Source organism: Lutra lutra, chromosome 5, assembly GCF_902655055.1.
Source record: "Lutra lutra chromosome 5, mLutLut1.2, whole genome shotgun sequence".
Classification (NCBI taxonomy): domain Eukaryota; kingdom Metazoa; phylum Chordata; class Mammalia; order Carnivora; family Mustelidae; genus Lutra; species Lutra lutra.
The window spans coordinates 104,701,889-104,773,977 of NC_062282.1; the positions used below are offsets into that span (position 1 = coordinate 104,701,889).

Genomic DNA, 72,089 nt, shown 5'->3' on the forward strand with positions numbered 1-72,089 from the left:
CATATATATTTAAAAAAATAAATAAATAAATAAAAAAGAAAAGAATAAGAAAGCTCTGTATGTACTGATGTAGAAAGCTCTTCATGTACTGATGTAGAAAGCTCTTCAAAATATATGAAAAAAGCAAACAGTGAAACGAAGTGTTACCATTTGTTTACAAAAGCTGCGGGGGATATATAATCACATTTGTTTATGGTGCACTTTAAAAATCTCCAGCATATACAGGAAACTAATAACTACCTGTTAAGAAGGAGAATTTTGGGGGCGCCTGAGTGGCTCAGTGGGTTAAGCCGCTGCCTTCGGCTCAGGTCATGATCCCAGGTCCTGGGTTCGAGCCCCACATCGGGCTTTCTGCTCAGCAGGGAGCCTGCTTCCTCCTCTCTCTCTGCCTGCCTCTCTGCTTACTTGTGATTTCTCTCTGTCAAATAAATAAATAAAATCTTTAAAAAAAAAAAATTTAAAAAAAAAAGAAGGAGAATTTTGACATATGGGGGCAGAGGCAGATGGCAGGAAGTGTTTTTACTATAGACCGTTTTATGTTTTCATTCTTAAGCATCTGCATATATTATGTGCTGAAAATCTAGTCTTTCCAACTGGACGAGCCAACTTTCATTTCCTGGATGGGCCACCAAAGATACACTGACTAGAACCACCCCTAAGTAAAACGATGAAGACTGTCCTTGGGATCCTCATCCTGCCTTTCTGCTCTCCCTATGTTAGCATACACTCTGTCTGTTCCTTATCATTGTCCATCTTCAAAGCCTTCATCTCTGACCCTTTTTTCTCACCGTATATGCCCAAGGATCCTCACCATAACTTTCTCTACCACACTTTCTCTGCACATTGCCCATTACAAAGATTACATACATTTTTCATCTATTAGTAATGGATATTTGTTGTTAGTTTTTCCCTTCCCTGGGACCGGGAACATGCTGGGATGGGGAGTTGTCCAGCATCAAATCCTTCTCCGATTTGGGGGAATCTATTTTGTGTATGGTCTTGTGAGATGCTCTGTTCCAAGAGGCCAAAGGTGACAGATCCTTCCTTTTTCTTTTTTTTTTTTTTTAAAGATTTTATTTATTTATTTGACAGAGAAAGATCACAAGTAGGCAGAGAGGCAGGCAGAGAGAGAGAGAGGGAAGCAGGCTCCCCGCTGAGCAGAGAGCCCGATGCGGGACTCGATCCCAGGACCCTGAGATCATGACCTGAGCCGAAGGCAGTGGCCTAACCCACTGAGCCACCCAGGCGCCCAGATCCTTCCTTTTTCTACTCTCTAAAGGCAGAGCTGCTTAGAACTCTGAAGTTTAGAAGAATGACCCAAATGTCAAAGATGCAATTAAGATCGATGTATAGAAGGGGGTGCCTGGGTGGTTCAGATGGTTAAGTGACTGCCTTTGGCTCAGGTCATGATCCCAGGATCCTGGGATCGAGTCCTGCATTCAGCTCCCTGCTCAGCAAGGAGTCTGCTTCTCACTGCCCCTTGGCTCCCCCTGCTTGTGCTCTCTCACTCTCTGTCAAATAAATGAGTAAAAACAATTTATGGAGGACTGTAGTAAGGATGGCAGTATCCAGAGATGAAAGCAACTTGTTGCCCAGACTTTTACGGCTGCCTACACTCTGGGGCCCTTCTGGTTCCTGTCCACTTTCTAAGCCTGCTCCTCTGGCTTCCTAACATTTCTGTGATCGTCTGTTATTCTTACAATACACCCTTTTTTCTTATAACACCAGACGGTTCTCTTGTCATCAAAACCTGGCCTGATATATTTTCAAAAAAAAAAAAAACTGAGTACCAATTATGAGAAGTGGAAGATACGAAAGTATAAAATTCAAATACGATCCCTGTTCTCAAGGAGATCATAATCTAGTTTCAGAGACAAAGATAACTAAAAACTACATGTTAAGAAATGGTATGGTCAGAGGATAAGAATACAAGTCAATGATTTGTAGTAGTCAGGGAAATCTAAAAGATATGGCTCTCCCAGACAAAATTTACCATTCCTACCCTCCCAAGCCGAAAGTGCCTTTTTAAATTTATTATTTTTTTAAGATTTTATTTATTTATTTGAGACAGAGCGAGAGAGGGGGCACAGAGGGAGAGTGAGAGGGAGAAGCAGACTCCCAGCTGAGCAGGGAGCCTGACAGGAAGCTTTATCCCAGGACTCTGGGATCATGACCTGAGCCGAAGGCAGATGCTTAACCAACTGAGGCACCCAGGCATTCCTTAAATTTACTATTAAAATTAGCTTGTTATATACCAGTCTCTCGCAGTCTCCCACAGTCTGAGTTCTTTGAAGACAAAGACTTTATGAGCCCAGCGACTGCCAGAAAAAGTCATTCAACCATTTGTTTCACACACAATGCCAGAAACAGATGTTAAGTATGAGATGAGTACATTTTTAAAGCATTTGGTTAAGGGTAAGAGACAAGAAAAGGAGCAAAAAAGTAAGAAAATGGATAAAAGCTTCCTATAGAGAAGGAGTAAGAAATAATGTTGGGAAAATAGAGTGCTGACATTATTCAGGGCATTGAAGAACATGCTAAATGTCAAGAAGCATGGCAAACTCAAAATGGCTATAGGAACACATAGGAAGTATAAATGAGTGAAGTGAGCTAAATAAAAGCAAAAGAAAGTCATGCAGGTTGGGGTGAAGCCATGCCATATCTAAAAGCATTCAAACTGGGGCACCTAGGTGGTACAGTCGCTTAAGGATCCAAGTCTTGGTGTTGGCTTAGCTCGTGATCTCAGGGTTGTGAAATGGAACCCCAAGGGCACTCCACACTCAGCATGGAGTCTGCTAAGACCCTCTCTCCCTCTCCTCCTCCCCTCTGCACATGCGTGTGTGCACTCTCAAATAAATAAATATATCTTTAAATTAAAAAAATAAAAGCACTCAAATTAAAGAAAAAATACTTTGCTGATGTAAGTTCATAGGCCACAGACATCTGCTGTGTAAGTAAAACAGGAGGAGGATCAGAAAGATAAATAAAAAGAAAAACCAGGCAGTAGTACGCATGGAGAGAAAACCAAAAAGCTCAAGAAGACAAGCAAGAAGAAATAAGGCTCTGAATTAGGAGCAGAGCAATATTCATCAAGGGATGGATGTTTTGTAAAGTTAATAGTGAACTAAACAGTGATGGTAAGGCTGTCACCACTAAATCACCACTTTAATTTTTTTAATAACCACTCTACTGTCTTCCAAAACAACTATAACATTTTACTGTACCACCAATAGTGCACAAGCATTCCAGTTTTTCCACATCCTTGCCAATACTTGCTATTTTTGTTTTTGTTTTGGGTTTTGATAGTATGGGTATGAGCTGGTTATGATTTGCATTTCCCTTATGATTAGTGTTCTCTATAGTTTTAATCAAAAGAACATATGAGCCAACAGAAAGAGTTCCAAATGGCCAAAGATGGGATACTCTGAGCATCGAAAAATACACAAATATAACTGATTAAAGTATACCAAATATATAAAACCAACTTCATAATGATATTCAAAAAGATCACTACTGGAAATAACTAGGGCACACATTACTTATTCTGGAGATTGGCAGTTAAAATGGAAAAAATTTAGCATTTATCCTGCTTTTTATGTAAAGATGTATTTTAGGTTAATCAAATAGCTCTAGCCGGTGAAGCAAAGTTCTTAACTAAAGAATTCTAGCTAATAAATGGGAAAGGAATGTCAGAAGGAGAAAATCACCATTTTGCAAACCCTAGTGAAACAAATGCTTTACACAATATTCATAAATGTATGAAACCATTAACTAAAATGGTGATAAGAAACTATACAATGGAGCTAAGGCTGTCACAACTTGAACCCTGTGACCAATCACAGCATCACTGAAATTTAGACAACCGAACATTGTGTGCCTCCTGATATAATCCAATATGAAGCATATAGCACAATATATGAAATATTCATGACTGAAAATGTTGGACCTAAATCTGATTAAGCCTCCACAGCTGCACTAATATGATAACCACTTAGCCAAATGTAGCTAGCTACTTAAATTTAAAAAGTAAAATTAAAACCTAAAAATTCTGTTTCTTTTTTTTTTTTAAAGGTTTTACTTATTTATTTGACAGAGAGAGAGAGTGATCACAAGTAGGCAGAGAGGCAGGCAGAGAGAGAGGGGGAAGCAGGCTCCCTGCTTAGCAGAGATCCCGATGTAGCGCTCGATCCCAGATCCCTGAGATCATGACCTGAGCTGAAGGCAGAGGCTTAACCCACTGAGCCACCCAGGTGCCCCTAAAAATTCTGTTTCTTAATCACAAGTACTCAAAAGCCATATGTAACCATTAGTGCATATACAGAACAATAGTGCAGATACAGAACATTTCCATCACTTGCAGAAGTCCTACCAGATAATGCTGCTCTGGAGCTAAATTCTACTTACAAGAAATATAGAAAAACAAGAGGAATAAAGGAACAAAGAAGGTGACTCCAGAAAGAAGCAAGCAGACAAATCCAGAATGCAGGGCATTCTACAAAACAGTAAGTGGATGGCAGAGGGGAAAAGGAAGGGAGGAGGACACTACCTCAGATTTTAAGAAGACTTAAGATATGAAATGTCCAGAAAAGGAAAACTTACAGAAAAAGAAAGATCAATGGTTTCCAGGGGCCAAAGGTGGGAGCAAGGACTGCCTGAAAATGGGCTTGAAAAAACTCTGGGGAGTGTGGAAACACTATAAAACTGGATGATGATGAGGATGATGATGATGATTACACAACTCTTTAAGTTTACTAAATATTACTGAATTGCTCTTAAAAAGTCTTAGGACACGAATCTAATGTATGGACCTTGTTGGACCTGATTCTAACTAACTCTAAAAGGACATTTTGAAATAGTCAAAGAAATTTGATCATGAACTGCATGATACTAACAAAAAATATATAATTGTTGGGGTATGAAAAGAATATTTATTCATACTTTTAGAGATGCATATTGAAAAATGTACAATGTCTGAGATATGCTTTAATAGACTAAAACAGGGAAAAACAAACAAAGCAAATAGAATGAAATCTTAAAAACTATTAGATATAGGTAATTTATACATGAGAGTTCATTGTACTCTTCTCTCTTATTTGTATATGTGTGGAATTTTTTATAATCTTAAAAATTAATGGCTACAATAATACCCTCTTACAGTCACTGTTACAAACCAAGTCTATGATGAGTTTGGGATTCCCCAATATTGCCAACAACAAAGATACCAGGTTATCATTTTTAAGTAAGTTTCCATTTTTAGAATTATTTTAAGTCCCCATAAAAACACTCATTGGTTACCTTTAAGTCACCATTTGAAACTCCAAAATTTTTATAAGCTCACTGTATTTGTTTGGGGGCTTTGGAGCGGGAGAGGTATCAGAATGAAGTAAATATATACACATTTCTCAACCCTACTAGCTCAATTGAATCTCTCTCATTATATACTTGACACTGCCTACGTCATTAAATAAATCCATCAGCATTCTCAGTAACTAGCCTGTGATGAATATGCCTGGCACCAGTGCAATGTATTCAAGCCTTTTCAACAGCTTTTCCTTTGTGCACATCTACAGGCTTTCTATGCACATCTACATACAGACATACATACATCACATCATACATACATACATCACAACTCTGATCTGCATTATAATTAATGTAACAGCACATCTGACCAGGTCCACAGGGTTTTGGTGTATAACCATTTTTGAGATCTTCAGGGAACTGAGGACACTCTGGGGAGAAAGTATGGCTAATTCCAGATCAGGGACCAGACAAGCTGGTCCCTGATAAGTGGTAAGACCGTTGTTTTCCTGAAACAGCAATGACATAGCTGGAGGAGAAGCTTAATGTGTGTGTGTGTGTGTCTGTGTGTGTGTGTGTGTGTGTGTGTTTGTGTACACACATGCATCTATCTGTCTCAAATCACAGTTGCTCTCCTCCTTCTCTCCTCACTACATCTCTCAAATACCCACTCTAACTGGCCAAGATACAGCCCCAAATTTACTTACAGATCCAATTTAAAACCTTATATAAAAAGCAATCTTTGGTTACCACTGACAGAGATAATCGCTGAAATGTGGATTCAAGTAGTGATATACAGCAAGCACAGAAGCAGTAGACCCAAACTGCTCATCTCTCCCATTCCATACCCCTGGTAGTTAAAATCACCTTCCTCATTTCCCCTTAAACTCTTTTTTTTTTTTTAATTTTATTTTGAAACCCAGACTGAAACCCCATGGCTAGGTAAGTTCTTACTTACATGCATTTCTTTTTTTTTTTTTTTTTTTTTTTAAGATTTTATTTATTTATTTGACAGAGAGAAATCACAAGTAAGCAGAGAGGCAGGCAGAGAGAGAGGAGGAAGCAGGCTCCCTGCTGAGCAGAAAGCCCGATGTGGGGCTCGATCCCAGGACCCTGAGATCATGACCTGAGCCGAAGGCAGCGGCTTAACCCACTGAGCCACCCAGGCGCCCCTACATGCATTTCTTTAAAGACCCTCTGGGGTGGGGGACAATTCACTGTCCGCCTATATTTTTCAATTCCACAGCTACAGCACAGAGCAAAGTCCCACAGAATTCAGCAAGAAGCGAACAACCAGGTATCTCCCCAGCCAACAGTGCTACAAGTTAGCATGGCTCCATAAAATTTCCTGTATTAACGACCAACATCATAACCACTAATCACATGTGGTTTTTGAGCACTTAAAATGTGGCCACTGGGACTGAGGAACTGTCCTTTTAATTTTATGTAACTTAAGTAGCCACATGTAGCTAATGGTTACCATACTGGATGGTACAGCTGCAAATGACTTTGTTTTGTTTTCACAAGATCTCATTCTCTCTGTCTCTCTCTCATACACAACACATACACACACACACACACGCATATATCAAATCTTAGTACTTAACTGAGTGACGGAGCTATGGAATCAAAGTATATTTTGAATGAATAAATATGTGTTTATATTTAACAATATTTACAATAAACAACACTATTATCAGAAAAGAATATAAACTATATATGCTGTAGTCATTAAAACTATACATATGAAGACATAGCTCAATATGGAAAATATACAAAACAGAATACAAAATACCATCTATTTTTGGGAGGTACCTGGGTGGCTCAGTTGGCTAAGTGTCCAACTCTTGATTTCGGCTCAGGTAACGATCTCAGAGTTTTGAGATCATATGAGGATTAGAAGGGATCACAAACCATAGAAAAATAATCAGCTGGAGGAAGGGATTAAAAGTGGATTTCATTCATGCTGAGTTGCATTAAATATTTGTATGTATACAAAGCTTTAGAAAAATAAGGTTGAAGAGCATAGAAGTAATCTCAGAAAGCTTGAATGCTAAAAGCAGATGGCCATCCTACATCAGCAGTAACCTAAAGGGCTGAGGATAAGGAGACTGAAAAGAACTCAACTCATGTGCTATGGGGGGAAGGTGTAACTAAAATTGAGAAATCTGTGACTAAGACAATGGGAAAAGAAAGTTTGTAAATGAGAACTAATGGGAGCTGATGTTACTATTCAGTCAGTAAAAGACTTAAGACTGTTCCAAGGCTGTTAGCAGAGAGATCAGAAAGGCTCAACATTGCATTTTAGGTGAGACCCATTCCTGAGATTAGCATCTATTACACTTCATTCATCTGGACAGCTTCACTGAATGAGATAGTGGTTCTCAAACTTCAAAATGAGTTTCTTAAACCCCATCCCTTAAGACTGAGAAATATTGATTTAAAAAAAAAAAATCAACACCTAAAAAAAATATTTGGGATAGGAAAAAAAATAAGGACCTCCCCATGCTCCTTACAGATAAAATCTGTCTTCTACTTAGTAAAGATGACTAAACATGTTTTTGTTTTGTTTTGTTTAAAGATTTTATTTATGGGGCGCCTGGGTGGCTCAGTGGGTTAAGCCGCTGCCTTCGGCTCAGGTCATGATCCCAGGTCCTGGGTTCGAGCCCCGCATCGGGCTTTCTGCTCAGCAGGGAGCCTGCTTCCTCCTCTCTCTCTGCCTGCCTCTCTGCTTACTTGTGATCTCTCTCTGTCAAATAAATAAATAAAATCTTTAACAAAAAAAAAAAAAAAAAGATTTTATTTATTTGACAAAGAGAGCACAAGCAGTGGGGGCAGGAGGCAGAGGGAGAGGGAGAAGCAGGCTCCCCACCGAGCAAGGAGCCCAATGTGGGGCTTGATCCCAGGATCCCGGGATCGTGACCTGAGCCAAAGGCAGATCCTCAATCTACTGAGCCACCCAGGTGCCCTTAAACCCTAAACATGTTTTTTGTTTGTTTGTTTGTTTTAATTTTTTTTTAAAGATTTTATTCATTTATTTGACAGAGAGAGATCACAAGCAGGCAGAGAGGCAGGCAGAGAGAGAGGAGGAAGCAGGCTCCCCGCTGAGCAGAGAGCCCGATGCGGGGCTTGATCCCAGGACCCTGAGATCATGACCTGAGCCGAAGGCAGAGGCTTAACCCACTGAGCCACCCAGGTGCCCTTAAACCCTAAACATGTTTTTTGTTTGTTTGTTTGTTTTAAGACTTATTTATTTGAGAGAGTACCAGCGGTAGGGGCAAAAGGAGAGAGAACATCTTAAGCAGACTCTGCACTGAGCTTGGAGGCTGACCCAGGGCTCAATCTCATGACCCCAAAATCATGACCTGAGCTAAAACCAACAGGTGGAATCTCAACTAACTACACCACCCAGGTACCCCACTAAACATATATACAATGGAGTATTATGCCTCCATCAGAAAGGATGAACTTTTTATCAACATGGACAGGACTGGAGGAGATTATGCTAAGTGAAATAAGTCAAGCAGAGACATCAATTATCATATGGTTTCACTTACTTGTGGAGCATAAGGAATAACACGGAGGACACTGGGAGTTGGAGAGGAGAAGTGAGTCGGGGGAAATCGGAGGGGGAGATGAACCATGAGAGACTGTGGACTCTGAGAAACAAACTGAGGATTTTGGAGGGGAGTGGGGTGGGGGAATGGGTGAGCCTGGTGGTGGGTATTAAGGAGGGTACATACTGCATGGAGCACTGGGTGTGGTGCATAAACAATGAATGCTGGAACACTGAAAAAAAATTAAGTTAAATTACATTTTTAAAAACTTAATTAAAAAATAAACATTTTTTGTTAAACCCCAGCACCTCTGACCCTAGCCCCTTATCTTTTCAAAGATTTTAGGAAAGGAGGGAGAATAGGAAAGCTGTCTTTACTCATGGGAAGAACTGTCAAGTAATAATAAAGGTTACAGACTTGTTTTCTGAGACATCAAGGATAAGACAGAGGAAGGATAGTTTCAGTGTAATGTAAAAATATATTTGAAGAAATGAAATACCTTATCAGGTACTGAGTTTCCTGTCTCTTGAAGATGTCTAAGCTGTTGCTAAATAACCATCTGGTCTAGAGTTTGTGTGAATGATTTTACCAGCAATAATAAGATTAGATGACCAGTGACCTTCCTTCCTTCCTACCTTAATACGGCCTACCTAACATCTAGTAGAATTTTGTTTCAGTAAGTTGTTTTTTTTTTTTTTTTTAATTTAAATTCAAGTTAGTTAACACATACTGGAGTATTAGTTTCAGAGGAAGGACTTCGTGATTCATCAGTTGCATATAATGCCCAGTGCTCATTACATAAATAGTGCCCTTCTTAATACCTATCACCCAATTATCCCATCCCCCACCCATCTTCCCTCCAGTAATAGTCAGTTTGCTCCCTAGAGTTAAGAGTCTCTGATGGTTTGCCTCCCTCTCTTTTTCACCTTATTCTTTCCCTTCCCCTATATTCATCTGTTTTGTTTCTTAAATTCCACATATGAGTGAAATCATAGGGTATTTCTCTTTCTCTGATAGACTTAGCTTGCTTAGCATAATACACTCTAGTTACATCCATGCCATTGCAAATGGGAAGTTTTCATTCTTTCTGAGGACTAATATTCCAGTGTATATCTATATGCCACATCTTCTTTATCCATTCATCATTCGATGAATATCTGGGCTCTTTCCATAGTTTAGCTATTGTGGACATTGTTTCTATAAACATTGGGGTGCACATGCCCCTTCTGATCACTATGTTTGTATCCTTTGGATAAATACCTAGTGTAATTCCTGGCTCATAGAGTAATTCTATTTTTAACTTTTTGAGGAAACTCCATACTGTTTTCCAGAGTGGCTACACAGTTGGCACTCCCACCAACAGTATAAAAGAGTTCCCATTTCTGTGCATCCTTGTCAACATCTGTTGTTTCCTAAGTTGTTAATTTTAGCCATGCCAACTGGTGTATCTCATTGTGGTTTTCATTTGTATTTCCCTGACAATGAGTGATGTTGGCCATCTGTATGTCTTCTTCAGAGTAATGTCTGTTCATGTCTTCTGACCATTTCTTTACTGGATTTTTTGTTTTCTGGGTGTTGAGTTTGGTAAGTACTTTTTTAAAATATTTTTTAAGATTTTATTTATTTATTTGACAGAGAGAACCAGAGACCAAAAGAAGGGGGAGCAGTAGAAGGAGAGGGAGAAGCAGCCTTCCTGCCAGAGCCAGATGTGGGGCTCGATTCCAGAACCCTGGGATCATGACCTGAGTCGAAGGCAGACGTTTAACCATCTGAGCCACCCAGTTGCCCCTGGTAAGTTCTTTATAGATTTTGTATATTAGCCATTTATCTGATACAACATCTAGTAGAACCTACCACTATTACCAAAAAAAAAAAAAAAAAAAAAAAAAAAAAAAACCTCAAATTTCATTTTAAAGTAATTGATTTTATATATAATTGCTCAGTGGTTCATGATAATTAGATAAGCAACTCACATCAAAATAATTTTTTTACTTTTACACTACAAATCATTTGACTCCTCTTTTGCTTTCTTAGTACCTAAATCCAAAGTCAATGTTGTATTTTCATCTTATTACCACCTCAGTATCATTTATTCAATGAATATTTTTTTTACCCTCTAGGAAGTGTCAGGTGCCATGCATTCAGGCCAGAAAATACTTAAACTAATCATCAATACACACAAGAGACAAAGTCCCAGATATCATTCTCCCAAAATTCAGATTTCATTGCCTCAACCTATCCCTATGCTCAGACTTTCCTGTATTATACCCAGTTAAGCCTCCATTTTCCCTCTCCCCCTCACCACAGCTACCTGAGGGATGCATGGGCAACATGCCCAGCTGTTTGTTCTCCTCAGCCCTGACCCTAGCTCCAGGTGCCCCTGAGGCAGCAGAAATCTGGGGCCAGGAGGATGAGGACTGCCTGTCTAGAGGGAACGACGAGATTACCACAGGGAAAGAAGAAGGAAGCTCAAAGCAGTTTATTACATAATAAAAATAGAGTCTGAGGATTTCAAAGCAGAGGAATAAAGATAGGGAACAAAAAGAGGTGGTTTGGGTTTTTTTGTTTTTGTTTTTGTAGGGGAGCAGTGTATGAGAAAGACTACTTTAAAGCTAGGAGAGATAAATGGCCCAAGTGACTGTGGAGCCCAGGATGTCACCTAGGAGAAGCGAACAATGTAGAAGGTGCCTCTGTAGCCTTAGAAGTTTTTAGACAATCAATCTCTAAGAAAATCTGTAAAATCTTCATTACTCTAGAAAAGCTGACATCTGAAGACAGGACACTGTGACAGGGAGGAAATGACAGACGATAATTTTGTTGTTTTTTTTCTTTGTCCAACAAACAAAAGAATATATATACCATTTGAAGAATAACAAAGTATAGTCATGTTCTGCCTTCCACACCAAGAATATTTTTCTTCACTCCTTTTTCTCCAACTTCTGGAGGATCCCTGTACAACTAAAGTAGATTTATCTGGGGAGCCAGTCTCAGGTGTGGTATAATTTCCTTAAACTGAAGAATGCCCCTGTGCAAACACTCTATCTCCAACATCATTCTTATTTGCTTCCTAATGATTAATTTTTAAATTAAAATAAAGATATTCCTTCCTCACTAAATGTAAAGGGTTTGAAATGGATGAGTTAGCATAGTGCTTTAAATTTATTCAGTCAAAATGTAAATGATAACAGCTAATTTCCTATTTTGAATGGGGAAAAGGATTTGAAGCAGAAGGTCCTGACTAAAAATGTGGAGGGAGAGAAGAAAGCCCAAGCCTCCTGAAAACTTCACATACTTCCCCCTGGACTTGAACTCTCTGCCTTCATCCATACATAAAAAAAGGTATGAGCAGAGATACTTCCTGGCCTATGTCCATGCACTCACCTGAACAGCCACTATGCTGCCCATTCTTTTCATTCTCCCATGTGGCCATAAACACCTAGCACTGCCTTGGCAACTAAATAAATACACGGACAGGACCACATACCAACTTCTACGTAGCTGTCCAGTTGCCTTGCTAACTTTATACAAAGAACTAGTACTATATAAATCCAGTCAATCCAACCAAAATTTACTGAGTGCTTCTGATAGGAGAACATGTCTAGACTGTCTATTTTCTCTCTAAGTTCTCCTTTTCAGTTGAATCCATGGACTAACCATACTTTACCGGATGACATAAAAACCCAGTTGCGCTAAATGATTTAAGGGCAGGGATGAGGATTTCTTAGCACAGCCATGTTTTCTATGGAAAGTTAAATTCTTGCATATTCCAATCTTCCTTTCCTATTCCAGAAAACCCCAATGCAGTCACAACCCCTTGCCTGGGCCCTATTATGAGGAGGTGGCAGCAACTCTTCAGCACGGCACTGATGTTATGTGCTCACCTGTTCACCCCCTTAACAAAAGGCCGACTTGACTCACAAGCAGATCCTCTCCTCCCAAATAAAAGAACAATACCTTTAAAAGGAAGATTAGACAAAGACCTGCCCAGGCCTCTGGTTAACAAGTATTTTTAAACTGACACCCCCACACTGGTCGCCCATACAGACTTACAGCATTCTTAGAGATGGTCAGCAATGGGAAAGAACCTCAGGTGAGAGATGAGGAAAGAGAAGCTCATAGCTGCTAAGAAACAACTGAGATCATAGTCCGGTAAACAGCTGATCGAGGATTACAACGATCACTTCCAAACCATGCTGCCTGTCTTCACGGTCCTCCACTACAGCACAACGGGGGCAAGGACTGTTCTTCTACAGTGAAAAGGGGGAAAACATAATGTCCTTGAGAAGCCCCAATCTCCTAATCCAGGGTGTCCAAAGCAACCCCTAGCAGAACCTCTAGGTCCTGCTATGGAGTTAGCATGCCTAAAGAGAAAATTTTCATCATAGCTCTTCAAATCCGAAATGTCTCATAGCATACAACCAGTTCTCTGAGAAGCCACTAGGCTTAAAATGAAAATGAAGCTCTTAAGTCTTCCAACAGGGAAATCTAAGATAGCAGGTTTCCTGGCAAGCGTGTGCTCCTCCCTCTATTGTGGGAAACAATCCTGTCACTGGAGTTTCTAAGAGTGGCATATTAACTCTTCCAAGATACCAGGGCATCATTTACTAAATTATCTTTGTAAAGACACTACATGGTAGCCCAGCTCTTTGGGAAAAGTAATTAGCCTCCCATGGGTGACTAGTTTACTCCAAGTGAGCACTGAGCTCACCATAGAATGAGAATGGTCTCTTTTTATGGGAATGAAATATAATTTTGCTTATAGTCAGGAATGATTTATTATTCATCTTAATAATCATATATGCCCTTTAATGCAGATTTTTTTAACTGGTAACTTCTCCCCTAGATATAACAGACAAGTAGCAAGTGTAAAAAGCTTGGAGCATTAACACTAACACATCTGACCTAAATTCAACTTAATAAAACATCTATTGAGCTCCTACTACGTGCCAGAGTCAATGCCAGATATTGGGGAATTACATTGCTATGATTTACCCATGTAGTGATACTGTATCAACACTACATACTATCCATCAGTGATACTATAACACTATATGAGATTATAAATGGCTAGTATGTGAGTATGGCAGATGGTCCACCATAGCTTGTCTTAGTCATTAGAGACCTAAATCTGATCAATGGCTCCAAATTTAGGATGATAATAGAGAACTGTGTAATAATAGAAATAAATATACCATAACACCTAATTTATTGATCTGAATATAAAGCCCACAAGGAGAATTCAAAGAATTTCAGTAAAGTGGAGAAGAAAATCCTAAAGGGAGATATTGCTATCCTATGAGGCCCAGTTCCTTCAGGAAGACTTGCCCAGGAATTCTAGCCCCAATGATATCCTAGTTCTTCGAATTTGCACTGTATTTATTATATAGGTCAGAGTACTTAGCACTTGATCAAACCATTAAAAATGGCCTCGTGAAGTTTTCTTCTAAAAACATACTTGTCTTATCTCACCATCTATATGTAGGATCCTCAAGAGCTTGGACATTGGAGCGTCTGGGTGCCTCGGTCAGTTAAGCATCTGACTCTTGGTTTCAGCTCAGGTCATGATCTCAGGATCATTGAAATGGAGCCCAACATTAGGCTCTGCACTAAGCAGGGAGTCTGCTTAGGATTCTCTCTCTTCCTCTCCCTCTACACCTTCCCCCAAGCTCTATCTCTCTAAAATAAATAAGTAAATCTTTAAAAAAGAGAGAGAGAAAAGAAAGCTTGTGCATCATCTATTTCTCTGGCACCCCCATCTCTGCTGTCTTGATAATAAGCACAAAAAAAGTAGTTGTTGACTTCTAAGTATGAAAAACATGTTACAGGAAAAACGTGTTTAGTTAAAGGAACTAAAGGTGCTTATGACAGAGAAAGTAAGACTGTGGAGATGTTTTCTACTCACTGAATATCCATGTGCTCCCCTACACTGGCCAGCCCTCTCGCAGTTAGAGGAAGCCGTGTAACCACTTCCTGCTTATTGGACCATGAGCAGAAGTTTCCAAGCCAAAGCACTAGAGCCAATTAGAGCCTCGAAGCGCTCTCTTCTCCTTCCCAAAAGACTGTGGAAACCCCGAATGAGGTGGTCAAACCACAAAATGAAAACAGTCTGGATCTCTGAGTCACTACATGAAGTGGAGCTGTCCTTGAGAATCACTTAATTTACAGTGGAGTTTTTGTTTTTTTTGTTTGTTTTTGTTTTTTGTTTTTTTTTTTAAGATTTTATTTATTTATTTGACAGAAAGAAATCACAAGTAGGCAGAGAGGCAGGCAGAGAGAGAGGAGGAAGCAGGCTCCCCGCTGAGCAGAAAGCCCGATGTGGGGCTCGAACCCAGGACCTGGGATCATGACCTGAGCCGAAGGCAGCGGCTTAACCCACTGAGTCACCCAGGCGCCCCTACAGTGGAGTTTTTGTGAGCAAGAAATAAACAGGGGGTTGTGTAAAGTCAGAGAAAGGACTATGTGGTACCATACCATAACCTAGTCTTATACTGATAGAAATATTAACAGAAGGCTAAAAATGAAAATCAGCCCAGTACTGACAAATGTGATGTAAAGTCATAATGAGGCAAAACTGTAACTGCAAAAATAGGAAGCAGACTAGGTCAATAAAATGAAGGACTCCCTGGCTGTTGGGCCAATATTGGAGATCTGCCTTGTGATCAACCAGAATCTGCAAGTCCACTTGGCAATAAATGAAAAAGAACAACTGTGATCAGGGAATGTGAACTAGGTAATTTCAAATATCCTTCAAATGCTAAGATTTTATGACTCTATGATTGACAGTGGGTCTCTAATATGTGAAGGACAGAAAAATGAGAAACAGATTATCCTGAGTTGTGACTATTTAATATATTAAGCAACATCAAAAGATCTCCCTATAAAATCTTGCAGGGAAAAAAAAAAGAAACATATCTGTAGCACCAAGGGATTCAAGAATGCTTTCCCTTGTGGATAGTCAAACCATCCCCTCCCCCTTACAATGGCAGCACAGCCTCCCCCAAAGTACTCTCAGAGCCCATTCCCAGGTTGCTTGTTACACCATCAGCCCAAAGCGCAATTCACAAGAAAACAACTCCATTGATAAAGAATCTTCACACAATAGAGAGTCTTCTCGTTGGTGTGGTAGAGCCATCTTGAATTCATTTCTAGAGAGAGGGTAAAGTTCAAGAGGAAAGGTGTTTTCTAGACTCTTGAAACCAAGTTTAATTTTAATGCAGCTATCATGTCCTGTCAAAAATCATCTGTCCTGTTTAAATAACAGGGCTGGATTGTTAAACCTCTAAGTAAAGGAAGTGATTTAGTTTCTTCCTTGAAAATATTTTAAGAATAAGAACAATATCTACATGTCACATATACAATGGTTATGCTGAAAGATCTGAAGACCTAACCTAAAAAATTATCTCTGCCACTTATTAGGTACGTGACCTTGGACAAGTCATTTAGTCTCTGTGAGTTTCAGTATCTTCATCTGTAAAATAAGGATTATAATATCTACTTCATAAAGGTGACATGATGATTAAAAAGAGATAGTGTGCTCTGTAAGCTGAAAAACAGGGTTCAAATGTAAGGTACTAGAGGAAAAGTAATAAACACCATCTGAAAATATTCTTTCTGAAATTACTGTTGGACTACCAATGGCAGACTAAGCATGTGATGATTAATAACACAAGGGCAGCAAGAAGAGAAACCAGCTCAGCCTTATTTTTTTTAAAATTTTTTTTAAATTTTATTTATTTGACAGAGAGAGAGAGATCACAAGTAGGCAGAGAGGCAGGCAGAGAGAGAGGGGGGAGGAAGCAGGCTCCCCGAGGAGCAGAGAGCCCGATGCGGGGCTTGATCCCAAGACCCTGGGATCATGATCTGAGCCAAAGACAGAGGCTTTAACCCACTGAGCCACCCAGGCGCCCCCCAGCTCAGCCTTATTGAACTCATTCAGAATTTTGCAATTATAAAATCTAGAAAGAACTTATTTTACTGTCAGTATACCTATGTTTTGTGTTTTACTAGTACTTTTATTTTTTAATTTCTTAAGAATCACATATCATCTTTTCAGTAAGGGTTTCTAGAGTTCTTAATCCGACCTTGTTTATCTTAAACAGATTCAGTAATGACTGTGAGCAAAAGCATATAAAGCCCTGTGACATTTCAGTGAAAGATGTAAAGAACATATACTATATATGTCACGTGGGTTAATTAACCTGCTACTTGTGAATTACTTCAACTCAGACCTAAAGGGGATTGTGGCAGCATGAGCAACTGCAACAAGTCTCTCTCAAATTCAACTCAGCTTTAAAGATGGAAACTTGGATATATATGCTATTTGATCATGTGGAAAGATGAGTTTAATCACACAAACAACTAATTACACCTGCTTAAAGACTGATTATGACTTTGTCAAAATCAAGAGAAGGCCTCTTCATAGCTTGTGCCTAAAATTCCTTAAAAGCACTTTCTAGTAAATCTTATAAATGCATGTATTATTTTGGCGGAGCACGCAAAAAGAAAAGCAAAAGGCATTGTTCTGTTTCTCTCTATAATGACCACATGCTAAACAGGCCACGGTTCCTATACCAAAAGCTCTGTACTGATGAGAGCAAAGAGCCAGGCAGGGGGTGCCCCCCTTTGTTGCTGCTTTCATTTTTAAAATTAATCTTAATTTCTGCATTGGATACGAGGATGGGTTTACAGCTATTAGCCATCATATTAATAATTTAGAAAATACATGCCCAATCACTTATGTTCTTTCAATTCCCTATGAACACAGCTGCAACCCACATTAGAAGCAAGGGTGAATGGATATTTTTCAGATGAGATATTTGGGCTGAATTATTAGGGTAGCCTGTACTACAAAATTACTAATAAACATTGCTTCTGGCTCAATTTAGCCTGAACTCAGTGAACCTAGTCAATGGTGACAAATCAAAAACTCCGAAATGCCCACCGAATGAATCTAACTAATCAAGGAACCCTGTAGGAAGTAGATGCCAGGATTAATGAGCCAGTAGTTTCACCATGCCATTCTGTTACTTCTTCACATAAATGCCCTCAGATGAGATTACCTTTATGTCAGGAAAAGAAGAAAAGGAAGGTTACATTCTTTCAACTGACAGGTTAACCATTGCCATTACTAGAAGACACATCTTTGTGGGCTCAGTTTTTTCTTTATCCTAAAAATTAAAATACACAGTCCACAACCCAAATGAAAAACATTTTCATTTTTACAGGAAGCAGTCATTGAGGACATCAAACATAAATGGCTCCAATGTTAGGATTTCATCCGTATTCTCCACTTATATCTACCTTGATTTACCCAAATTGCTCCACATCCTATTTTGTATTTAATACTTAACACCATCTTTGGTAGGTTGAATTCCTATACCATATTTCTTCCACCATCAACAAAAGGTAAACTAAGCGCACATCATTAACAGGCCATCATGTTATGCCACATATATTTAGTACCAATCTTGAGGGGAAAAAATACACAAGGATGAGTATGTATATTCAAATAAATCAATCACATAGTAACATCATGATAAACTTTGACTTTTTCTAGCCAGCATGTGGTGACAGTATTCAATGCCAAACAGGCAACTCAGCAAAAAGTACAATTCGTTAGAGGCAGAACATCCAGCATGTTGTACTTATCTACCTTGTGTTCTAATATGAGTCATCATTATTGTCTTTATTTTTTAATGTAATTAATATAACTTCATTATTGTCTTTTTTAAATGTAATTATTAATATAACTTCATTATTGCCTTTATTTTTAATGTAATTATTAATATAACTTCAACAGTTTGAGACACAATTGTTGCTGATAAAAAGCAAAAAATACTAAGAAGTTTTGTTTTTAGATTTTTTTCCCTCCCTCAAAATGCAGAATTCTTTCAGACTTATGATTAAGTTTTTCATTCTCTCATTTTTATCTTTGCTAAACTGTCGACTTTAACAATTAGACCAGATTGCCTTCCCTTATGCTAATAGCATATACAACATTAAAAATATTCAGAATTCTTAATGCAGAAATCTATTGCTATAGAAACAAATATTATTCTAAAGTCAGGTCGAGTGAAAAAATGTACACTTTCATTATAATATTGATAAATAACCACTATATTATGAAATATAAGTATCTTTGAAAGCATCTATCACTTCAGTTGATTTGTAACTTCTCATCAGTGTTCTGAGTTGGCCCATTTTTTTTTTTCAAATGAAAGATTTCCCTTGCCTTTGAGAAATACAATTTTTAAAGATTCCATTTAGCATCCTTTATTGCATTCCTACATCATAAAGTTATGCTTTATAGCAGCATAAAAAAGCTGTAAAATTAGCATCCTTGTAAACAACCTTCCATGCTCACTGGTAAAGCAATCTATAATTTGTACTGATCTCTTAAATGTGACTTGAGATTACAGAAGCTACGATTTCAATTTTTTAAAAAAAAGCACTAAGAGAGAATATGATGAAATGTAAAAACAAGAAAACATATTTTTTATCTACAGACATTTCAGAAATGTGATTATGTCGCTAAATTCTGGAATTCTAAAATACAGAAATGCTCCATTTTTATCTGAAATCCCAAATGAGCATGTTTTTATCTTCTTTAATATTTTAACTTTATACTAAAAATACGCTTTAGAAAATGTAGAATTGAAATATTCGGTGAACCCTACCCACCAATTTTACCTCTAATTCCTAAGGCAACACGAAGATATAATTTTTCTTTATCATAGAAAATCATGGCTTTTCGTCTTGCCTTCGAGGAGATTTCCCTGCTCTTAGCTGAGTAACAATTAATAGTTCCTAGAATTCACATGTAGCCCAGCGGTTCAAAATTATATTCTAGGGCGAGGGTCTTTTTAGGATTTACTCAGTGACAACCAAATGAGAAATCTTCCCATGGGAAAGGGTGCACTCTCAATGCCTATAATGACCCTTAAATTTTAAACTACAAGATCGATTTTGATTAGTCTTCCAAAGAATGCCTGTGATATTGATTTGCCTCCAAGTTTAAAACACACCCACAACCTTCCCTCCCAGACTACCAAAGAAACAGCAATTTTCGCTACTAGTTAGTGTGGGGCTGTGCCCGAGCACGTGGATATATTCGAATTTAACTTGCACCAAGTAAGGACCCTGAGAAAATGAGAGGGGCCAGATGAGTCAAAACCTGAGAGGCACAGCACAAAGCCAGGTAGTTCCAAGGAACTTTTTCAGATGTGCGGTTTCCCTCCGCTTGGGAGGTCCCAAGTCCCAGTACCGGAAGCCCAGCCTACATCCTGAGGGCCCAAAGGGGCCCGATCGCCTCTTTCAGAAGGTCGGGAGGCCTAGGGCCTAGGTAAGGAAATCACGACCTTACCCCACACTCTGGCGCACTCCACCTCCCTCCACCCCGGCCCTTTCACAGCCACTGTGTACCTGGGGTCAGATGAGACTTTGGGTGACACCGGAAGGTTCCCAGGCTTCCTTCACTATGATCCTTCTTCGCGCCTACAGCCTGCCCCTCACACACGCACGCAGCCGGACCACGCCCGCCCTCCACTTCTTTGCCGGTGGGAAACCGTCCACACGCAAGGCTTATCAATTCCTCGCCCTGCTTTTAGTGCCGGCAGCTGGGCCCTGAGGCCTATCTCGGGCTTCCTAGGCCTGCGTGGGCTCAAAGCCTCGCGAGGCCTCGAGCTCACGTGAGGCCCTCCGCGCCCGGCCTTCTAACCTCCGGCCTGCGGTTCGAGGCGCGGCCTCCTCGCCCAGAAGCTGTGTGGGACAGGGCTGCCTGGGCTGCGGTGCAACCCGGAAACCGTGGAGAGCTGGGGATCCCCAACTCGGGTTGAGCGCAAATTGAGAGCCCATAGGACGAGCTCTCTCCCCCTTCCCCATGAGACCCTCTCCTGAAATTCAGCCACAACAAAACCCATCATTCTCCATATCACATACTGAAAATGATTTTATTTTAACCATTTACATTTAACTTGATATAAACTTGTCCGGAAAAGTCAAATAATATGCTTTATATTAGCTCAAACATTTATTAAGAAAACCAAATTCCATAAATAAGCACAGACAATAAGTTAAAACATATCACAAATTGACCAGTATGTAACAAGAATGCTTTATCTACACAAAACATCCTATTTCACATGTTTGTTCATTCTTCGAAAGCGCTTCTGTTCTCTGGGTTTGGATTTGACCAGCACATGCAGAAAGAGCTGATTGTGTTTCTCTGTACAAAGTTGCAGGGTTGTAGATGTCCAAGTGCACCCATCGGCAGCCGGCAAGGGCCAGGGCAGTGGCCGAGGGGCACAAGGGACGACAGGACGACCACAAAACAACCTAGGGCACAGAGCAGCGAGGAGAGAGAAACGGAAAAGGAAGCAAACAAACCCCAGTCCTGAAGGATCCAGAAAAGAGATGTGGCTTTTACTTTTACAAAAGGAAAATTTTCTTACGTTTACTTTATTCTTCCTTATAAAGACTTATCAAAATGGGTAGGATCACCTCTTCTTCATCACATGACTGCTTTAGTCTACTCCAGCCACCCAATCCACTGGCATGTTCCTCCTGAGAAGCCTTCCCTTCAATAACCTCACACAGTTGTGCTTAAGAAAATAAAAGTAAGATAAAATAAAAGTGTTCTTTTGCAAGCCAACAGAGGGCTGCATGGATGTGACTGGGTGGGTGGGGCAAGGGTTGGGTGGTGGGAAAGGGGGAAAAAAAAAACAGGAGTTCAGAGAAAGAATACAGGGATAAATCAAATTATGTCCGTTGGGCCCTCAGATGAGGCGGTTGTAGCAGATGCTTGTCCTCCTTTAAGACGAAAATCCCTAACATTGTGCTGTCCCTTGAACACGTCCGTGTGTGACCTAGGTGCACTGTGTATGTGTGTGTACGCGAGTGTATGTAGTGTCTGAGAGTGAGCGAGAGTGCGAGTGTGTGTGTTTCTGCCCACAAACCAGTCCATTGGTGTCTGATTTCAGATCCTGAGTCGACTCCCTGGTAAGTAAAATGGCGGGAAGGATGCTTTTTGCAGGGCGCGGGAGGAGGGGTGTGAGGTGCGGGTTAAGAAGGGACCCAAGGGGAGGCGGCGGGCGAGGGGTCCTAGGCGTCGTGTTGAAGGTGTAGGTGAGAATGCCGCCAATCGGAAGGCTGGGAGGAGGGCGCAAGCACGGTACGTGCGAGCCGGATGGCCGGGGGTAGCTGAGAAGGGTAGGGTGAGGCGCGGGAGAAGGGGTCAAGGAAGATTAAGCGAGGCGGGAAGTGGAGCTGGGGGTGGGGAGGGGGAGAGGGGACCTGGGCCAGCGAAATCAGGCGGAGGGGAGGCCTCGCGGGCTGGGGCTTGGGGTGAGCCCGAGAGAGCGAACGAGAGAGGAGAGAACGAAACGAGAAGTGGCGGAGGCCGGGCGGGGATGGGGCAGGGCGCCGGGGCAGGGCGCCGGGGCAGGGGCCCGGGCAGGGAGCGGGGGCCCGGGCGCGCGCCGAAGGACCTCTGGGCGGCCCTGGGGGCGGCGCCGGGGGCGGAGCAGGCTGGGCGCGGCTGCATTAAGTGAAGCTCATGGAGACTGTGTGCTCTAGCGCCTTGCGGCGGAGGGAGGCGATGCTCGTGCCCCGCCACACGTCGCTGCTGTCCGGGGAGCTGCAGAGCTGGGGCGAGCCGGAGACGTTGCTGGGGCCGGGGAGGGAGGCGGGCACCATGCCGGGGAAGGCGGGCTGGTAAAGATGCGACTGCAGCCCCGCGCCGTTGGAGCCCGCCAGGCTGTTGGATAGGCCCATGGAGTTGGGCGGCGGCCCGGCCGCCAGGCTGCACTGGGACAGCGACTGAGCCATGGCTTGCTGCCTGCCCAGAGCCGGCGGCAGCGGGAGCTGTGACACGCCCGGCATGGCGGCCGCCGCCCAGCGGGTGTCGTTGGCGTGGAAGGAGCACAGGCTGTCGCCCATGGCGGCGGCGGCCGCGGCGGCGGCTGACGGAAACTGAGGCAGGCCTGGCGTGGGCAGCAGCGTCCCCGGCGCGCGGAACACGTTGGTGGTCTTCTTGCGCTTCTTCCACTTAGCGCGCCGGTTCTGGAACCAGACCTGGAGCGGGCGGGGCGGGAGACAGAGCGCTATCAGCAAGCCTACCGGCCCGGAGGGGCGGGGGCTTGAGCCTGAGAAACCTGCGTCAGACCCTGCCCCAGGTGGAACAAGGGCCTTCGACCCAACGCGCCCGCAGGCCAGCCAGAGACCGCGGTTCCTGGTCAGCTGGAGAAAACCGGCGTCCGGGGCACTCAGCAAGCGCTCACTTCCGGGGTTCTGAGTAGTCGTGCCCCCCGCGCTCCTACACTCGCTGCGAACACACCACCGCGCGCGGCGTTCGACACGCCCCAGCATGCTGGCACATTCTGTGCACTGCTTAGATGCACAAGTCTGCAGGCAGGCATGTGTCAAAATTGGACCCACAGGTGTACAAATGAAGATAAACATGTGTACCCATGTGGCTTAATAGCGTGCCTTATAACACTGATGGGGTATAGAATTTTCAGAAACGCTGGAAATTTGGAAATTGATGAAAGGCTGTGCATGACATAGCCGGTCTCAAAATCGAAAGACAAAGGAAAACCCCTAACGCCACGGATGACAGAGCGGAGAGGTTAATATAGTGATCCATGTGGGAAAGTGAGCGGCACTGAGCTACGGTGTTGTTTGGGTCGCCACCGTGACTTGCGATCCCCAGCGACTGGTGCTTCTGCCACAAGTCTCATTGCCTCATTCTCAAACCCCTCTAACGGCACCTTTTATCTGAGCTGTGCAGATACACTGGAATCTGCTGCCAGAGCCCGGTGCCTGCCAGTCTATTTTAAGAAACTTACTGAGGACACGAGGCTATAGGGCCTCCAGTTCCGCAAGTCCCCCCTCTCTATTTCCTGTTTCATCTATAAAACTGAAAGCAAATTTTCTGACTACAAATTAAAGGTCAGGTTTAAAGCTCACACTAGTAATGAATCAAATAATATTGCGTAGATCCAATAGCCACATATCTTTTTAAAGGAGATGTGTTTGATAAAATATACTCCAAATAAAAATAAACCTACTCATTCTTTATTCACAATAACCCTGAATTTCTGAACTTACCAAACAAATTTGCCTACTAATGTCATATTCGCTATCACGGGAAGGAAAGTTTCTTCTTAAAGATGTCAGACCTGCCTGACCAAGGTAGCCTCCTGTCTCCTTATATTTGAATTTGATATTTATTTTTTTAATTCTATATTTTAAAAAATCATCATAATAATTCACAGCATACCTACGTGGCAGGCTTTCAGTTTAACATCTAGTTAGGTGGAAGTTTACTGTGCATAAATACAAATGATGTGAGACACAGCTCAGGTACTGATGAGTTTCCTCTTATAATTTGGCAAACGCAATTTGACCATATTCGTGACCAAAAGGCCATTCATCTGTTATTCCAAGCTAATGTTCAGTGTTTCTCCTGCAAGATAAAGGGTCATGAGTATGGACGTAACTGACCCGTTGTTGGTGAGCCAGCTATTCAGAGGTGTGTTACACCCGTGCAAGTGGATTCTGTATGCTTAACAGTGTGAACGGCTTTGCAATCTAGAATTATCTCCTATGTTTGGGTCGGGCCTGGCCCTGCCACAACATTCTCACCATTGCCCACCATATTATCTTTCTCTGATTTCTACCCCATTTTCCATGTTTCTGCCTACCCCAAGTTCCGGACTGTATAAAGATGCAGGGTCCCTTACTTGCTAAAGCCCCTGGAGTTGGTGGCACGACGGATTAATGAGGCTGGGGGCCCTTGATAGTAACCGGGATCAATGCTGCCGGCAGCGAATTGAGCTGTTAGTGGCCTGGAGCGGAGAGTAACCCACAGAAGCCAAGGAAAACGCGGCGAGGAGACCTGCGGCCACAGGTCACTTTGCATTCCCCATCCACGGGCTGGAATGGGGGGAGGTAAACTGGCTGAAGCCCTAGACAGGGATGGTGTCTAGGTGAGAGTCCCATCTCACATTCCACACCCAGATATATTTTGAAAGGTATCTATAAAGGCTGGTTTCTAACATCCTGCAAAGTGTCAATGAGTCCTGAGAATGTTTGACTGTTTGGAACATGGGGGAGGAAGGTGGCGGACATCTGTGGGGGAGCGGGAAGAGAAGCAGCAGAAAGAAAGAAGGGGGGCAGGATTGCCCCATAGGATTTCAGTGTAAAACACACCCACTAGAAAGGTTTCTGAACCTCAGACACAGGTGGAAAAGAACAGCTGTTAAAGAACTAAATATTATAGGGATAATCGAAAAATCGTGCTCAATTATGTTTGAGGGTTAGTAGTCAAATGATGGCTACAAATTTTTTTATGTTTCATGGCTTACTGGGGTTGGGAAAAAAATCTGCATGGGGTCTGAGCACCTCCGTTCCAAGCTCTGATGCATATGTTTTTAAAATGTGAATGTTTCCACTTGAAAACTAGAGCATGACGGATTAAAATGCAGGCAAAACCTAAGGGAGATTTTGAGAATGCACAGATGACAACTGCAGAAAATATATTAACCGCAGCCACAGGCCAACTTTGTACTCAGTTTGAAATGCAGCTCTTCTCAGAAAATGCTTAATACAACAGTGAGAATCTAATGGAGGTTGGAATTTAAAAATCCACTTTCATGATATCTGCTGTTACAGTAATATAGACATACTGTAAATGTATTTTAAAATATATAGCCCGTTTAATTCCCCAACTATAAATGGCTCAGAAATAGAGAAAGAGAGGAAGAAAGAGAGAATATTACTTTTTTCCCCCTCGAAGCAAACGCTTTATGAAGATCTCATTGGAATCCAGCAAATGATTAATGTGAAGATTTGGGAGGAAATCTGGGGAGCTGTATTAAAGCCGAGATCTCAGGTTCATTTCGATCAGCCAGCTGTGAACTCTGGGCCGAATTCATTACACTTTAATAGTGCTGGGAGAGGAAGAAAATGCAATTTCTCATTCCATTAGAAAACTAGAAAATACTCTCAGCTTGTCCCCCTATTAAGATGTGGCAGGTGACAGGGCCATTCTGGGGGACACGGTCAATGGAATTACAGCACATTATTTTTGTTCGTATAAAATATTGAAAGGCAAGCCTGACTGTGCAGAAGTTATTTCACTGATTTGGTTTTTATGTAAATAAAATATTGAAAGTTAATTAATCCGTGCTAGAGACTAATGATTATGCTTATTATATTGCATTTGATCGCGTAATTTGCATGATTCTCGCATTGCTGCTTAATAAGCCATTCCAGGTTATAAATAATTCTGAAATTGGTTTCTAATAATGGCATGCTATAAAAGGAATGGTTTTATTACACTAGCCAGAAAAAGGGAGCGATATCAGACATGGAATTGGCCTCCATGTAAGTAGAGGTGCTTTTATAAATGCTTAAAAAGTATGATATATATCAGAGATAGATAAAAATAAGTGTGTTCGGTCAGTTAGTCTAGAATTAAAAAGCATCTTTAAAAACATACAATTGTAATAAATTAAATATTTAGATCATTTTTAATCAGTGCAGTGGCCCACATACTGAAAAGAATGTGTGGCAATCTGTTAACTATAAAGAAAACTATGAAGGACTCATCATATAAGAACATAAACCAATTACTATTTAATTTGAATTTGGTCAAGGAGCAATGGTACAGTGAATTGTGAAGTAAATACATTTTCCATAAATTATTTTTGCATTACATTACATAATGTTAATCATTCTGAAATGTTAATTAAGAAGGTTATGTTGATCTGATTACTTTTTAAACTATGAAACATTATTTTTAAAAATATTGAAATTGCCATTCTATTAAATTGTTCCTATCAGCAGCCTCAAGCTATTATCTTTTGTTGAACATTATGCTAGAACAATTAAAGTACTTTGTCTTTTTCTTCTTGATTATTCTTTTGTGTACTTTTTGAAAATAACTTTCTATAACATAGTTTGTATTTTATTTCATTTACAACTTTTTATATTAAAAGAATCACTGCCATTAACCTTTGGAAGACCTAATAAAGTTTAATAGACCTCATTTTCTTTTTTCATAAAGTCAGTTGTCCAATTATATTTTATTTGTGATTCTAAGTTCTATTTTAATTTAAACTAATTACCACTATGTCTAGGTTAAGCAACAGCATTTTACTCTTTAAAACAAAAATTATCAGGTAGTATTTCTCTTGAGAGACAAAAAGCAAATTTATGAATTTTGAACTTAGGAGATTTTAACAAGCCAGTATTATCATTAGCTTTAATGGAAGTATTGAAATTGTGTATTTCTGTTAAGGTTTGGACTCGACTTCAGATTTCAAAAGAAAAGGTAAGTAAAATTTTTAAAAAACAAATAGTATATATCTGCACAATGCAATTAACACTCTTTGGGTGTTTAATTTCAATGGCCCATGGTTCAGGGCTTCCAGAGTTCACTAATGAAACCACCCAGACTTATACTGAGTAAAAATGTTAATCTATATTATACCTTGATTTTTTCTGTATTAATCTGACCACTTTAAGTCCCCAATGATAATATCCATTTGCTGACTATTTAGAACAGAAGCATATGCTATTTTTCCAGGTTAGACTATCTTTAAAATGTCACACAAAGACAGGAATATTCAACCCTGTGATTATGGACACCCTTGCCTCTTCTTAGATCAAATATAAAGGAACTGATATTTTTAAACTTAATTTGTTAAAGCACCTACAGCTATAGTTGATACTCAGCATGACATAAATATCACATCGGAGGCAGGAAAGGAGAGTTTTCAGAACCCTGGATAGTTTAAGACCAACTGCGGGACTTGGAATTTCACCTCCACACTTGTCTATAAAATATCTGATAATATTGTTTTCATTCTTCTAAGAAGCCAAAAAAAAAAAAAATCTGAGATTCGCTGGGCTTATACATTTTTCCCCTAATTTTCAGAAAAGTTATAGGTGTGATTTTATAAGTTATATATAATTTACAACTTGGAGGGTGGTTGGACGAGAACAAGGGGTCAGTAATGATTTCGTCTACTACCTGTCAATCTTTCCTGTCCTAAATGTCCTTTCTTCAGATCGGATATCTACAACAGAAAGCCTTCATCCCCCTCCTCCCAGTTTCCTTAGGGGAAAACCAGGGCTCACAGACTGTAGGGGATCTCTTCAAGCCTCCCTCAGCGCACTGGTAGATCATCAAAGTTTAAAACCTTTGCAAACCTCAAAGCTCGGGGTATTTTGTCGAAGAGCGGCGGGAGGGAGATGTTCAGGAGAATAAAGCTACACGGTGAACCTCAGATGTGGGGTTTTTTTGTTTGTTTGGTTTTGGTTTTTGGTTTTTTAGGTGCCATTATGTCTTATTTTCTCCCTTTTCAAGTTTTCTGGATAACTGTTGCATTCCCGCATTTATCTAGACGCCTTACACAGACTCATTAGGGGGTAATGAAATACTTGTCAATAACTCGAGCTGGAGTGGAGGTGCGCGCTCGGCTTAGCCGCCAGGGAGACGCAGAGCTGGGAGGTGCGGAGACTGGGAGATTCGGAGCTTCCCTTCTCAGTCAAGACGAATGAGACGACCTAAAAGTCGAACGACGCCGGCTTCGCTTTTGAGGAATTTCTGTGGGAATGTGACTCTACTGGTGGGAGAAGGGGGCCCTGCTTGTCCACGGAACTCACAGGCAGCCGAAGCGCAAGCCCAGGACCCCGTCAAGGAAAAGACCCCACTTCTTTTGCCCATATCGTCCCGCCCCTCCTTGTCTGCTGCCCCCGCGCCCAAGCCCGGCGTACCTGCACTCGGGACTCGGTCAGCCCGATACGCAGCGCCAGCTCCTCGCGCATAAAGATGTCGGGGTAGTGAGTCTTCGCGAAGCTCCTCTCCAACTCGTTGAGCTGCGCGGGCGTGAAGCGCGTCCGGTGGCGCTTCTGCTTCTGTTGGCCCTGCTGCTGGCCGGCTTGGCTGGGGTTCGGGCCGCCTTGGGGCCCCGGCTGTTTGTCCGGGTCCTTTGCGCTCACCGCCAGCGAGGCCGGCGTAGAGCCCACTGTAGTGATGTCCTCCCCGGGCAGCAGAGTCGCTCCCTCGACTGGGTCGGAGTTGGGCGCTAGGTCCCCCGGATGGCCCCCAGGGTCGGAGCCCCCCACGCCCAGCCTACACTTCACCGCCTCCCGGTGGCCCAGGAGCTCAGCGGCATCTTTCATACCTGAGGAGGCAACGGGATCGCGGTCACTACTTTCCTGGCGATGCCAAGAGAGACCGTCCTCACCTCGCGGTCCTCCTTCAGCCCCATCCTCGGCTCCCTCCGCGCCCACGTTCGCCCTACAGAGGAAACTCCCGGGATGCTCAGCTGCGTTCCCCAGAATTTGGACAGCCAGGTTGGAGTACCATCTCCCGACCCTTTCCCCTCTCCCGGCAGCCAGCTCCCGTAGTATACAGCACATGCTTTTGTATCTCCCGCAGTGAAACACTCCCAGTCCCGGCAAAGAAACGTGCCTCCGAGTCCCTTTCATGAACAGTACCCCTGAAGCCCCTTGGACCTTGGACCAGGTTGGGGTAGGCGGGGTGGGGGTGAGGGGTAGAAAAGAAAGAAAGAAAATGAAACATTCCTCGGTTGCTGCCCCACCTGCGCTTAGGCAGCTTAGCGAACTCTACCGCCGGCCCTCAGCCGATTCCCTCTCACTTTTGGAAGATGAATAATTCTCCAAGCCTTCTACCCTCTGAAATCAGCCCAAATCAGCTCCGCCTCTCCCTCAAATCAGAGAAAGTGTTTGGAAAATGGAGTCACATCCATCACCAAAGATTCCCAAACCGGAAACCCAGAGCTCAGCAACCCAGACCGCATTAAGGAAACTCAAGTAAACTCTCTAGACAGAATAGTGAATCAAACTTCAGAGAATTCAACTTTTCTTTCCGGAGAAATAAAAGGCGCGTTCCCCTCAGACATTGTCAACGCCGAGTCCCTTGCAGGCGGGGATGCCTGTAGGGATGAATTTGGCTTTTCTCCTTTCTCAGTGAACACACTTAGGAAATCCGTCTCGATTGCAGCGACTTCTCTTTTACGCCAGATTTTTACAAATTCAACCATACTTAGATGAGGGGTAGAGAAGGAGGTAGTGGGAGAGAGAAAGGAAAAAAGAGGAGAAAAAAAAATCCCAAATCAAAGCAAACAGGCGGGGAAGAGAGAGAAAGAAAAACACCTCCGAACAAATTATCTCAGGGTAGATCGCCGTTCAAAAAAAAAATTTAATAATTATAAGGGAGAGGGAAGAAGGGGGGGAGAAAAACAAAAAGTAACAACATTTCCCTAGTCCTTTTTGGATCTACATATTCCATAGATTTTTTTTTAAGACGATGTTAAATCAAATTAAACTTTAATGCAGCACAATTACTTTTAAAGAAATTAGTCCATTTAGGGCGCATTAAGGTAAAATAAGGAACAAATTGACAATTTCCTGCCCGGGCTTCTCCTGGCTGCCCGGGCGAGAGGCGCGCACTCACCTAGCCTGGCGTCCAGGAGGTCGGCGTGAGACAGCATCGCGCACCGCTCCAGGGCGAAAGCTGTTCCCCCCCAAATTTTAGCGGCTTTAAGTTATTTAAAATAGATATAAGCTATAAGCTATACGATATAGATATATATAGATCACCTAAATGAAAGAAAATTCGGTTTGTGGTTAAAAAGGGGGCTTCTTGCATTATAATGTCCTTTAGAGAGACGGGGAGGTGCTTAACAGTTGAATGAACCCGTGAGCAGCTCGGCGAGGGGACCAATCAGGAGGGCAGCCTGCAAATGTCAGCGCCGGGAGAGTCCCCCACTCCGCCCGCCCGCCCGCCCGCGCCCGCCCGGAGGAGGCGGTGGCGGCTGCCCTGGCAGCTCCAGCCGACAGCAGCAGCTAAAGCAGCGGAGGCCGCCTCGGCCTCGCCGGGGGCTCAGCGGCCCGGCCTCCGCTGGTTCTTCTCGCGATTTTCTCCAGGCACACCTTTCCTTTTCCTTGTCCCTGTTCCCTCCAAGGTGCAGCTCTGTCTCTGACGACTAGGATCTTCCCGGGCCCAAGGGACAGAGCACGGCTTGACCCCCGCGTGACCCGAGAGTCACTCCCGCCCGCGCGCTATGGGCCACCCTGGCCTGCTGCTGGCTCGGGCCTGCCAACACGCAGCACAACCCGCGCCCTGCGCGGCCTCTAGACCGCGCCTAGACTTCGCGGCCGCCTAGCAGGCCTGAGCCTAGGGTACAGATGCCCCTGGCTGGGACCCCGGCTCTAAAGAGTACCACCCCCTCAACAGGCCTAGAGAGGAAAAAAGGAGTAGACTCCCCGCGCGGCGCTTCCTGGGCCCGCAGTCAGTTTCAGGGCTCCGAGAAGAGTGCCGCCGATTCGTACACTCTGTACCCTTCCCGCTGGGAGCCCGCTCCTCTGCCCGGCCCACGCTTGCATCCTGGCCCCACATCCTGCTCTTTCAGTCAAAGTTTCTAAGTTCAGCTCGGTTCCCAATTCCACTTATGGCTGTAAATAAAGTTAAATGCTCTTTATTTTCTTCTTGAATATGTTAAACTACTTGAACAATTTAAAGTGCTTTGCACAAGTGAAGCGAACCATCTCTAATGTTCTGATTTTTCAGAGCCAGCCAACAACAAAGTTTAGATTAGTAATATATTTCTAACCAGAGTAATTTTCAAGATCATTAGGCATTTATGTAATTAGTGCCAAATCTATAAGCTTTTATTACGATTATTAGAGTAAAATCAGTATAAATTTGTACTAATTTACTACTGTTTAGACTTGGCTGTCAAGCCCAGAGGTTCTTATTGTAAATGATAACTGAGGAAATTAAGTGCAAAATTCTGTACCATTTCTGATCTGCTCCTAAACAATCCGTTTCAATTGTATTTGTAGCAGAACATAATGCCCTTTTAAAGTTATTTGACTTGTGTTTTTATTTGCAACACAAGAAAAATGCCCTCTACCCAGGCACAATGAAAACTGATATTTACTACTCTCAACTTGATTAACATTGATTTTTAATTCGAGAGTGATGCAATTAAGATTATTCATTTAGTGCAAATAAAGCTTCCACAAAAGGGTGGTCCTATGAAGTCTGTTTTAAATAATACCGAGCAAATGGCTTTTTTTGTTCGCCGTCCAATTGACTTACACAAAACATTGGAAATGCTGCCTGAGAGCAGATGCGAGAGGCATGGGTGTGTGTGTGTGTGTGTGTGTGTGTGTGTGTGTGTGTGTGTGTGTGTCCTTAGCTGCATGTGTGACAGGGAGCGAGCAAGGAGACAAAGGAGGCAGCAAGGCGAACTCTGGGACAGTTGTGCTTCCTCCTCCTTCTCTCCTGCAGCCTGCTCCCCTCCTCCCATGCACACACACGTGCGCGCGCGCACACATGCAAACACGCGTGCTTGCCGGGCATCAGCCACAGCGGTTCCTTCCAAGCTGCGGAGACGGCTTTCCCGGAAGCTCTGGGCCTGGCTGAGCTTCAGCGGCCGCCGCAACTGATGCCAACGCGGCCTGTGTGGGGCCGGGGCGCCGGGAACGCAGATAGCAGCCTGGCGGAGCCCAGGTGGCAGCAGCACGCTTGGAAGCCCCCAGGGTGCTCCGCAGACACCTAGCGTCCTTTTGAGAAAGCCTTGATGGGAAGGAGAATGCCTAAACCTAAGGCAAATAAAGTCCCTCCAGTAAAACCTTCCCCTTCCCCAAACAAAACCCCAAATCCAGAAGGGACTGCGCCAGGCGTTCGAGGCAAGAGGCCAGACGGCGGCCTGGGGCGGCGTGCGTCCTGGACGCGGCTCCCAAGTGCGCACCTGGCTGCACGTTGCCGGGATTCGCAGGGGGTTGTGTCCACCTGGGAGGGACTTGCAGGGGTTCCAAGACCCGAGCGCTGGGGCAGAGGTGGGCAGAAGTGTCAGAGCTAGAGAGAGGGGGGCCTGGGAGCTGACCCTGCTCCTCCAAACAGGCAAGTCCGTGGAGGCCCGTTTTGCCTTGGCGGTGCACCGTGTCAGGAGGGAGGGAGGAGAGGCCGCGACGTGGGGAGAGAAGAAGGGCGCGGGACCCCGAGTCCGCTCTCGTGTGTACACAGACGCTCTTGTCCTCCTCCCACAGCCACTCCCAGAACAGCCGCGGGCCGTGTAGCGTCCTCCCACACGCACTCGCTCGTATATTCTGTTTTGTTGTATCTTTCAGGTCGATAAATAAATGTGTAATAGTTAATGTGAAGACACATCAGAGTAATAACAATGGGACGAAATCAAAGGATTATCCATCTCTGTTAGTAACCACTGAATAACAATGTTGCGGCGTGATTGATAGCCCGCTTCATTTTATGACTTTTCTATTGGTCTTGATTTTTATAGCAGTATAAACAAACTAAATCATTTCTTCCAAGACTTCAAAGCATAAGCATCTTGGGGGGGGGAGGTAGGGATAAAGGAAAGGGGGAAAAAAAGAAAGGGAAATCTGAGAGGGGAGGGGGTGACGGGGGTGGTGTGGGGGCGTCGAGGTGGGGAGGGTGCAAGCTGGAGCTGGAGCCGGATGTCGGGAGCCGGTTGCCAGCAGGCGTGGCGAGGAAAACGACAATAGTCTGGATGTAAAATGCTCGTCCCCGCTCCCGGTTTCCTCTCGGCAGCTCGTTCTGGCCAAAGTCTGAATCCACCTGGGCAGCGCCTGAGATGTATTTACCAGAGTTTTATTCCCCGTCATCTTCCCACGTTCCTGGGGCAGCCGGGAAAGTGCCGGTCAGGCCCATTGCTATTGATAATTTAAGGCATTTCCCACATGATCATGGGAACTGAAGTCCCTAACAAGGCAAGGCTTTAGCGCAATGGCCCCCAAATCTTCGGAATGACAAGAATGTCTTCAGAAATCACTTCAAAGCAAAGTAAAAGGATTTTCTATGACGGATCCAGTGATTTTTCCTCAATAAATAGGTTTTAGATTGTTACACACACGTAGAAGTGGAACAAAGGGAACTACCAGAAAATATATTGGTTGCCCCTAATAAAATTTATTTAGACAGTTTACTTCTCATAAAAAATAGAGATTGAATTTTGTACAAGAGCCTGCCAAGGGGCGATGCACAGGGAAATCATTTTTTTTTTCTTTCTCCTCTTTTCCGCTTCTCCTTTTTAACGAAGCACAAAGACCATTTAAAGGCCAGGGAAACCGCTCTGTCTCCCGACCGGCTGAGCGCCTAGACCCAGCCCGAGAACTTTGTAGTTTTGAAAGAATGGGCTTTCTGGGATATGTGTATATATATTAAATCAAAACCTTGATGGCTGATTATGTAAACTACAAGCACAGCGACTACCAAATGGGTGTCTCTTCTGCTTTGCCATCCTGGTCCAGAGAAAGATTTAGAAATACAGTATAGTTGGATGGGGAGGTGAATGGGGTGGGAGATCCTGGCAGCAAGTCCCCAAATGATGGATTTATGCTAATTAGGTTTGTAATTCTGATTTTATCTCTAATTGTATTTCTGTGCTCATTGTGAATCTTTTGTAGAGACTGAAAGACAGACAGAAAGGATAAAAATTTATACTAGGTGCTCCTGAAGAATTGGGTAGTGTGCCCAGCTCCCTGATTGTTTATTCCACTTACAGAAACCTCGGGTGTTTATTAAATGTAACTTTCGGCTGCTTGGGTTGTTTGTAAACTGCTCTCTTTTCTTTGCAGACAGTGGGCTGAAATATGGCGCATTATTATTCACATTCCTGCTATTAAATGCTGAATTGTAACATTGTTCCCTTTAATGAGGAGCGCCTCCCTCAATAATTAACGATCTCACATTTTCCTATTTTCTTGCCTGATGAAAAGAATCAATTTTAATTCGTGGTAAATTACAGCCATGCTTTTGGGTATTATTTGCTTACAGAAAACAAATCAAGTGACTTGAACAATCCTGTTTACTTTTCCAGATATGCAATAACCCAAACGCAATGGCAAATCAGATCCCGTTCCTCAGGCCTATCTTAGAACCTCGAAAAGAATAAAGGGTGGGGGGCAAATATTTGAGAAAAAAAAAAGAAACAAGAAGCTCTCAAGGCCACCATGTCCGAAACAATGGTGACCACTTTCTCCTATATCTTACCCCAGTTGCCAGAATGGAAGCTCCCCCAGCCCCAAACCTCATCGCGCGGGGACAGGGGTCAGTGGTCCACATCTCACCAGGCTAGAGTTTGGGACTGCTTGATGTATGGCTCCTTTGAAGGGACTCAATTTGAGGATGGGGTGCGTGGAAGGAAGGAGATCTGGGAGGGCAGCCAAGTCTCTGGGAAAGGGTGACAGGCACTTCTACATTTCTCTGCGTTAAAGAACTCTCTTGGGGTTCCCCGCAAAAGAGACCACAGCCAAAGAGGCTTTGGCTGAGTACTCCTGCCTGGCCACTGAGAAAGCTTCCTGGGCTCTCCGGCCGGCAGCGACTCACCAGGACAAACTGAGGGCCTCTACCCCCTAGCCAACCTGGCTTGGGGCCAGCCCAAACTTGCATGCTCCCGGCCTCCCTAGGCCGGGAGCTCAGAGACTCTGGGCAGCTCTCAGCGAGGGTTGTCCCTTTAATGTCGCTGCGGGAGCCCAGGGCCTCAAAAACTCTTTACAGGACCCGGGCTCCCCAGCCTATGAACTAAAAACCAAGGACCCATACTCCAGGCTGTTTCTTTTTAAGCGCTGGGAGCAGGGGCTGCGTGTTCGTGACGCGTGTACTTCTGTGTGCGCTTGTGTGAGCTGTGTGTATCCACTGCCTGCTCACCCGAATCGCGGGGTTGTGCCGGGAGCGACAGAGCAACGGAAAACTCGCCGGGAAAGAGTCTGTCTGATTTCCTACCCTTCCTGGAAGCCTGTGGCGATACAGGAGCTCCACGTAATTCCGCCCCCCCCTCCCCTGCAATAAACAGTTTCCCATACATTCGAATTTGCAAACTATAACCATGCAGTCCACCTGTGTGACTCTTCTGGGCGCTGGGGCCTGTCCCTCGCTTTTTTTTTTTTTTTTTTTTCTATCATTACCTTCTAACAAGTCGCAACGGCGGCCTTCAACACAGAAAGCTCTACACAAAACAATGACGGATCAGAACACGCCCCCTGATTCCGTATCTCCTCTTTTTTTTTTGCCTTTAGCCCTGTAATTTTAATGGCCCCAATTAGCCACACGGAATATAATAAGCCACACAGAGATTTTATTTATATGTGTTAAGTTCGCTGCTTTTCTGATTTCTATTTACTCAGGATAAATAATCATATATCAGTTATTCAGTTAGGTGACAAGGCTAGTAATTGGAATAAAAAGAAAAACATCTCATCCTTATCTCTTTCTATAACTAGATATAGCGCTAATAAGACTGCATCAATCTTAGCTAGCAAATAAATAAAATAGACAAACAAACAAATTCCCCTCCAACAAGTTAATGCGGTGTATCTGAGTGGAAAGTAGATATTTTCACGCATTCTGGAGATGAGGAGTGACTTTTAATAAAATCACAAGAAAAACAAATGTAATTCTGTAAGCCATTTCTTGGAGCCGCCGGAGCCCGCCCCTCCCCCCTCCTCGCTCCCAGCCGGGCTCCCCCGTCCCAACCTTTTCCTTTTCCTAAGCAGTTAGTCCCAGCTTACGACTGACACCGGAGCTAGGTTTCTCTGGCTATTTTAGACTTTGGGGGGTAGGATAGGGGAGGGGGATATAATTCTACAGGTAATGAGCCTTCCTCAAATAGAATTTCCTCTTTCCCTGTCTTTTCCTTCTTTCGTTACCAATCCGCCTTTGCTTTTCCTTTTTCCTCTTTCCTCACTCCTTTTTTCCTCTTCCCTGTATTCTCTCTTCCTCCTTTCTTTCTTCTTTCTCTTTTCTACTTTTTCATCTTCCCACTCTTTCCTCTCATTCTCTTTCCGCTCTCCCTCTTCTCCTCCGTTCTTTGCGTCTGCTTTATTTCTTTTTTCTCCTCATTTTCTTTCTCCCCTTCTCTCTAGTCCCCTTCCTCTCGGCTTTCTTCTCCCTCCCTCCCTTTCTTTTCTCTCTACACCCCTTCCCTTGCCCCCTCCCCGCAGCGCGAGTGCGGCTAATTCCGGGCGTCTATATTCACTCAATTAGAGAAATCTACAGAGAAGATCGATCTTCCATCTGCAGACATGCCAGCTTAACAAATTAGATTCTTGTTTCGTGCAGGTGATTTGGTGACAGTTGGGGAATTAGAAGTAATAAGTTGTTGTGTTTGAGCCCAGGCCCCCGCCCCCCGCCCGCGCCCCTCCCCGCCCGCAGGCCCCCCGGCCGCGCCCGCCGCCCGGGCACCCCCTACCGCCCCCACCCCCAGCCGGCCCGTGCCCGCCGCCGCCGCCGCCGCATCCCCCGCCGTAATTAGTGCTGCTGCCCTCCATGTGGGCTCGATTAAACCGTGATTTAGCCGAAAGAAATATAATTATGGCTGCAAATAAAATAATCAGCATTGAAGAGCGATTTCCTTAATGAGATGGAGCGGTTGCACGTCACGGAGTAAAGGGGTCTCATTAAGAGGTGGTAATGAGGCTTGGGTGGATGGTGCAGTTACAAAATAGCCCAACTCCTCTGCAAGCCCGGCCCGCCTGCCCGAAGTGGCCGCCGCCGAGCCTTCACGCCGTCGCGCGGTCCCGCCGGTCCCCGACGGGCACCCAGGCCTGTCCCGCCCGGCCCGCAGGGGGCGCAGCGCCAGCCGCGCGGCCTCCTCCCTCGGGTGGGAGGCGCGGGCGGAACCGGGCGCGCGGGGGAGGGCGGAGCGGGGCGGCTGCGCCGGGTGCGGGGGCTACCGGCTGCTCCCGGGTCGCGCCCGTCCGCTCCACGTCCGGAGCCGGGTTTGCACAAACAACTTCGAGAACACCGGCCGACGGAGGAGCAGGTCGGGACGCCTAGACCCTGACCAGGGCGGGTGCTGAGGGGCAGACCAGGGAATCTCTGGGCGCAGGTGGAAGCCCTCGGCAGGGGTAGGGGGATGTCCGTTCGACCGGGAAAGAGCGAGTCACAACAAACTGGTGCTCAGACGCAGGAGTACAGCGCGGCGGGAGGCATCAGCGCGCGGCAAACGCCTTCACACCGGCTTAGACACCTAGCATGGAAGGGCCTTGGGCGTTCGCTTTCTCTCCACGTCATTTCCCAAACTTTATTAAAGTTCTGACAAGGCAACAACTCTGTTTTAACCACCTCAGAGGAAAAAAGTCTTAAATAAATTATTCCAAACATTTCCTAAATGGGTAGCTCTGACCTTTCAGGTTTTATCAGGTTGTGGACAGCCTATGAATGAGCTCCTTCTTTACTTCAAGGTGTGTACACATGCACGTTCCCGACATCCACTTGTAGTGGTAGCTCAGTCTTTATTTCTGGTTAGATTGTTAACCCTCTCCTTGATTCCGTTTTATCATCTGGAACCATTCTGAATTAGACAAGGAAACACGCGTCATCCATACAACGTGACAATGAGGTAGCTGACCCACTTTCCTTTTTTCACCCAACCAGTACTTACTGAGCATCTATTATGCACTAGGCATTGAGTTGGGCCCAGGTGAGTGCGAGATGAACAGAGGGGCAGATCCTTGGCCTAGGGGACCTTACAGTTCAGTATGCCCTGCATTAAGTTATTGAGCCATTGGTGGCCTGTGGCCACTGGGCATTGCACCCTTTGGGAAGCAGAGAAAAAGCTAGGAAGTAGGCCCCTCTAGCTTATGTCCTCTGAGCCTCCTGCCTTCCCAGCCCACAAAGCTGGGATCCCAAGGAAGAAAGTAATTTGATAAATCAGCTTTCTTTAGTGTTACAAGCTAATGTAATATCCTTTGTAGAATGTTCCCATTTTATTTATTTTTTTTAATTATTTTTTTTAAGATTTTATTTATTTATTTGACAGAGAGAGATCACAAGTAGGCAGAGAGGCAGGCAGAGAGAGAGAGGGAAGCAGGCTTCCTGCTGAGCAGAGAGCCAGACACGGGGCTCGATCCCAGGACCCTGAGATCATGACCTGATCCGAAGGCAGCGGCTTAACCCACTGAGCCACCCAGGCGCCCCAGAATGTTCCCATTTTAAAAGAGGAATTCAAGGAGAGGCAAGTTGCCTAGATGAGTGATTTCCATATCTTTCTGATGTCAGTAGGAGGCTTGGGAGAGGATGGTTTGGAGGTAAATCATTACTATCCCAAATTACTGCTTCCCTAATCAACATAGCTAGCTCTGGTGGAAACTCCTGCACTTAAAAGAGTATTTTTTTCCTTGGGGAGTCACAGATCCCTTTGAGAATCTGTTGAAAGCTGTGGCCCTCCTCCCCTGAAAATGCATGTATTTGCAAACAACTTCAGGGGGCTCAGGGCCCCCCATAAGCCTTAGCTTATGAAAGAGTAGTATCTAGATGAGCCTTTAATATTTGTGATTAAGACTTTCAGAGAAGAAATAATGTAAATCTCCAGAGGAGTTCTATCAATAAATCTGCATCTAGGGAAGAGGTAAGTCAAAAATCAAAAATAAATTGTCAACCAGTAAGTTCCAAGAAAACAACTGGTGAGAAGATGCATGCAGTCCAACAAATTTTTTTTGGTTTTGGTTTTGTTTTGTTTTAAAGGTTTCTTTAAAAAAAAAAGATTTTATTTATTTATTTGAGAGAGAGCCAGAGAGAGAGAGAGAGCACAGGGGAGGGGAGGGAAGGGGCAGAAGCAGACTCACCACTAAGCAGGGAGCCCAACTTGGGGCTCGATCCCAGGCCCTGGGACCTGAGCTGAAAGCAGACACTTAACCGACTGAGCTACCCAGGCGCCCCCAGTCTAACAGTTTGTAACAATTACGGGTCTTCCAGCTGACCCAAATAGAGTTTATTAATCCAAATCTATATAAAATCTTTCCATATTGCAGAGACTTGTCAGAAAAACTACTTCGCTGGTGTGTAGCTTATGTCCAGATGCAGTCCTGGGCAGCTGGGGCTCTGGCAGGGGAGGGCAGCAGCCTCAATACTCAGACCTTGCCCTGGATGGAGATGCAAGTGACTGTGATTAAAATTCACACACTGGGACGACAGGAAGTGAAGGTTGATTAAAAGTCTGTTTAAGCCCATTAAAGCCCCAAAATCCAGAGCTTAAGCTAATTCTCCTTTTCACTCCCCAAAGGAATTCTTCACATTAGGAACTGAAAGCAAGGGGTAGAGCTTCCTTCTCCACCCTCCCAAGCTTTCCCAAGATGCTAACATATGGAACCGGAGAGTCTTTTGAGTCAGGAGATAGTTCTATTCTGGCTGCTTTAGAGCAAGGGTTTATTCTCCTCTCCTTTAATTTTCAATCACCCATCAGGAGGGATATTGACTTTTCCATAAACATTTTCCTGGCATAATCCTTTTTTTTTTTTTTAACTTCCCACGGAGGGACTGCAGTAGGGAAGGGAGTATGTATTAGCTACAGTACATATTAGGCTGCTGTAATAGAGACCCCCAAGATAAAGTAGCTTTGAAAACATGGAATTTTATTCTGACATTGTACAGCTCACATTCCAAGGCTGATAGAGCAGCTCCAAGAGTTTAGGAATCCAGGCTTCTTTATTATTGTTCTGCCTTCCTCAACATTTGGTTTCCGTCCTGTGGTCTGAGATGGCTCAAAAATGCATCCATCTCTTTTTCTCACAGGGCAGTGAGAAAAACCAAAATTTGTCTTATGGCCATACCTACTTCAGTGGAGACTGAAAACTGTAGTGTTTATCTGAACTAGTTAGAAGATAAGAAAGGAGTTAAGCATCAGCCTTCAGCTCAGGTGATGATCCTGGAGTCCTGGGATAGAGCCCTGTGTCAGGAGTCTGCTTCCTGCCCCCGCTCTGCCCCTCCTCCAGCTTGTACTCTCTCAGTCACTCGGTCTCTCAAATAAATAAATAAATAATTTATTTTAAATAAATTTATTAAATTTTATTTATTTATTTCCTCACATTTGAACTGCAAGATTGGTGTGTGTTGGGGGAGAGGAGAAGGGAAGGGGAAACCCAGAGGCCAGTTAGGAGCCTAATGCAATAATCCAAGGGAAAAACAAAGGTTGCTTGGACCAGAATGAGAGCAGTGGAAGAAGTGATAAGTGATTTATAATCTAGAATTTAGAGCCTAGAATTTGCTTCTAGACATAGGGATGAGAGAGAAGAGTCCAAGAAAATGCTATCCATTGCCCATCTACTCATTGGCAGTTCATTCACTCATTCATTTACCAAATTATTATTGAGCATTGGCTATGAGCCAAGCATTGGGCTGAGACCTGTGGGTATAATGGGTATATCATGCCTTCAGAGTTGATGAAGAAAGACAGCAGAGATGTGAATACAAACATGAGTGTGTATAAACAAACAAACAACAACAACAACAAAAACAAGTACCATAAGCCATGAGATAATATCAGAGGAGAAACCAACTTGGTCTTGGGGGTCTGGGAAATAATGTGTAAATTGAGACGTAAAGGGTACATAGGTACTGGCCAGGAAATTGAGCTGAGATGGGGACAGAAGAGAAAGAGTGTTTCTGCAAAGGAATCCTCTCCAAGTCTTCATTTCTTCCATAGCTTCATGTTGTCTACTTGGGAAGAACCTGAAAGCCAGGCTATGAAGTCTGGAAACTTGAACTTAGTTCATGCTCTCTTTAAAGAGAAACTGCTGTTTGAAGTTCAATTCAAGTGAATTTAATTCAATAAACATTTGTAGGTTCCAGGCTGGATTGCCAGCCTGAGGACAATAGCCTCTGGTACCATTTAACTGAAAGCAGAGAATAAAACTGATGTCATTGAATTTGAGGAAATGGGGAGGTATTCTCCTTGAGGTCAGAATAGGACTCGGAGGATTTCAACCTAGAAAGACATGTGCTGAGACGTAATGTGATCAAAAATCTCCACATTTCGGGACAGTTACAAGAAAGTAAATGCTGGATTAGGAGACAACCCACAATCTTTAAGGCAAAAAAAAAAAAAAAAAAGGAAGTTCTTTATACAGGGGGAAATTAAACTTGTGAAAACCATCCCCTCCGAGAAGATAAAAAAGTACTGTATTTCTTGGGTTGAGAATTAGGCAAGCTACTAGAGTGTCCCCCTTGTCCATGTTGTTCAGGATGGCTCACATTCTGGCCAGCAGGAAGGAAGAAGGGGGAAGAGGATCGGATCCTTCTTGCTTTAAAAGAACAAGCCAGAAGTTGTACACGTCACTTCCACCCAATCTCATTGACTAGAACCTGAGTTCTAGAACTTGAGCAGGTCTCTGCTCAAATGTCATCTCTATACAGAGGACTCCCCTGCATCCTCTTCCCAAATCTAAAAAAAGTCCCCCCAAGGAGTCAAATATATCCATCATTCTTTATCCTTTATCTCTTACCTTGCTTTATTTTTTTAGCATAGCACTAACCACCACTTGAAAGGATGCTACATGCTTGTTTACTGCCTCTTTATCTGAGAAAACCAGCACTGTAAGGGCTGATATGTTGTCTTCCTCACCTTAGTTTCCCTAGAGCCCTTACAGTGCCTGATACATAATAATGTTCAAAAAAGTTTTGGGGTGCCTGGGTGGCTCAGTCAAATAAGCATCTGCCATCAGCTCAGGTCACGATCCCAAGGTCCTGGGGTAGAGCCCCACATCAGGCTCCCTGCTTAGTGGGGAGTCTGCTTCTCCCTCTCCCTCTGCTGCTCCCTCTGCTTGTGCTCTCTCTCTGTCATATAAATAAATAAAATCTTAAAAAAAAAAGTTTTTGTTGAGGGGCGCCTGGGTGGCTCAGTGGGTTAAGCCTCTGTCTTCAGTTCAGGTCATGATCTCAGGGTCCTGGGATCGAGCCCCGCATCAGGCTCTCTGCTCAGCGGGGAACCTGCTTCCCTCTCTCTCTCTGCCTGCTGCTCTGCTTACTTGTGATATCTCTCTCTCTCTCTCTGTCAAATAAATAAATAAAGTCTTTTAAAAAAAGTTTTCGTTGAGTAAATTAATGAAAGGAAGAATGAATGAATGTTGTAGTTGTTCAATAGCAGTTGGGAATCAGATACTGCAATTCAAATTATGCTTATTAAGCAATCTGAATTATGAAGGAGAGGTCATTACTATTGTACTTATGCATCCTATGCAGGATGGGGCTAACCAGGTCAGCTCTGTGCAGAGCGATTCAGAAGGAGACTGACGGTGAAGTGTCAAGATGGCCTTGTTGCCAAGAAGTCCAGTGTGGCTTTATAAAGGAAGTTGTGCTCTCCCTCTCCAGCTCTGTGCTCAGCTTTGAGCCTTGAAAAGTGAGCCCAGTGCAGAGACTTCCCTGTGATTCATTACTGGTGAGAGACTTAGTGTTTGAACAGAAGACTGGACTGAAATTTGAGGTAAACAAAAGAGAGGATGCCAACATGAAGGGTCCACCATCAGAACCAGGAATTCTTGGGGTTAATGTCTAACTTGTCTATTTATAATGATGACAAACTCGGGCCCAGACAAGCCGAGAGCACATAACAGCTATTGGAGAATTAGGGTTGGGGTTCAGGTCTCCCAACCCTCAGGTCTCTTTTCACGCTCCTGGATTAACCCTGATTGGTTTCATAGAAAACTCCAGGATTTGGACGAAATTTCCATCACACATTAATTAAGTGTAGCAACACTTATTAAAACACTTATTAAAAGACTTAAAACACTTATCAAAAGAACTCCTACTGATGATCTGTAGAATGGGGATAATGAGTATGTACTTCATTAACTTAAAGGGCTTGGTATAGAACATATATACATAGTAAGCATTAGTTCAGTTTTGACAATTACTCTGTTTGTGATTTATCCTTTTAATTCCCATCCATTAAAGTACAAAACTCCTATATTCTGGCTGAGAAATTATATTAATTATTAATATTATTATTTATTTATAATTATTATTTTATATGATATTTATATTATATATGATATATAATATATAATATATGGTCAATAATATAATTATTATATTATTTATATATAAATATATATTAATTATATATTTTATTTATATTATTTATATATAAATAATATGATATAATTAAGATATAATATATAATACAATAATTATAATTAATATATAATTATAAAAATAATAATTATATTATTAACCATATATATTATATTATAGATAATATAATAATTATATTATAGACCACAGTGATTCTGGAAACAACAGGATTGGCCCCTGGAACCTTGTTCTAATCCAGGGCAAAGGTGGGAGAAGTTCATGAAGGTTAAAGTTCTAACCAGGGAAGCATTCCCCACAGATCTGTAAGGGTCCTAGCAGCAGGGACACCTTGCTCTCCCAGGTGGGAGCCCCCAAACCTCTGCAGCAGTACTTGGCAAGAAGCCACTGCTCCCCAGGGGGCAGGGACGTGCCACGGTGGCAGCCCTTTGAGATTCTCACAGTCCTCTTTTCAGTCTGGGACCTCTAGCTGAGGAGGTAAATTAGGAATATTGATCAGCTCATCTGCTCACCATTAGGTTGTTCTTTTTCCCCTTCTGAAATTTGGTGTAGTGCTTGTGGTAGATGGAGGAAAGGCTGCCTCTCATAGTGACAGCACACAGGCTCTCATGCCACTCCCAGGTTACTCTGCTGTCACTTGAGGTTGGGAACTCTTGATTCTAATATTTTCTTGTCCTTGTCCTTTTTCACCTGTTCCTGGCCACTGAATTTTGCTCCTTCTCATGAGGGAATGGTGCAAAGTGGACCAACCTGCAACAGAACAGGTTGCCACGAAAGGGAGTCCCACTAACACTACTTGGTCTGAGCTGTCAAAGAACCCAAACTCTCTGTCTTCCTGGGGAACCAGAGCATTTGGAAAAAGAAATGTTGTTCATCTCAAGAAATGTTGGGAGCCCAACTTTAGAAGAAAAAAGGAGCGTGGTAATGGAATAATGGAGTAACCAGCACCAAACCTGTTTAGGCCAAATTTGGCAGAATACAAAGGCTGCCCCCCTTTGTTTCCAGAATTCTGAGGCCAGGTGTCATAAAGTCACAAAACTTTAACTGTTCATTGCCTTTAAGAAATAAATACACCTACGCAATAACATTCTTCCTTTCCCTAGCCTATAAGCACCATTTGTCTATCCACCTATTTCCCTTTGGTGTGCCCCATACCAGCCATCTTGGCCTTGTGAACATTCATAAAACAAATCTTTCCCCCTAATTTGAAGGTTTCACACACGCTATTCCCTTTCTCCTGAATGCTCCTCAGCCATTCTTTGCACATCTGGTTTCTCGGTTTCAGATCTCAGTTTAAATCTCATCTCTGAGGCAAGGTGCTCTTAGCTCTCTAAATACAGCCCTTTCTTCTCTGTGGTTGTCGTCCAACCCAGCACCTTGTTGATGCTCCTTGACCCTCTCCCAGGGCTATTCTTGAGTTTATCAAGTGCATGCTTATTTATTGTCTGGCTCTCCCATTACACAGTGAACTTCCTGAGGGCAGTGCCGTGTCTGTTTTGTGTCCAGAATATATGTGTTCATTAAATATCCTCACACTTCCTCAAGCCAAAAGTACTGAAGTCATCCTTGAATCAACCCTTACTATTACCCCCATGTCTGATGTGGTGGCACACCTTCTTGGCTCTACTTTCAAAATATATCCCCAACCCTGCCCATTTCTCACCACCTTCCCTCGCTGCCACAGGTCCAAGGCACCACCATCTGACCTCCTGTCGGGCTACTCTCTGCACAGAGGTTGGAATGCAAGGCCCATTATGTAACTCTTCTGCATAAAACCTCTAATGTCTTCATATCAGGCATAGTCAACTCAAAATCCCTCTCCATGACTTACAAGGCCCATGGGACCAGGAATTCAGACCGCATCTCCAAACACTCTCCTACTGCTCCGAATCCCAGGCTGCTCTCTCAGGGCCCTTGCATTGGCTTTTCCTTCCACCAGAAATGCTTTCTTTTCCCCAAGCTTTCCTATAGCTCCTACCCTCACTTCGCTCAGCTTTTTATCAAACAACCACCACAGCAGAAATCCCTCCCCCAAAGAGCCTATCTCTTACAGAATCTAGCCCCTTCGCCACGGTCCACCCCTTGACTATTTTCTTTTTTTTTTTTTTAAAGATTATTTATTTATTTATTTATTTATCAGAGAGAGAGAGTGAGATCACAAGTAGGCGGAGAGGCAGGCAGAGGCAGAGGGAGAAGCAGGTTCCCTGCCGAGCAAGGAGCCCGATGTGGGACTCGATCCCAGGACGCTGGGATCATGACCTGAGCCGAAGGCAGCCGCTTAACCAACTGAGCCACCCAGGCGTCCCGACTACTTTCTAATTTTAAATGTGTTTCCATATAAACACATTCATACTGTATATTCAGTATATAAAATTTTTTTAATTTTGTGAATTAATAATGAGGTGGCTCAGAATTCTAAAATTGGAGAAAGGCAAATGATCAAACTCTCCCTTTTGCTCCTGTCCCTAAGCCACACAATTCTCCTTTCCACAGGAGATAAAAATTACTGGTCTCCATGTATGCTTCCTGATACAGCTTAAGCATATATAAACAAATACTTAGGTGTCTCTGTAGTCTTTTAAACCTTTTTTACACTCACACTACCTACATAAATATTTATGCAACTATGTGCATTTATTTGTCTGTAATGCTTTTATACGCTTTTTCTTCAAACCATCTCATGCTTTGTTTTTGTTCTTTATTTAACAGAATAATCGAGGTATCTTTCTCAGCATATAAAGAGTTTTCTCAGCGTATAAAGAGTTTTTTCAGTCTTTTCTGCAGCTACATAGTATTCATGGATGTGTCATAATTTAACTCATCTCTTGTTGATGAACATTTAGTGATTTCCAATATTTTGCCATTAAGTCAATGCTGTGTCATGATCACAGGTCCTGGGATCAGCCCCACATCGGGCTCTCTGCTCAGCAGGTAGCCTGCTTCCTCCTCTCTCTCTGTCTGCCTCTCTGCCTACTTGTGATCTCTGTCTGTCAAATAAATAAATAAAATCTTAAAAAAAAAATGCTGCATCATTTCACACATATGTAAATATGTCCTTAGAGTAAGAGAGAAGTGGAACAAAGCACTGGGAAAAAATTTTATAGCAAATTGCCATCCATAGAAGTTGGACCAGTTTATAGTTGTATCAGGAGTATATGAGAATGCCTATTTCCCTGCACTCCGGCCAACCCAGTATCAAGTTCCTGGATCTTTACCAACCTATTGAGTAAAAGATAGTATCTCAGGGTAGTTTTTTTTTTTTTTTAAGACTTTATTTATTTATTTTAGATAGAGCTCAAGGGAAGGAGCAGAAGGGGAGGGGTAGGGAAGGGGAAAGAATCTCAAGCAGATTCCAAGCGAGCGGGAGCCCCACGTAGTGCTTGATCCCAAGAACCTGAGATCATGACCTGAGCTGAAACCACCAGTCAGACCCTTAACTTGACTGAGCCATCCAGGCACCCCCCAGCGTAGTTTCAGCATGCTTTTCTCTTATTACATGTGGATTGACTTTCTCTTATATAAGAACCATTATTATTTCCTTTTCTATGAACTATTTGTTCATTTCTTCTATTTGATCATGGATCTTACTAATTTTCTGAAATCGACATACATTAGGAAAAGTCCCCTTGGGGCGTATAAGTTATAAATATTTTTTTTCTTGGTTTAATCTTTATCTTTTAATTTTGATGATGGTATTACGTAGTCTGTGGCTTGTGGGTCTCCCATTTTTCCTCATTTTTAAAATTCAAGTCTTCAATCTATTTGGAACTTATCATAAGATATGGGTTATAGATACAACTTTGTTTTCATTTGCCTCCATGGCTCTAAATGATGCCTGAAAATATATGATATAGCTATGTGTTCACTTTTTTGCTCATCATAAGATTATAAACTGCACTAGGGCAAGGACCTTGGCCACCACTATATAGTTTTTCACTATATCCCTAATACCTAGCAAATCCTTGGGACATAGTAGGTACTCAGTCATTATTCAGAAAATAAAGGAATGAATGAGTGAGTGTATCAGAGAGCTACAATCACAACAGTGCTTCCTAACAAACCACCTCAAAACTCAAAGACATATAAGAAGCTTTTATTGCTCAGTCACACAAATCCTGATACCTGGATCCTTCCTCACAGATATGATTTCCGTGGTCTGGGATGCAGCCTGGGTATCTGGATTTTTTTTTCTTCTGAACTCCCCAGAAGATTCTTACAGGCATCAATATTCAAGCACCTTTATTTTAGTTGATATTTGCTATTATTCTAACTGGTTGTATCAAAGTTTCAAGTTGCTTGATTATGATACTATTACCAGAAGCATAGTAATGAGGGAACTGAGGCATATAGAAATGAAGTAGAACTTGGATTATGTTTACAGAGAACAAGAATGTGAGATTTTAGAAGCTACACAGGAATTTAATCATAGGATTCAGGTTCTAACACTTATAACACAACAATTCATCTCATGGAGAGGGGAGGATTCCTTATCAAATGACTCAGATCCCCAAATTATCAAGGACTTACAGAAAGTTCATGTCACAATGATATATATTGTCAAATACAATGAGAGGAAATTGGCATTTGCTGTTCTTATGAAATACTCCCAGGACAACTCTGTACAGTTAGACCAAGATCATCTAATGCTGTGACATTTTTTCCTTCTTAGGAGAAGCAGGTGAAACTAAAGAGGGTGAAGATTTATCCATTGTTCTTTGGTAAGGTGTTGCCAAGGTCCCTGGGATTCTCTCCCAAAGACAGCTGGCATTAACAAATCTCTTGTGTGAAGCTTCTTTGTTTAGAACCCCAGCTTGATTGGTCTCTCTCCTGATTTATTTTCTCCATCCATAAATGGGGGGGGGGGGGAATTTCTCTGTGTGTAACTCAGGTAAAGGGAAGGAAATTTGTAATCGAATGTCACCATGAGGCCACAATTTCTGCACCAGGGCAGATCGCTCTTCCTTCACCATTGAAACAGCCTCTTGCTTGTCACCCAGGATCTTAGCCCAGCTCTGCAACCCAACACTGTTTATACTGAAGAGTAGATAATACACATGGCTTGGCATTGTGAATTACGAGTAAAGGGAACTGGAAACATTTTGACCATTATCTTGCTTTTTTATCTTTTTTTTATCTTGCTGATTCGGAGGAATCCGATTGCTGCGGTCTGGCCCAGAGAGTGGAGCACCCTGCTCAATGCGGCCAACTCTAAAATAAGTATGTGTTGTGAGTGGCATCTAGCACTCAATAGGCACTTAATAAATATTCACTAATAACATTAGGCCACTCAGCACCAAGCAGGAAGATAAGCCCCCCCCCTTTTTTTTGTTTTATACATGAGTAATTGATAAAAAAAATAATTGCAAAGCTTTAAATGTTTAGCAGTGATTAGCTAAAACCATCACCTCAAAGCCCTTCCCACTTTGATAAACTCATTCCCATGAAAATACTCAGAACCTGAGGAACAGCAGGGAAAGAAGCCAATAAAAGCAGCTCAAAGAGTTTTACATTATCTCCATAAGCTATCTAATCTAGCCATTTTGGATGATCTATGTAAATTAATTACACTTTTTAATTAGGTGGTCTTTTAGCTTGCATATTGAAGTTTACCACTAATTACAGCAAGGCAGGAGGTCACTTGATTGGTATGGGAAACAAGAGGCCTTTATTTCATTGAACTGAAACACTGAACAGTTAATGCTTGGGGAAAAAAAAAACTGTAAAATTTATGTCAGTTCTCAAAATTCAAACTGTGCAGCTCTTGTTCATTTTTCCTTTTGACTTGAATCTCCTCTATAGCTCACTGGGGGTTTTCCTTTATAAATATCAGAATGACTTCTAAACACCCACTGACTCAAAACTATAATAATAGAGCAGCTAGGAAGCTTGGGTTTTGCATCCCTAATGCTAGGGGGAGAAAAACCCACCCTTTTGATGTTAGTCACATTAAATGCCATTTAATTACAAGTGCAGCTGTTTCCAGATGTGACTTTATTTTGTTTCTGCCAGCCAGCCAGTCTTCGATTTTCATTAACTTCCATCATTTAAACAGATAACAACAAAAGCCCCCAAAAGCTAATGCTATGCTTCATGCCAAGCCAAACAAAGTACTCTTGAATTTAAAAAATATGGTGGTTACTATAGTGAACAGAGTACATTTAATATCTTTAAAATATTCCTGAATGACATTTTATGGTTCTTTCCCTCATTTAATTTTGCATCAGGCAGCAGGACCCCAAAGTTCCATTCTTTTCCCACATTTTAGTGACCCATGTGGTCCAATAGTGGGAGGCGAATCAGACAAGAAGTATTTGCTGATTTAATGCAATTCTTAGAAAAATCAGGATTGCTGGGGCACCTGGGTGGCTCAGATCATGATCCCAGGGACCTGCGGCCCCACCTCCCCACTTGGTGTTTGCTCTCTTTCTCTCTCTCAAATAAATAAATCCTAAAAAAGAAAGAAAGAAGAAAGAAAGAAAGAAAGAGAGAAAGAAAGAAAGAAAGAAAGATAGATAGATAGATAGATAGATAGATAGATCTGGATTGCTAATTAAAAAAACACAACATGAATAAAAGTCTTGACCTGGAGGAATTCTCCTACCCGCTGCTCAGAGGGGTCCTCCTTTTCATGCCGACACACATACAGCACAATACAACACAATCCAATATTGGGAGTTCGTTAATCTACTGCTGGTCATGTTTTCTCCTGGGCTAAGGGCTATGCTTCTGTGGGATGGCCCGTGCACCTCCCACAAAGGGCAAAGGTGTATTTCTGGGGTCATTCCGGTCTCCTCCTCCAGCTTTCTATTTTCTTTTCTTTTCTTTCTTTATTTGACAGAGATCACAGGTAAGCAGAGAGAGAGAGAGAGAGAGAGAGAGGAGGAAGCAGGCTCCCTGCTGAGCAGAGAGCCTGATGCCGGGCTTGATCCCAGGACCCCGGGATCATGACCTGAGCCAAAGGCAGAGGCTTTAACCCACTGAGCCACCCAGGTGCCCCCAGCTTTCTATTTTCAAATCACTTTCAACAGGACAATTTAAATGGAGGGGCACCAGCTGGGGGCATCAGGAGGCTTGGCATCCAGGCCCTGTTCTCAGAGAACTGGGTGACTGCAGTCAGCCCCTTCACTTCCCTGGTGGCCCCCACTTATCTCATCTGTGAGATGAGGGATTCATTTGTACCAGGTGCCCTTGAGTTCTATCTACTTCTACTAACTTCTAAGGCTGCCTCTGCTGAAGTTTTTATCATATTCAAGTCATTGTGTATTTACCTGTACAAGGGTAAGCTCTCAGAAGGAAGGACTTGAATTTTATTCCCTTTTCTGACCCCCTAGCACCTACAGACCGAACGTTGTAGAAGTGCAGTAAACATTTGTTGAATTAATGGGACTAAACATCAAGGCAATGATGGAATGTGTTTTTCATAGCAGAAGCAGCAACCTTTTTTTTTTTTTTTTTGAGCACATACAATAAGCTAGGCATTGTGCTAAATACTTTATATAGTTTGTCTCATTTAATTGAGGGAGACAAGCTCATAGCTCCTATTTCCTTTCTTCTTCTGCGGCAGACACTGCTAAATACAATCCATTCACAAAGGGATTCATCCTTACCTGGAGAACCTCAGTTGTGCTTGAGGTTGCAACGTTCATGTTAGAAACAGTTACCTCCCCCAGCTATCCCTGCTTCCAGGGGCCAGCATGTGGCTCAGTTTTGGCCAGTGAGACATAAGAAGAAATCTACTGGGCAGGACTTCCAGGAAAGCTCTTATCTTGCAGATATAAAGGGGGAAATATCCGCTGGAATTTGGCTTTGATCATTCTACCTGCTCTTTTACTTCCTGCCTGGGACAGATTTTGTAACTTGTGAACAAAGGCAACAGTATAAAGGTTGGAGGAGCAAAAAGTTCTCTGGAGCCTGGATCCTTGGTGACTTCCTTGCCTACCACACCTCCAGACTTCTGGTTTGGTGAGAAAGCTGAATCTCCTAAGGTATTCTACCTTGCCCACACTCCATCCATGATGATACTACCATTACTTAGTTTTCCCAAACATGGAACATTCCTGACCTTTGTTTTTGTTAAGTTTTGGTCTACTCATACACTGCCTTTTTTTTTTTTTTAGATCTTATTTATTTATTTGACACACAGAGAGAGGGAACACAAGCAAGGGGAGTGGGAGAGGGAGATGCAGGCCCCCCACTCAGCAGGGAGTCCAGTGCTGGGCTGGAGCCCGATATTGGGCTCAATCCCAGGAAATCCTAGACCCTGGGATCATGACGTGACCCAAAGGCAGACACTTAATGACTGAGCCACCCAGGCACCCCAAGCCTTCTATCAAAAGTCATACTCCAACTCATACTCCTGACTCATTGCCTGCTTCTTCATGACTTTCTACCTTTGTAGCTCAGCCTTTGTTTGACCACTTCTGTATTAACTATATTTTCTCATTTTCTCTATTTCTGATCCTCTGGTATCTAGGGCCTCCCCGACTAGGGAGAGTCTGACCTTCCAAGGATCTAGTCAATTCTTAGACACAGCAAACAACTTACCACCAAGAGTACCTTTCAGCAAACCAACCAATCCAGAGCCCTTACTCTGCACCACCTCCTGTATCTGGCTTTTACACTCCAGGAGGCAATATTCCCCTGCCCTAATCATCCCAGGGCCAGGTAATGGACAACTAAGGACACCCCTGTGGTCCCTAGAGGATTCAGTTGCCAGTTATTCAGCTGAGCCGGTTATCAATTATTCAAACTATCAAACTGTCCAATCCTAAGTCTGCTCAGCTGCTTATTACTTTGCCCATTCTCTCCTGCAAAAACTGCAATAAAGTCTTTTGCCCATGCTTTCCTCATACTCTTTCTGCTTCTTGACTCACCCTGGTGCTTCCCCATGTGGCCCTACATCACACCAGGCAGGGACACCATGTTCCTTCTGGGGAATTTTAAGTAAGAAACTATCTTTTCTAAAGTGACCATTGTCTCCTGATCTGTTGACCTCGCCAGACCTGAAGATTTTATTTATTTGAGAGACAGAGAAAGAGAGAGAGAGCATGAGTGTAGGGAAGGGGCAGAGGGCCAGGGATAAGCAGACCCCCCCCCACTGAGCAGGGAGCCCATGGAGCTCAATCCCAGGACCCTGGGATCATGACCTGAGCCAAAGGCAGACACTTAACCCACTGAGTCACCTAAGCTTCCCTCCCAGGTACATTTCAAACAACTTCCTGGGGGGCCTGGCAAGTTCAGTTGGTAGAACATACAGTTTTGATTTTGGGGTTGTAAGTTCAAGCCCCATGTTGGGTGTTGAGATTAATTAAAAATAAGATCTTTAAAATGAAATAAAATTAATAACTTTCAGTAGCTTTACCCTACCTTCCTTTTTCATCCTTCCACACCATATGCCAAGACTTATGCAGGTAGGACAGGAAGAAGGTACTGGTTTTATTGCATTTGCTAGTCTCATTCTATCTTCAGTACACTTGGTCACTGTTGTTGATCATGGGTTATAAGCTCTTCAACTAGGAATAATTATTGCCTCTCTTGATAGATTTAAATTTTTCCTTTGTAAAAACTAGGCATCTACAATATTAGATGCCTAGTGATGATATGATATACATTAGCAAACAATGAAAACTACTGGAGAAGCTAGGCACATGGATTCTTAGAATGTTAAAGGTAAATAGTGTCTTTTTTTTTTTTAAGATTTTATTTATTTATTTGACAGAGATCACAAGCAGGCAGAGAGGCAGGCAGAGGGAGAGGGGGAAGCAGGCTCCCTGCTGAGCAGAGAGCCCAATGCAGGGCTCGATCCCAGGACCCTGAGATCATGACCTGAGCTAAAGGCAGAGGATTAACCCACTAAGCCACCCAGGTGCCCCTAAATAGGGTCTTTAGAAATCATCTAGAGACCAGACTCTACATCAAATCTTCTGTAGCCCAGACAGGTAGAGTGACTACCTAGGCACACATGGAGACAATAATATTCCAAAGTATGGACAATTTACATGAGGGACTTCCTTCTCTGTCGAGCACTTAGTATATATAAAATCTCATGTAGACCCTAAGAAGAAGGTGGGGCGTGGTGGACTCAAAGATAAGGTAGACTTTGATCTTGCCATATATATATTTTTAAAGATTTTATTTATTTATTTGACAGATGCAGATCACATATAGGCAGAGAAGCAGGCAGAGAGAGGGGGAAGCAGGCTCCCTGCTGAGCAGAGAGCCGGATGTGGGGCTGGATCCCAGGACCTGGGGAACATGACCTGAGCCGAAGGCAGAGGCTTTAACCCACTGAGCCACCCAGGTGCCCTGATCCTGCCCTCTATGATAGGAGAAAATAAAAAGCAGTAAATAACTAAAGCTTAGGGTAGAAATAGCATTTCAGGTAGAGATGAAGAAATGTGTGAATCTCCTCTATTTACTAAAACCCTTCTAAGAAAATACTACATAATTAAAAATAAATTAGCCCACAAAGACAACCAGAACAGGACAGGAGATAACACCAGATAAAAGGTTTAAAAACAGCTTTCTTTCTTTCTTTCTTTCTTTCTTTCTTTCTTTCTTTCTTTCTCTCTTTCTTTTTTTAAGTAGGCTCCATGGGGCTTGAACTTACAACCCTGAGATTTAGAGTCATGGCTCTACCAAATGACCCAGCCAGGAGCCCCTACACATAGCTTCTAAAAATGAAAAGCAGCAAGAGCAATGGTGGCTGACTTAACAGAAGAGAGAAAGTTAAACCACAGAAGTACTCACAAAGGACACCAAAAACAAGTGGGGCCTTTGGCCCTACAGTGTAATGGAGGAACTGAAGGTTGGATGAATGACCTTCCAACCTCTGGTCGTTCCCTTTCCAACCTCTGGTCAGGTGACTACCTCTACTTTCTTAAGCAACAAAAGGTTTATTCTCTAGAGATATTGAACCTGAGAAGATCTGGATTTGGAAACCTATCCAAGAGGCCAGGTTTGAGTAGGCACTGAAAATGGTGGAATTAACTGAGAAGTGAACACTTAGCTTCTGACATCTCTCTCCCTTCCCCCAACTACTGACCAAGACAGTAGCCTGGAAGATTCTTCTCTGGAGAAATAAAAAAGTACCAGAGGAATAGCCTCTACAAACTAACACTTGGTGGTGGGGGTGGTGCGGGGTGTCTCTCAAAGAAAGTTCGGTTTTCCCCATCATCAATCCACAGTAAAGAACACAAGCCAACATGCCAACCCACACAGCATAACTAGGCAGCTTTCTTGGTAGCTCTTGAATATCAATGGAGACCAAAGAGAATGAAGAAGCTTGTAGGAAAATGGAACTGTGAAGATAGCAGAATAAGATGTTAAGAGAGCCAGAATTACAAAATCAGAGATAAGAAACTATTGCATTCACAAAACAAATGAAATATTCTATGTAAAAGAAAGCCCAAGAGATCAACAAAATTCTTTCGGAAATTTAAAAAGACGACAGTTGGAATAAAAAATTCAGGGATGACTGGGTGGCTCAGTCGGTTGAGTGTCTGCCTTGTGCTTGGGTTGTGATCCCAGTGTCCTGGGATCAAGTCCTGCATTGGGCTCCCTGTTGTGCAGGGAGACTGCCTCTGCCTCTTTCTCTCTGTGTCTCATGAATATATAAATAAAATCTTTAAAAAAAAATTCAGTAGAATTAGAAGGTGGAATTGATGACATTTCCCAGAAAACAGATGGAATAAAAAGATGGAAAATGTAACAGAGCAGATAATACATATGAAGTAGTACTGTCCAATAGGAATATATTATGAGCCACATTTTAAATTTTGATTGTTTTAGAAGTCACATCAAAAAATAGCCAAAATTAATGCAAGCTGGTGCAACCACTCTGGAAAACAGCATGGAGGTTCCTCAAAATGTTGAAAATAGAACTACCCTATGACCCAGCAATTGCACTACTGGGTATTTACCCTAAAGATACAAACATAATGATCCGAAGGGGCACGTGCACCCGAATGTTTATAGCAGCAATGTCTACAATAGCCAAACTATGGAAAGAACCTAGATGTCCATCCACAGATGAATGGATAAAGAAGATGTGGTATATATACACAATGAAATACTACACAGCCATCAAAAGAAATGAAATCTTGCCATTTGCGACGACGTGGATGGAACTAGAGGGTATCATGCTTAGCGATTTTATTTATTTATTTGACAGAGAGAGATCACAAATAGGCAGAGAGAGGGGGGGAGTGGGCTCCCTGCTGAGCAAAGAGCCCCATTTGGGGCTCGATCCCAGGACCCTGAAATCATGACCCAAGCCAAAGGCAGAGGCGCAACCCACTGAACCACCCAGGTGCCCCAGTAATATTCTATTTAACCTAATACATTCAAGATACTGTCATTTCAATATGTAATCAACATAAAATTATTAATGAAATATTTTATAATCTTCCTTCAAACTGAATCTTATGACATACCTCAATTTGGACAGTCCATACTTCAAATGCTCAAAAGGCACAAGTGGCTAGAAGTTACCATATTGGAAAGCACAGAAGATCAGTTCAGAAGATCCAATATCCGAATAATGAGAATTCCAGAAAGAACAAAAAAAAGGAAGACATAGGATTCTGGCAACAGACGTCTCAACACAAGACAGAGGCAGAAGGATACCACCAGGACAACAAGTATGTGGCAGAGAGCTACCAGTTCCTAGTGGGGCTGGAGGATGGAGGCTCCGGAAGGGAGGGTTCCATGTAAAAAACAACCAATGGATGTTTAAAAGTTTAAATTCATTTGTCAGCTGTTTGAAAGATGTGTCAAAGCATTTGGGAAAAATTAAGGATTTATATAAATTAAATAAAAGTATTGAGCTATTATTAATTACAAGAAAAATAAATAATTTGGGGAAATCAAACATATAATCAGAGTACATTAATTGGCCTAAGAGAACTAAACCCTCAGCTATCATGGTGGGAAGTCAATAAATGATGGTGGAAAATGGGAAATCAAGACATGAGCAGTATATGCCTATGACTTAGAAATACAGTGGTAAACACCAGAAGGAACAGATGAAAGAGTCAAAACTGTTTCTGGAGAGTGGGACTGGGAGGGTGGTGGGAGTTTGCTGCGTCTTATAACCTTTTATACTACCTGATTTTAAGAACTTTGCCCATGTATTATTTTTTTTCTAAAGATTTTATTTATTTATTTGAGAGAGAGACAGTGAGAGAGAGCATGAGCGAGGAGAAGGTCAGAGGGAGAAGCAGACTCCCCATGGAGCTGGGAGCCTGATGTGGGACTCGATCCTGGAACCCCGGGATCATGACCTGAGCCGAAGGCAGTCGTCCAACCAACTGAGACACCCAGGCGTCCCTGCCTATGTATTATTAATACCAAATAATTACAAATACATATATAAAATGTAATAACATTAATATAGATAAATGCTAAGAGAGTTAAGAGTGAAATTATAAATCTCCAGAAGGAGTAGAGTGGGGAAAGTTTCTTAGAGGAGCTAGAAAGTAGAGTCTAGTAGAGTAATGTCTAGTTTCTTTTTCATCCCCCAGGGGCAGGGAGGTTTTTAAATAAATAAAAATAGATTCCTAGATATCTATGAATTTGAAAGATGGTAAAAATGCAAATTCTTTTGTAGTTGTTTTTCCTTTGTAACTACTCAAGTTGCTGTAACCAGCAATCTTGATTATCAAATATAGAACTAGAAAGATGTTAAAGATTATCTAACTCTCTAATGTCATAATTACCTAAGGGATTGTTAGTAAAAGAACTATTTGTGGGTCTAGCCTCAGACCCACTGCACCAGAATCTCCAAGGGTAAGGCTCAATTACCCGTATGTATGTATGTATGTATATATGTATCATGTATGTATCATGGAGAGTGATAGAGGCTATTTTATTTGTTTTTAAGATTTTATTTATTTGAGAGAGAGAGAGAAAGAGAGAGCGCGAGCATGAACAAGGGGGAAGGACAGAGGGAGAGGGAGAGAAGCAAACTCCCTCCTGAGCAGGGAGCCTGACGCAGGTCTTGATACCAGGACCCCGGGATCATGACCTGAGTCGAAGACAGACACGGAACCAACTGAGCCACCTAGGCGCCCCCACAAACTGTTTTTTTTTTAATATTTAATTTATTTATTAACAGAGAGAGAGAGAGAGAGATCACAAGTAGGCAGAGAGGCAGGCAGAGAAAGGAGGAAGCAGGCTCCCTGCTGAGCAGAGAGCCTGATTTGGGGCTCAATCCCATGACCCTGAGATCATGACCTGAGCTGAAGGACTTAACCCACTTAACCCACTGAGCCACCCAGGCGCCCCCACAAACTGTTTTAATAAAACTTTTAGGTGACTCTGATGTACACCCAAATTTAAGAACTATAATGAGTTAAACTATCACATGAAGGTAGCAGTTGGTGCAATAGAAAGCTCATCATCCAATCATGTCTCGTTTTATAGAGGAGAAATGGAAAACCAGAAAACTTAAGACTCACCCACCAGAGTGCCATTAGCATCTTGGTACCGTAAGGAAGACAGTGTCTACAAGTTGAAAATGCTAAAGCCAAAAAAGCTGAGGCAGCCAGAGCCCTAAATCACATCACTGAACAGCTCTTCTGAACTCAGAACCATCTACTCCCAGATTTCAGTTGTGTGGGACCCTTGATCATCTCTGTTGTTTACATCGGCTTTGGTCAGGTATTCTATTACTAACAGCTGAACACATTCTAGGTGATCCAGAGGTCCTCTGAAAACTCTGCAATTTTTCACTTTATCTCTTACCTGGGATGACTTAGACAGCTGAGGCATATTATACAACATCCAAACTGAAAGTTTGTGTTGGTCCCTTCCTCTGGGCTCCAATAAGACCTTCTATGACTCCCATTCTGATATCAATTTTGATGTGTGGGTCTTCCCCATAACCCCAACACCACCAGTCAATTCTCCAATATCAGATGGGTGTCCTACAATTTAACTCAGTTCTGACACTATCTACCTAGAGACAGCAACAGATTCCACAGTCAAGTGTTCAGTCCTATAAGAATGCCCTGCACCACAACCAAACCTAGATTATCAATTATGCTTCTGACAGATCAGCTATAGATTGGAGGTTCTAACAGCCCCTTCCTTGGGTTTGATTGCTAGAGCAGCCAGAAAACTCAGAGAAACAATTTACTGGATTACTAGTTCATTATAAAAGGATATAACTCAGGAACAGCCAGATGGAAGAGATGCATAGCTTCAGTGGTTCTCCAGGAGTGCCCCTCTTCTGAGGCTCCATGGTTTACCCACCAACCCAGAAGGTTTTCCTTCCTTTTCAGTTTTTATGGAGGCTTTATTCCGCTGGCAGGATTGATTAAATCATTGGCTACTGGTGATTGATTCAACCTCCAGCCTCTCTACCTTCCCCAGAAGTCACGGGGAAGACTAAACGTTCCAAACTTCCAATCACAAGGTTGATTCTCCTGGCAATCTGCCCCCATTCTTCTGTGCTTCCAAAAAGAGCCACTGAATTGACATACGCTCAGATGTGGTTGAAAGTGGTTTGTTATGAATATTAAGACACCTTCATCACACTCCCCCCCCCAAAGAATTCTTCCCCACCCCCAGGGGTAGAATTTAATGATTCATCAGTTACATATAACACCCAGTGCTCATTTTACCAAGTGCCCTCCTTAATGCCCATCACACACACCTAACTCCCCTCCGGCAACCCTCAGTTTGTTCCCTAGAGTTAAGAGTCTCTTATGGTTTATCTCCCTCTGTGTTTTCATCTTATTTTATTTTTCTTTCCCTCCCCAGGGAACTATGTTCGTCTGTTTTGTTTCTTAAAATCCACGAGTAAAATAATTTGGTATTTGTTGTTCTCTGACTGACTTATTTTGCTTAGTGTAATACATTCTAGTTCCATCCACATCATTGCAAATGGCAAGATTTCATTCTTTTGGATGGCTGAGTAATATTCCATTACACACACACACACCCCACATCTTTATCTACATCTTCTATATCCATTCATCAGTCGATGGACATCTGGGTTCTATCCCTATTTTGGCTATGGTGGACATAGCTGCTATGAACATTGGGGTGCATGTGCCCCTTTGAATCACTACGTTTGTATCCTTTGGATAAACACCTAGTAGTGCAATTGCTGGTTCATAGGGTAGATCTATTTTTAACTTTTTGAGGATCCTCCATACTGTTTTCCAGAGTGGCTACACCAGCTTTCATTCCCATTAACAGTGTAAGAGGGTTTCCTTTTTTCCATATACTTGCCAACACCTGTTGTTTCCTGACTGGTTAATTTTAGCCTTTCTGCCTGGTGTGAGGAGGTATCTCATTGTGGTTTTGATATGTATTTCCCTGACACCTTTATCACTCTTATCACTTAGGAAATTCCAAGGGTTTCAGGAACTCTGTACCAGAAACAGTACAGACCAAATATCTATTTTTTATTATAAATCACAATATCACAATGACCTTTATCACAGCACTTGGTTCACTGAAATATAAGCATAAGTTATGGGATCATGAACTTCTCAACTATGTATTCCCAGAGCCTAGCACAGTACCTGACATATAGTAGGTGCTGAATGAATAGTTGTGTCATGAATGAAGAATGGATTCTAACTCTGTTCTTGTTACAAATTATTATGGCTACTGCTTCTCTTTTATTTTGTCTGTAGGCCCAACTATTTCCTTACCCAAGGGTTTGCTAACTTCCTTGTATATTTATAAACAAAGTAATAATTTCATTTTAATGTAGCCTTTCCGCTAACAGAAACTACAGTTTTTCCTCTGAATCATAGTTTTCTTACTACCCATGGGATGACCATCTCTCTCTTTGCGGAAGTGGATGTAAAAAGTGGATATTCAGAAGAGAACAACTCCCAACCGGAATCAACCTGCGGACTAAATTATGTTCTGCCAGGGGTCTGGAGGGGGTGGAGGGTCTGGAATGAGTTGAAGGGAGTGGAGAGTAGAAGAATCAGCACAATGGTGCTAGCTGTCCTGCAAAGCTGAGTAAAGTCTCTGCTAAGTAGGCCACAGACATCCCAGAGCCAAGCCAAGGCTAAGTTCCAATGACTGGGATCCTTATACTCTAAATGCTTAAAAAGGAGGTTGCCCATCCGAGTACTTAGAGAAGGCTCTGCTTTATGTCTCCTTATATCAGGAAGGGAGACTGTGGCGCTGACAGCTATATTTCTCAGGGAGGGGGGCCAAACACTTGTATGAGCTTCATTCTTTTCCTTGGGAATCTGCTCACCTGTGGGTGCTGTCAGCAACCTGCTTGGAGATCTACACACTTTGGAATTTGGGGAGTAGGTCCTGCAGCAGGAAAAGCTCTCCAAAGTGAATGTTCGAATCAGGCAAAGACCATGATAGATTACTTTCCTCAATTTTGTCTTGTGTCCACTGTACCTTCCAGACTCAGATAACTCCTCAGAAAATCATTTGCCTTTAAAAGGAGCAGAAGGGATGTCAAGTGCTGTCTTTCTCCCTGAGATAACCTAACAAATGTCAATTTTCTGCAGTGTCACATCCTTTAGCTCAGCCCCATCACTTCCATGACAGACCCCCATCCCTTTTCCCAGCGCACCTGGAACAAGCCCACCTCGCAGGAGCCCGCTTCAGTTCTCACAAGCCAACCCCATTGCACTGCACTTTTCGCCTCTGCAGGCAACTTCTGGCCCTGCGGCTCAGCAACACTTTCTCTTCCCTTTGTTCTTCTGGCCTGGGGTGGCAGCAGTTTCCTGCAGGTTTTGATCTCTGATTGCTTCACCATTTCCTATTTTTTCCTCCCTTCCTTCCTTTCCTTCTTTTTCCCCTACCCCCCCCCCCGCCTTCCTTCCTTCGTTTCCTGTTACCATTTCCTATTTGATGTTCAGCTCTTCCATCATTCACAAAACAATTCCTACATTCAATCTCTTTGGAATTTCTCTTAAAATCCCTTTGAACTACTTGGTTTTTGTAGGGTCCTGACTGACAGTTGCACTTCCTGTGTGTGAGATCTATATAAGCTGCCAGGACACATCATCTGAGGCTGTGCTGTCATCGCCCTGTGTCTACATCTGTGGAGGTTCCAGCCTAGGTTAAGCCTATGGTTCGTATTCTTGTAGCTCACAGGGTAGAGTAGGGGCTTGTAGAAACCACATGGAGTCTCTCTCTACATAGTGCATATTCTCAAACCCAGCACTAACAATCTGTGTCTCATTTATGGAACTTTGGGGGGCAGCTTTACAGTGTGAGGACCCACATGGTTTGCTGTTTCTTCAGCCTGGAATATTTCAGGTCTCAATTTAAATCTCATTTTCCTGAGGAAGCCTCCTCCATCACTCATAGTTCACACGGAATGCTTCCATCCCTGTGTACCTGCAGTCCCTAGGCCTTCCTCTCTCTGTCTCTCCTGCTATATTGTATTTGCTTGTCTGCTGTTTGCCTTTCTTGCCACACTGGAAGTCGCCTGAGGTTAGGGAGTATGCCTCTTCTTGTTCACCATTCTATTCCTATTATCTTGCACAACAAAGTTTTGATAAATAAATGAATGAGATACTCTTAGACATGAGGGACAAGGTTTCACTCTGCTGGTCTAGAACCTATGAGTCTCCACAGGGCCTCGGTCATTAAAGTCCAAGCATCCTGCTTGGCTTCCAAGAGCATTCAAAACCTAGCCTGACCATCTGTTCACTTTAGCTTTCTCCATGACTCTTCAGCCCAACAAGCCCACCACTCCACATGGGCCAGTAACTTCTTAGATAAACAGCAGTAAGAGGTACTGTCACAACTGTTCACTTTCCTTCCTTCTATCCCACCATCCTTCAAGTCTCATCCTCCATCTTATCCATGAAATGTCCCACGTAACTCTATTCTGGTCTTAAAATTCTTACCATCCATGTCTTTTATTGATTCTTAACATCTGAAAACCATCTCCATCTACCCACAAGGGTTGTCAGGGAAGAGTCTTGCATGATAAATGCTGAAAAACGTCAAATGCTTGTTTTCTTTGCCCCACTTACCAAAGGGAGGGTACAAGCCTAAACCTTGGCTTAACCAATCAGAAACAACTCATCCTAGACATTGCAATCGGAACTGGTGTTGCAGAGCAAGGATGATGATGTCGCGCTTTCTCTGGTGGTAATGGTGGTGGTGGTCGCCAGAGCTCCTAGGACAACCAGGGCAAAGAGGGAACTGGCTGTGTACAGTGTCCAGGGGTCCTGTTTCAATATCCAATGGCATTATCTCCTACATCTATCCTCTTCCTAATTCCCTGTTTTCAAGATTTTCTTGGATACTTGATGTTTTCCCCTAAATATACAATTTCGATAATTGTGGTATTGGACTTAGTATTAATTTGTGGAGAATTTCCATCTTTAAAATATTTTCACTAAGTGTATTACATTTTCTATTTCCCTATACACTCACTGCATATTATCAATTTAAAATTCATTAATCTATTAGTTTCACCAATGTTTTCTTTTCTTCTACCTTTCAATCTTTTTTTTCACTTATTTTGGTGTGAGAGATGAAACAGAGATCCAGCTTTATCCACCTCCCCGATTAGCCAGTTATCCCAGTATGATTTATTGAATAATCTCTTTCTCCCAAGGGTCTGAAATATCCTTCATCATACACTGAATTTCCGTAAGTATATATTTGGGTTCACTCCTGAGTTCTATTCTCTTTGATCTTCTATTCTTTTTTTTTTTTTTAAGATTTTATTTATTTATTTGACAGACAGAGATCACAAGTAGGCAGAGAGGCAGGCAGAGAGACAGAGAGGAAAGCAGGTTCCCTGCTGAGCAGAGAGCCGGACGTGGGGCTTGATCCCAGGACCTTTGGATCATGACCTGAGCAGAAGGCAGAGGCTTTAACCCTCTGAGCCACCCAGGCGCCCCTGATCTTCTATTCTTTTACCATACATTTAATTACTGCAACTTGACAAAGTTTTAATAGTGAGCAAAATTGGTTTTCCCTCGTTATTTTTTCATATCCCCATCCTAGTCTAATTGGATTTTATAATCATTTCCTAAAATTCTCCTCCACCCAGCCCTGTTGTATTTTAAGTCATTGAATTTACAAATTGACATAAAAGGAAACCATGTTTTGCCATTAATTTTCCATATATAGTACAAATCATTTTTTTAAAATGTTGTCTTCTGTGACTCAGTAGGGATTTATTTTCCCATTAAATTTGGTTATTGCTGGCATGTAGAAAAGCTGGGGTTCTACGTATTAGTCTTTTAGCACTGTAGTGTAACAAAGTATCACAAACTTGATGGCTTATAACAAAAGAAATCAATTTTCTCAGTTTTGGAGGCTCAAAGTCTGAATTCAGATCAAAGACAGAATCTGCTCCATGCCTTTTTGTAGCTTCTAGTGTCACTTTGGGTTTCTTGGCTTGCATAACTCTAATCTCTACCTATGTTGTAATATGGCCTTCTCTCTGTCTTCACATTGTTTTAGGACACCAGTCATAGATTAAGGGCCTACCTTACTCCAGTATGACCTCACCTTAACTAATTACATCAGTGAGGACCCTTTTTTTTTTTTTTAAAGATTTTATTTATTTGACAGAGAGAGACACAGCGAGAGGGGGAACACAAGCAGGAGGAGTGGAAGATGGGAGTGGAAGATGGAGAAGATGGAGCAGGGCTCGATTCCAGGACCCTGGGGTCATGACCTGAGCTGAAGGCAGACGCTTAAGGACTGAGCCACCCAGGCACCCCGAGGACCCTCTTTCTAAATGAGGTCACAGTCTTAGTACTAGGGGTTAGGATTTCAATATATCTTTTGGGGAGACATAATTCAATCCATAAAAATCCTATATATTACTTTTGCAGCTTTCCACTTTAACTACCTCACTTCTCCTAATTATCTTACAGGTGACTCTTGCATTTACCTCGTACATATCTTATCAACTGCATATAGTGAAAAGGATGCTCTTTTTCACGCTTTCTCATTTCATCCTCTTTCTAGTCTCATTGGCCAATACTTTATCACACTGAGCCAACAGGTATTCATATTTTAAAAATATGCTTCATTATTTTTGAGATTTGAATTTGATTATTACTGAAGTGAAACATTTTTGAAAAACCTAGCTGTTTGTATTTCTCCTTTTATGAATTGTGTGTTTCTATCCTTTATCTATTTTTTATACTGGGGACTCTTTATTAATTTGAAAGGGCTCTTTGAGCATTAAAAATAATACTGTCTTGTGACATATATTCCCAAGACTTTAAAAGAACCTTGTCAACTATCTAGCAGTCAACAAAAAGCAAGAAACAAAATATAAGGTTCTGATCTACTGTCTCATAAATTAATTATACCTTCAGTGCAACAGTCCAATACATGAACAAATGCCTCTCATATGATAAGAGCAATAAGACGAATAGTGGAGTGCAATATAGATTTTTATGAAGCACTCTTGAAAATTTCAAGTACACTAATACTTATAACTTGTTTCATAGTGCACCATTTCTCAACCATTCAATTTCTTTCCAGCTAAAAGCACTCAAAAGAGTCTCAAGGACTAAATTATCTGATTAACCCTTTAATGCCAAACGCTGCACAGCCCGTGCTCATATACATGTCAAGTTTACACTGACATTTAAAGGCCCTAACTTCCAGTCAAAGAAAGGATTAATCTGTCCTTGGTTTATCTAAATGACCAAATAATAAGATTTAAGTGATAACCAGCTGTAGGATATGTCCTTATTAAATTTGATAGGATTTTTAAAAAGCCAAGTAATGTAATGAAGTTTGCAAAGTAATTTAGATTAACCAGGTTTGACTGCTCAATTTGGAAGTGATTCAGTGCACAGGTAGAGGCATAGAGATGATTTTTAAATATTGGGCTTGAATGTTCCTGACCAGAAAATCAAGAAATGTTGAATGAACCTTAAAATATATTGTTTTAACCAGTTTTCATTGCTCATAATATAAATACATGCTTATTTTAGCAGGCTTTTTTTTTTTTTTTAAACTTTCCACAAGTTCCATTCTTTCCCAAGGCACTATTTACATAACTTATGGTACAAAATATAGGACAAAGTATGATATGGTACAAAATATGATACAGGACAGCTTAGTTCTTGAAATACTAACACTCACCTGAAATGTGAATGTCCCAAAAGCACAGCCACAAAGCTCCTGTCCAGGACTTTGGGGGAATATTTTCATTTACTAGGATTGAATCTTCATTAGCCAAGAATGTCCAGATGAAAATGCTAGAACTTGGAAATGTTCTATGGCATTCACTGGATTTGGTTACTTTTAACTCATTCCACATGTTGTGTTTCTATTTCCTTACCCTATGCACATTCTTACCTCCTTAGAAATTATGTGCCCTTTGCTATGCAGAAAAATACAGAAAAGTTAGGTTTACAACTTGATTGTGTCACTTGTCTTTGTTTTGCCTATTTACTTGATGAAAGCCATTAATTATAATTAGTATATGCAAGGATTAAGGGCACCTAACAAATATTAAATGATTACATGTTACAATGACACTTTATACCTGCAATGTGTGTAACTGCACATTTTCACAGAGACAACTACTCTGAGACCTAAGTTTATATGTGTTATAAGCTATTACTTATTTATATATAGGATAAACAGTTACTGTTTATCATAAATAAACAGAAAGGAAGACAAAGAGACAATTCTTATTAAGTAGAAGCATTTTATATAATTGTATTAGAGTAGTGTTATTCACAATTCAATAGCAGGTGATCATAATCATTGTTAAAAAAATGAAACAGAATAAAAAACAACTGAGAAATTGTACATATTAAAGATACTTATTGTTTTATGTATACATAGACCTCCATAAGTATGTACTGGGTCACAATGAAAAACATGTTTCTTATTGAGGTCTGCGGTAAAAATAGTTTGAAAAGCACTGTATTATTAAGTGTGTTTGTGGTGTGATGGTATCCTTCATGGCATTCTTTCCTTCACTCCAGAGGTTTTCACCTCTTGCTTTTCACTTATTCTACAAATGTTTACTGAGCAACTGCTATATGTTGGTTGGGGATCAGGTACTGGAGAGAGAAAAAGGCAACCTTACTTTTGGAAATTTCTACCTATTATCCTACAGATGTAAGTTTTTAACCAAAAGCTTAAAAACAAGCTAACACTGCATGAATTACAACTGTTCTTAACTTACTGTGCCTCTTGATGGCCATGAAAACTTAAGTGGAATGTGTCAAAAACTCCCAGGAATAAGCCTTCACAGAATACGAAGCTTCTTGCTGCGTCTCATCAATGTCTGGAGAGAGATCCAGTATGAAATCTGTAATTGAGACAGCAATTCTCTAAAGGTGTATTTATTTTCATCTGCTTTGTTAATTTCTATTTTCCTAGGCTTTTTGGCAAGAAAATAATGTTTTTTCAGCAACCAAGACTTGGGTTGTGGCTGTAAAACTTCCCTTTCAGAATTACTCTTTTCTGGAGGGACCAATATTTTTTGCTTTGAATATATGTTATTTATGTATTTGGCAGAAGGTTGAAATGAAATTTTTTACCCTTAAAAACATGGTAAAATAGTTTCTTTAAATGCTATCTTACTTGGAAAACTAAATATGCCATCCCACCCACCACCAAGAAGCCAAACTATTCTTGGGACTTAACACCAACCACAAAATAATCTAGAATTTTCATTCTCCTGCTCAAATCTCTAATATTAAGAGAAAGCCTTAGCAGAAAGTTTTACATTGTAATTGTGTTTTTATTTCCTTACTCTTCCTTTCCCCACCTCATGTACTTTAAAAATGGCATGTAATATTTTAAGATGATGACATTTCAATTTAGAAATGCTTCTGATATATGTTATTAAGTAATTTTCTAAATGTATAAAGATTTTTAAAATGATGGATTCTGTGCTTTACAACAGCATACCCTTTAGAAATAACGGCAGGAAAGAATAGTATTATTTTTCTCTTCTCTGATCTTTCTGACAGATTCAATAGATGTTATGGTTTCTGGTGATCATTGGTGACTTTCAAAATCAAACCAATTACCCTACAAGTATGTATCTTATAGCAGCAAAAATTCAGATTTTGTTATTTTTTCAATTATGGCTTTTAAAGTTTAAATGCTATTATTAGTATTTTAGTTCATGAGATCACTGCTCATGGTAGGCTGATGATATAAAGGTTTATACACATTTTCAAGAAACAGAAGAAAACTGAGTTGTCATGTATTTTTAAGAAAATAAACTCAAATGATTAGGTAATTAATTGGTTTACAATTGTACTGGAAAAATACTTCGTGATAAAATGATAATCTTTTCCAGTCAGTCAAGATTATCCAGGTTTGGCTTTGACAGTGTATGCTGGAGCTGGCTCAAATCTTCCCAACCTTGTGTTCAATGATGTCATGTCGGTAGCCTGAAATTAGTCACAGCAGGAGTACTTATACCACAGAAGTAAGAGGCTCCCTTTCCATTTTGAAGGTCTGTTAAACATTTGCCAATACACGATTATTATTCCTTTAAAATACAATTCAATTCTTTGTTCATAAGAATCTTACTTGGAGATCTAAATAATTGATGTTTTTTGTATAAATCTATCTTTCTGGAAAGAGATTTAAATGTTTCCATTAGTTAATAGTGATGGAAATGTTAGACTTTCACTGTAAAGGGATAAATATGTGAGGCTTTATTCACAGACAAGTTCTTCGTTTCTTTTGAGGGAGTTGTACCCTATTTAGAATACTGTTCAAAATTTGGATTTTTATCTAAAAATAAAGGTATCCTATTTTTAACTCAATCCACACTTATGAAGCAAAATACCTAGACTTCAGAGAAGCTAACAGATTTTAATTCTCTGTCAAAAATGTCTATGATTTCATGATAAAAGGTTAATTAAAAATATTTTGTAAAGTATGAAATAAACAATTTTAGACGAACTCATTTATTTGACACGTTAAATTAGGCAAAGAAAAATATATGCAACTGCATAAAAAGAATCACATTCTCATACTATTTGAACATACAGCAGTGGTCAAAAATAATGAATTGTGGAATGGATCCCAGGATTTAATGCAAAAAACATCCTGTACAGAAAAACTTCAGGCTTCTAACTTCACTGAATCCAATACTAAACGTGCTTCCTTATATTCCTCAGTTTCTTCCAAGTCTTTTTCACCCTCCTGAAATGAAATATAATAAAATGAGATTTATCCTTCTCAAACTTCAGTGGTATTATTTATTTATATATTTATTTATTTATATATTACAAACCATCAATATAAAGGCTCAAAAATTAACACAAAAAGGATTCCAAACCTCATCTAAATATTGTATAATTTCATAGATTTCCCATAGTTTTGTTTTTTATTGGAAAGAGAAGTAACAGGTTTTGTTGTTTCACTATATAGCATCCTCACAGAGTAAGTGATAAACAGGGTCACCTAAAGCTATTAGCATTAAATAAATACATAAAAACCTCAGAAAAATGAAAAAAAAGTATTCTCATTTTGTCAACATGTCATCATACAAAAAAGATTAATATCAATGGACTAAAACAAAAAAAATGATGCTTTACTAAAGTGTCACATATATGATAATATTCAGATGACAATAATCCTTGAACTACCCACAATGACAAAGAAGGGTAGTGGTGTCACACCAGAGATAAGTATAATCTTTGAATTAGAAGACCAAACTGTCTGCTTATTAATGAGTATTATGCATTTTACTACAAGGAAACAAAATGCTAACATCTTTTATTTTTTGATATCCAAAGACTGAGTTTTTCCTTGATACTTCATACATAAAACTCATACTAACATATTATTATGTGAACAGAATCATCTAAGTTATTCTGCATATGAACTTTTGTTTGATTTTTACTTAAATAAGTAAAGCTATGACCAGTTATTTGTGTTGGATCAATAAAAGCTGAAGATGTACAAACAGTTACAGAGCAGAGAGAATAAAGTATGTGTGTTTCTTCTTCTTTTTTTTTTTTTTTTTTTTTAAGATTTATTTATTTATTTGACAGAGAGAGAATGACAGTGAGAGAGGGAACACAAGCTGGGGGAGTAGGAGAGGGAGAAACGGGCTTCCCGCAGAGCAGGAAGCCTGATGCAGGGCTTGATCCCAGGACCCTGGGACCATTATGAGAGCTAAAGGCCAACGCTTAATGGACTGAGCCACCTAGGTGCCCCTGTGTGATTCTTTAATAGGAAAATTTAAAGCAAAAGGAGAATTTGCTTAACTCAGACTACAGGCAAAAATTTCTTAAAACCTCTATATTACACCTAAACATGTCTCTGTTCTCTGTTACTAAGTATAAGCTCTTTGAGGGTAGAAATATTGCTGACTACATCCATACACACAAGTATATCATTCAAAGCCAGAATTATTCTTTTCAAGCAATTTCTATTACTTTTTCAGCTACTAGATTCATGAGAGCAAAAAGCATTTAAGTTGTCAGGAAATAAAAACGGTGCTTCTGTCTCAGTATTTTAATATAGTAATTATTTCCTGCTTTCATCTACCTTTTATTTCAAAATCACAGTTTTATTTTTGGCTGTTAAGGAGAGTTACCCTGACTTTAAAAGGTTCCTATAGATAAAAATGGAGTTCTGTGTCAAAATTAAAGTAAAATGTGAACATATCTCTTTTTTTTTCTTACAGATTTAGTCCTAATATAATTTTGGTGGGAAAACAAATGTCATTCTTTTTCAAAGAATACATATAATCATCCCGAGAAAGCCTCACAAGACTTTTGTTATAGAAGGCATAACTATGAATCACAAGACAGCTAGTAGCTAGTTAATATTAGCTCAAGAAACAGAAACATAAAATGAGATTAGTAAAGGAAATATCAGAATTCATCAAATTTATCATCAAACAGCGAAAACAACCGGCTTGAATATAGTATCATGCAGTTATCTCTGTTAAGAAATAGGAGGACTTTTAATTGTTTTTAGAATCTTTTATAAAATGATTCTGCCACTGTATCACAAGGCACTTAACACTAGCAAGGATGGTAACAGTGTTATCCTGCTCCAAGTTAATAGGAATGCACTGCCTATGTTACAAGGTGTTTTTTCCTCTCAAACTGAATAAGGTTTGACTCTAAAAGATTCCAGATCCTTTTCGTAAGGGCCCAGATCCATTTGAAGCATCTGGATCTTCTGAAATTTTAAATAGTCTACTTATCTTTAATGTGCCCAAAAAAAGATCTTTATGTATGAATACTAAATATTTCAAGATACTTCTGGACAATGTTAGTGCTCTGAATATCTACCATAATAACTCAAATATATTTAATTAAGTTTAAATAAACAGAAAAAACACGTTGGTTATAGTACTTCTACTGGAGGCTAATTAAAACACAATTTAATCTCTACTAATTATTTTAAAATATACTGGCACACAGGGCAAGTGAACAAAATATGTCCCGAACTAGTTTACAGCACTGAATACTTAAGATTTTGGCCTTCCATATATTACACTGAAAGAATGTTTAAACAGAACACAGAGAAGAATTTACTTACTAATAACTGTAGAAGATCGGTATATGCTGCTTCCAACCTGCGCTGGCAATCTGGGATCATCATCCGGGACTCTTGCAGGATCTCTGCCTATAATGAAAAATCTCTGTGAGACAAGCAGAGATGGTAGAACTTACGTGTATAGCTCACACTTCTGTAACTATCTAAAACAGGTCAGAAGAATCAAGAAAAAATTATAGGTATGTTAAATAGTTCAATATTTTTAAAAAATAGCTCAATATTTTAACTTAAATTGTGATTAGAAGTTAGAAAGAATTTTTTCTAAAATATTCAAAGTACAAATTTTAAATCATTTGGTAATCACCTTTTCATGCTAAGTGAAAATTAACTGGAAAAGCTTTTCATAGAGCATTTATTTAAAAAGGCTATTTAAAAAATAAATAAATAAATAAACTATTTTTCCTGCTGTCACAAAGCACCTTTATCCAAAATGGGATCAGCTGGTTATATAAATATCTCCTGCATCTTCTGAGTAATAAAGAAAAAGAGTGTTCAGATAATATCACATGGAGATAATTACTGCATGAAAAAAGTTATTGAGTTATTGATCACATCGTGTGCACACTGCAGGAGGTTCTTACTGAAAGACAGAGGTAAAGAAAAAGGAAAAGCAAAGACCAGCAGGTTCATATTTTTGATGCTTATCATGCATAAAAAGTTATTACTTATCCTTGTGCTTCATTTTAGGAGAGAGATTATTCTCCCCATGCACTTTGAGCCAAATTACCAACTTGGCACCCCTCTGAATCTAACTTCTGCCTATTCCTCCTGAAGACAGACACAACAGAATTAAACCCAAGAATATTTATTCTGGAGGGTATTTCTGGATATAAAATATATCATTCAAAACT

General features: G+C 41.6%; 2 protein-coding genes and 1 long non-coding RNA gene across 5 annotated transcripts in view; 1 reads left to right on the forward strand and 2 right to left on the reverse strand.

Moving 5' to 3' along the window:
• Window positions 1-22,329: 22,329 nt before the first annotated feature.
• On the reverse strand, window positions 22,330-30,410 carry OTP (orthopedia homeobox). Its single transcript, XM_047731387.1, has 3 exons — window positions 30,346-30,410; window positions 28,641-29,050; window positions 22,330-22,928 (listed from the first exon to the last, which is right to left on the reverse strand). The coding sequence occupies exons 1-3, from the start codon at window positions 30,380-30,382 to the stop codon at window positions 22,398-22,400; spliced, it is 978 nt and encodes a 325-aa protein (XP_047587343.1). The 5' UTR covers window positions 30,383-30,410; the 3' UTR covers window positions 22,330-22,397.
• Window positions 30,411-37,582: 7,172 nt separating this feature from the next.
• LOC125099761 (uncharacterized) lies at window positions 37,583-38,051 on the forward strand. Its single transcript, XR_007127340.1, has 2 exons — window positions 37,583-37,702; window positions 37,844-38,051. It is a non-coding gene; the product is annotated as an uncharacterized LOC125099761 (long non-coding RNA).
• A 30,557-nt stretch (window positions 38,052-68,608) lies between these two features.
• TBCA (tubulin folding cofactor A) overlaps window positions 68,609-72,089 on the reverse strand; it is a 76,860-nt gene continuing 73,379 nt past the window's right edge. For all 3 annotated transcript variants that reach the window (XM_047730684.1, XM_047730682.1, XM_047730683.1), the window contains 2 exons: window positions 71,221-71,307; window positions 68,609-68,862 (listed from right to left, as the gene is read on the reverse strand). In XM_047730684.1, the coding sequence (XP_047586640.1) occupies window positions 68,782-68,862; window positions 71,221-71,307 (168 nt within the window). In that variant the 3' untranslated portion in view covers window positions 68,609-68,781. The remainder of the gene's footprint in view (window positions 68,863-71,220; window positions 71,308-72,089) is intronic.

Coding starts and splice junctions, on each gene's coding strand:
- OTP (XM_047731387.1), bottom strand. CDS start 30,382: ATGCTGTCTCACGCCGACCTCCTGGACGCCAGGCTAG. Junction 29,051..30,345: donor CCTCCTGGACGCCAGGCTAG/GTGAGTGCGCGC, acceptor TTGCCTCCTCAG/GTATGAAAGATGCCGCTGAG. Junction 22,929..28,640: donor TGACCGAGTCCCGAGTGCAG/GTACGCCGGGCT, acceptor CGCCCGCTCCAG/GTCTGGTTCCAGAACCGGCG.